The 62,861-nt window shown below is 52.0% G+C and overlaps 6 protein-coding genes across 14 annotated transcripts; 5 read left to right on the top strand and 1 right to left on the bottom strand.

The window, feature by feature from the left end:
• Nucleotides 1-4,675: 4,675 nt before the first annotated feature.
• ALOX12 (arachidonate 12-lipoxygenase, 12S type) lies at nt 4,676-20,820 on the top strand. Of its 4 annotated transcripts, XM_007100699.4 has the most exons (14): nt 9,144-9,371; nt 9,967-10,168; nt 11,475-11,556; nt 11,643-11,765; nt 11,882-11,985; nt 12,239-12,399; nt 13,265-13,408; nt 14,201-14,410; nt 16,853-16,939; nt 17,161-17,330; nt 17,823-17,944; nt 19,812-19,912; nt 20,036-20,206; nt 20,322-20,818. In XM_007100699.4, the coding sequence occupies exons 1-14, from the start codon at nt 9,237-9,239 to the stop codon at nt 20,499-20,501; spliced, it is 1,992 nt and encodes a 663-aa protein (XP_007100761.1). In that variant the 5' UTR covers nt 9,144-9,236; the 3' UTR covers nt 20,502-20,818. The 4 variants fall into 4 exon arrangements, with proteins under 4 accessions (XP_054946228.1, XP_054946227.1, XP_007100761.1 ...); XM_055090253.1 differs by lacking the exon at nt 9,967-10,168 and having other exon boundaries at nt 4,676-9,371; nt 11,475-11,765; nt 20,153-20,206; nt 20,322-20,820; XM_055090252.1 differs by lacking the exon at nt 9,967-10,168 and having other exon boundaries at nt 4,686-9,371; nt 11,475-11,765; nt 20,322-20,819.
• A 1,688-nt stretch (nt 20,821-22,508) lies between these two features.
• On the top strand, nt 22,509-24,244 carry RNASEK (ribonuclease K). Its single transcript, XM_007100698.3, has 3 exons — nt 22,509-22,711; nt 23,405-23,481; nt 23,856-24,244. The coding sequence occupies exons 1-3, from the start codon at nt 22,634-22,636 to the stop codon at nt 23,995-23,997; spliced, it is 297 nt and encodes a 98-aa protein (XP_007100760.1). The 5' UTR covers nt 22,509-22,633; the 3' UTR covers nt 23,998-24,244.
• Nucleotides 24,245-24,320: 76 nt separating this feature from the next.
• On the top strand, nt 24,321-27,273 carry BACC1 (BPTF associated chromatin complex component 1). 3 transcript variants are annotated; one of them, XM_007100695.2, is made up of 6 exons: nt 24,321-24,569; nt 24,757-24,851; nt 25,492-25,593; nt 26,275-26,465; nt 26,702-26,806; nt 27,010-27,273. In XM_007100695.2, the coding sequence occupies exons 1-6, from the start codon at nt 24,549-24,551 to the stop codon at nt 27,012-27,014; spliced, it is 519 nt and encodes a 172-aa protein (XP_007100757.1). In that variant the 5' UTR covers nt 24,321-24,548; the 3' UTR covers nt 27,015-27,273. The 3 variants fall into 3 exon arrangements, with proteins under 3 accessions (XP_007100757.1, XP_007100756.1, XP_023983364.1); XM_007100694.3 differs by having other exon boundaries at nt 27,006-27,273; XM_024127596.3 differs by lacking the exon at nt 25,492-25,593 and having other exon boundaries at nt 27,006-27,273.
• Nucleotides 27,274-32,876: 5,603 nt separating this feature from the next.
• BCL6B (BCL6B transcription repressor) lies at nt 32,877-38,850 on the top strand. Of its 4 annotated transcripts, XM_007100693.2 has the most exons (9): nt 32,877-32,925; nt 33,476-33,666; nt 33,888-34,109; nt 34,219-34,566; nt 34,887-35,011; nt 35,572-35,736; nt 35,827-35,957; nt 36,074-36,211; nt 36,604-38,850. In XM_007100693.2, exons 2-9 carry the CDS (start codon nt 33,488-33,490, stop codon nt 36,718-36,720), a joined length of 1,425 nt encoding a protein of 474 aa, XP_007100755.1. In that variant the 5' UTR covers nt 32,877-32,925; nt 33,476-33,487; the 3' UTR covers nt 36,721-38,850. The 4 variants fall into 4 exon arrangements, with proteins under 4 accessions (XP_007100755.1, XP_028354746.1, XP_028354744.1 ...); XM_028498945.1 differs by lacking the exon at nt 35,572-35,736 and having other exon boundaries at nt 32,892-32,925; XM_028498943.1 differs by having other exon boundaries at nt 32,892-32,925; nt 35,572-35,957.
• Nucleotides 38,851-41,091: 2,241 nt separating this feature from the next.
• SLC16A13 (solute carrier family 16 member 13) lies at nt 41,092-45,008 on the top strand. The gene is made up of 4 exons (XM_007100692.3): nt 41,092-41,479; nt 41,630-41,773; nt 42,770-43,507; nt 44,209-45,008. Exons 1-4 carry the CDS (start codon nt 41,281-41,283, stop codon nt 44,406-44,408), a joined length of 1,281 nt encoding a protein of 426 aa, XP_007100754.1. The 5' UTR covers nt 41,092-41,280; the 3' UTR covers nt 44,409-45,008.
• Nucleotides 45,009-45,381: 373 nt separating this feature from the next.
• SLC16A11 (solute carrier family 16 member 11) lies at nt 45,382-47,678 on the bottom strand. Its single transcript, XM_024127970.1, has 5 exons — nt 47,552-47,678; nt 47,102-47,309; nt 46,689-46,832; nt 45,757-46,524; nt 45,382-45,669 (listed from the first exon to the last, which is right to left on the bottom strand). Exons 2-5 carry the CDS (start codon nt 47,301-47,303, stop codon nt 45,440-45,442), a joined length of 1,344 nt encoding a protein of 447 aa, XP_023983738.1. The 5' UTR covers nt 47,304-47,309; nt 47,552-47,678; the 3' UTR covers nt 45,382-45,439.
• Nucleotides 47,679-62,861: the final 15,183 nt, after the last annotated feature.

Here is a 62,861-nt window from a genome sequence, read left to right as displayed (position 1 = left end):
CACACACACACACACACACACACACACACACACACACACACACCCAGGAATCTCTGGCAGACTGAGCAGACTTTCAGATTTTGCTCTCCTCATGATAATAATAACAAGTACTAACCCATTACACTTAAAAAGCTTCCCTGAGGAGCCTGGAGTTATTATGAGCTAATATATGTAAAAAAACACTTAGAAGAATATCTGGCCCAAAGTAAACACTACAGAACTGTTAACTGTCGTCGTGGAAGAAGGATCCTGGAGACGGAAAAACATCCTAATAGGCAGGGTGGAGGTAAAGAATAGTTTAATCTAAATATTGAAAGGAGGGACTTCCCTGGTGGTCCAGTGGTTGAGACTCCACACTTCCACCACAGGGAGCACAGGTTCGATCCCTGGTCCGGGAATAGGATCCTGCATGCCATGCAGTGGCGTGGCCAAAAAAAAAAAAAAAAAATTGAAAGGGGTGTAACCTAATCTTGTAACAAACTGGTAAAGCAGGATATATTGGTTAAACTACTTTTTGCTTCTTTGATCAGAGTTTAAGAATCACAAGACTGTTTTAAAATATCTTTTTGGTCATCGCTACTGGGGGATTTGGTAATACTGATTACAAGATGATGGACTACTGATAGACGCTGGAGTCCACCCTCCTACAGCAAACTCAACCCACAATGGAAATGAATCTGAAAAAGAATACACACACACACCCCTGAATCACTTTGCTGTATACCTGAAACTAACACAACATTGTTAATCAGCTACAGTCCAATTTTTTAAAAAAAGAATAAACAAAATAACGGATGATTACGAAAAGAAGTTAAATGGCTCCAGGGTATGTATGGGGCAATCAGCACAGATCCCCAGAAAGGCTCAGAAATTGAGTACCAATGATCCCTGAAGACAGGGGTGTAGGTAAGACTGAATACAGTGAGACTGATTGAAAATCTGTATGAGAAGCAAGCAAACGGCCCCCATTAAGCCTGGGTTGGGTATGAGGGTACTGGGGGTCAAGTTAGCCAGAGAGAAATTTCTGATGGCAGAAACAATTGCAAAAAATTTTCAGGGGACTTCCCTGTTGGCGCAATGGTTAAGAGTCCGCCTGCCACAACTACTGCGCCTGTGCTCTAGAGCCCGTGAGCCACAACTACTGAGCTAGTGTGCCACAACTCCTGAAGCCCACGCCTAGAGCCTGTGCTCCGCAACAAGAGAAACCACCGCAATGAGAAGCCCGTGCGCCACAACGAAGAGTAGCCCCCGCTCCCCGCAACTAGAGAAAGCTGGTGCTCAGCAACAAAGACCCAACGCAGCCAAAAATAATAAATAAATAAATAAATTTATTTAAAAAAACTTTTTTCGGAATATATGTAGATGCCTAATATTGTCTTACAACTGATCCTGTCTTTATTTAAAATTTTAATATTTTGTTGATTGTGGATTTTTTGCATTACTTTTGATTTTTTCAAATATTTCATTAAAACGCTACTTACCTTGATTACCGGGTTTTGGAGTGCACCTTAAATGTTGCACCCAAGGTACATGCCTCACTCACCTCACCCTGGTCCCTGCCCTGGCTATTGCCTTTTCAAAACCCTCAGTACAAATCTGTTACGTGGAACAGCTTTGGGTTAGTGATCGCTTTATTTATTTATTTGTGTGTTTATGTATTTGGCTGTGCCGTGTCTTAATTGAGGCATGCAGGATCTTTTAGTTAGGGCACGTGGGATCTATTCCCTGACCAGGTATGGTACCCAGGCCCCCTGCACTGGGAGCGCAGAGTCTTAAGCACTGGACCACCGGGGAAGTCCCTAGTGATTGCTTTTAAATATGGTTCAGCACAGGGTAGAGCAAAGAGCTTCATCAGCAGTAGATAAGACATGAAAATTATCTGGAAATCAGTGTGATTAAGAGATCTGAATACTACAGGATTATAAGGTAAACATTAGAACAAAGAGTTTAGGCTGGTTTAGGGGTGTTGGCAGGGATCCCACAGAAGGAGTAGAATTTGTGTATCCCTTGTACCCTCTGATGAACCCCTCAACTCATTTGTCCCTTAACCTTTGTTTCTCCAAGATGGAGTGAGAAGTCCGAGACTCCATGGGTCTGGCCTTGCAGTTCAGTCCTGAAAAGAGAGGCCAGGGGTTGGAGATTGGATCCCTGAGAAACAGAGATTAGCAGTGGGGTCTGGAGGAAGGCCCAGGATTAACCTCTCAACCTCTTTACAGAAATGTTGAGAAAAGCCAGCTTCAGAACAAGTAAATCCAAGTAGTTTCAAGATGTCAATCTCATGGAAAGGGAATCTAGGAGGCCTTTCTTAACACCATGTTTATGTAAAATGCTCACTGGTAACATACAAGTGTGGGTCCATACCTGTTCTACCACTGATGTTGGGGAGATAATAACAAGGGAGGGTCTCACGTCAGCCTCTGCCAGACGGAGCCTCAGAATAATGTTCTGGATGATTCCAACCTTTGATTTTTCTTGTATCAGCAACCAAGCAGAGTACTGCTAGGGAAATCACACGCCAAGTCATGTCTCTCTACCTTTTTTTCTATGATTGCCCCTTTCCAAAGCCTTTAAGACACCTTTTTTTCCTAATTGCTTTCTGCCCCTACTACATGAGATTTTAATACCTTAGCGTATCTGTGTATGTATGTGGCCCTTCGAAGGGCCACACACCATTGTAATGTCTACAGTGTTGTGGCCCCACCCCCTGTGAGCATGCATGATCTACAGCCAGTTCCTCCGCATGTTTTCTGGATTTTATTTCCTCCCTCGGGGTCTTCCCCTCATCACTTAACAACCCCATTCTCCGGCATCTCGACCTCTACCTCTCACGGCCCCTACTGGTCACCCATCTCCAGCCATGGCCCCCTCTCTGTTCCCTTCCCGGCCTTATTTCTCGAAGGGCACGCCACACTCTGATCTGCATTCTGCCTCTGTCTCTCTACCGAACCCGTTCTCCATAAATATCATAAATGAACTCTGCGCCCCTCCCACACACATACGCTCCCACCCAGCAATCCCATGTAAACGAAATCTTACCAGCATGTGCCTAGGAAATACCAAAACTGAATGCTGTGTTTCACCACAACTCTTTCTAACCAGCCGAAGATTTTAAATGGTTATGAATATTGAGTAACACTGCTATGCCCAATCCTTAGTGAACCTAACTTAAGACTCCCTTGGAATGATGGGACTTGTCTTCACCAACCGTGTACAAACCTGTGGACTCTCTCCAGTCTCTCCAGGGTACAAGCTTGCAACTTTTAATCAGCGTAAACATTATGAGCAGCCCCTTTCTAGCAGTGAGAAATCCCTGACTTATGCCCCTCCGTGAACGAGTCAGTCAGTGTCTCCCCTGGTGGGTTCTTCTGCCTGCCAAGAAAAGACACTCAGCTCTGTGGACTGCTTTTATCTATTCGTTTTATTTTGTTTTTGTTTTTTTATTTGGGGGTATTTTATCCTTTGTACCTTTTCTTGGACTCTTACCCATAGAAATAAAACCACCAAGTACATAAGGATAGAAATACAAACATGCCCCTGTAGCATGTATCATATGTCAGAAAAAGTGGAAACTGAATGATCATCAGCAGAGGAGTGGTTAAAACCACTGTGGAGCACCATGCAGCTGTTAAGAGAATGAGTCCAAGGTATAACTACTGAACTACAGAAATGTCCATGACACAGATCCCTTAAGCGAGAAATGCAAGCTGCAGGGCAAAGTGTACAGTATGGCACAGATTTTTTTAAACAACCAGAGCCAGCCACTCCTCGAAGTGTACTCATGGCTGAAGATGATTCCGTGAACCCACAGAAACTTGAGCAGACTCTTTGGGCTTGACTCGGGATCGGGGCGGCAGAGGTGGGAGGGAGAGGGGGACAGGCAGCAAGGGGGCAAGGATCTACCAGTTTTCTTCTCTCTGTAGGTATATAGCTCCCTGGGAGCAAACCTTCTTTGACTCTCCTCTGAGCCTTAAGTGTCCCCTCTCCAGCACCCTTCGAGGTCCCACAAAGGCTCTCTCGTCCCCATCACACCCTCCCCATCTCCCACCCCTACCCCAATACTCCCTTGGTCGGCACAGCTGGTGAATGAGGAGGAGGGGGCAAATGAACCTCAAGGGCCCAAGACACTACCTGGTAGGAAAGAGATTGAGACTGGAATTCTTTTTCACACTGTTTAATATTAAGTAAGTTCTCTCTGAAAGACTGAGAAGGTTCTAACAGAGATCCAACAGGAGGAAAGAACCCTAAAGTTCCCGAAAGGGAAGCCTCTGTGAGCAAAGTCATCTGGTCAAATGACCAGGCTCAATACCAGTGCCTCAAGGTTTAAGGGGCTGAGGCTGGACATGGCCCTGACCCAGGCCCCTGGCACCACAGTCACACTGGAGGACCTTGCCCAAACCTGTGTGAACTGAGACACGGGTCCCCAACTCCCGGGCCATGGACCGGTCCCTGTCCGTGGCCTGTTAGGAACCAGGCTGCACAGCAGGAGGTGAGCGGCGGCCGGGCGAGCGAGCGAAGCTTTATCCGGCTGGAGCGAAGCTTCATCTGTATTTACAGCCGCTCCCCATCGCTCGCATTACTGCTTGAGCTCCGCCTCCTGTCAGATCAGCAGGAGCGTTAGATTCTCATAGGAGAGCAAACCCTACTGTGAACCGTGCACGTGAGGGATCTAGGCTGTGCGCTCCTTATGAGGATGTAATGCCTGATGATCTGAGGTGGAGCTGAGGCGGTGATGCTGGTGCTGGGGAGCGGCTGCAAATACAGATTATCCTTAGCAGAGAGGTCTGACTGCACAGAGACCATAATAAATCAATTGCTTGCAGACTCATTTCAAAACCCTATCAGTAGGGACTTCCCTGGTGGCGCAGTGGTTAAGAATCCACCTGCCAATGCAGGGGACACGGGTTCGAGCCCTGGTCCGGGAAGATCCCACATGCCGTGGAGCAACTAGGCCCGTGCGCCACAACTACTGAGCCTGCGCTCCAGAGCCCGTGAGCCACAACTACTGAAGCCCGCATGCCACAACTACTGAGCCTGTGCTCTGGAGCCTGCAAGCCACAACTACTGAAGCCCACACACTGCAACGAAGGGTAGCCCCCGCTCGCCGTAACTAGAGAAAGCCCGTGTGCAGCAACGAAGACCCAACGCAGCCAAAAATAAAGTAAATAAAATAAAAAAAAAAAAAACCTATCAGTGAGTAGCAAGTGAAAACAAGCTCAGGGCTCCCACTGATTCTGCATTATGGTGAGTTGTATAATTATTTCATTATATATTACAATGTAATAATAATAGAAATAAAGTGCACAATAAATGTAACGTGCTTGAATCATCCCCAAACCATCTCCCCACCCCGCCATCCCGGTCCGTGGAAAAACTGTCTTCCACAAAACCAGTCCCCGGTGCCACAAAGGTTGGGGACCGCTGAACTAAGAGTTGGGAAGCCTGAGTGTGCGTCACTGTTGTGCCCTAGGCAGTGGTCCCCGCGGCACTAGAAAATGACCCATCAGATTGTGTAGGAACAATGTTTCCCTAGTTCCACCAGTGAACAAGAACAGAAGCAAGTAACAGCACTCCGAGTGGGGTCGGGGTGGGGGGAGTGCTGGGCTTCCTGCACACAGGGGCAGGGGGTACTCAAATTCCTAAGTGGAAAAACATGTGATATGTCTACCCTGAAATCAGAGCCTATGTTTAGTTTAAAGTTACACAGTTTATAATGCCGTGTTTGTATGTCCAATTTGTCCTCAAGGAACAAACAAATTTCTCTAGCCCCGTGCCAAATATGGGCTCCAAACACTCATACAGCGGGGACAGTGGAATTATCCTCGAGTCGACCGAAGTCTGAGCCGCACTGGCACAGGAGAAAGGAAGGGGGTGAAATTATTCTTGTGTTTAGGAGAACATTTTAACAAGACTTTTCGGCTATGAAATGCAAGGTCCGTCCCCCTCACCCGCAGCCCCTGGGGAATAACCTAGTAAGAGAAGCTTTGATCAAGAAGTTGAATCTGGGACTTCCCTGGTGGTCCAGTGGTTAAGACTCCCCTCTTCCACTGCAGGGGGCACGGGTTCCATCCCTGGTTGGGGAACTAAGATCCTGCATACTGCAGGGCACGGCCAAAAAAACAAAAAGGTATTAAATCGTTCTGCAAAAAGAGTTCATGGGAATGTGGGATGAAAAACAGGGCCCCAGGGCTTCCCTGGTGGCGCAGTGGTTGCGCGTCCGCCTGCCGATGCAGGGGAACCGGGTTCGCGCCCCGGTCTGGGAGGATCCCACATTGCCGCGGAGAGGCTGGGCCCGTGAGCCATGGCCGCTGAGCCTGCGCGTCCGGAGCCTGTGCTCCGCAGCGGGAGAGGCCGCAGCAGAGGGAGGCCCGCGTACCACAAAAAAAAAAAAAAAAAACAGGGCCCTGGAAGTCTAGAAGAAGAGGAGAGTCCAGCTTTGGGGTGCACACATGGGCTTCCCTACTGCAAAGGGCCCAGCAAAACCCAGCCCTGGTCCTTCCTGTGGTAAACAGAAGAACAAAATGGTAACTGTATGGACCAAAAGACATTTTAAAATAAGAGGCTTCGTTCTCCCTGTTGAAAATAAGAGACTTCTCCCCCTACCCCTTTCTTAGAGCACTAACTTTAGAAAACTTGTAAGCTCTTTCTCTGCCTCTTTGAAATGTGTGTAAGTGTTTTTAGAAGCTAAACCAGCCTCTTGCAGCTTTAGGACCCAGGGATGTCTCTCCCAAGGCCCTGGGAGCCATCTCTTCGAAATGTAAATATCAGGAGAGAGAGCACCCCTATCTCCCCGTTCCTATGGGAGGGTAAGACCCTAACTGAGGTGGGCTCCTTGCTCCAAGTTGCAAAACTACCTCCTGTCATAAAGATACTTTGTTTTTCCTCCAATTAAGCCTATTAATAACACAAAGGATCACCAATTACCGTGAAGTTAGGATGAATGGTGTGTGACAAACGGTGCTCTCAAGCCTCTTACTTGAGGACTAGTTACTGTCTATCTTGAGAACATGCGTGTAATGGCTGTATCTGTTTGGCTCTATAGCAGGGTGAGATACTTCATCTTTACAATCTCTTAGCAGATGGCCTGTGACGCACATCACATTCTGGTAATGCTTATTCAAATATAAAACTGTTTTCTTTCCTCCACTACCTTTGTGGAGAGGTTTTCCTGGGTTGGGCAATTTTGTTTTTAATTATATACCCCAACATAATGCATGTGCTTAAAAAGGAAAAAAAAAAAAGTGGGACGGTCTTGAGATGTAAGACCCCTAGATGGGACAGACATGGAAAAACAGTGGGGAGAGACAGAGGAATTTCTAAGAGTGATGCTGACATTCAACTGAAAATTGTTTCCAAAACGTAAATAATAGCATAATAGCAGCAAATACATACAGAGACTACGGTCAGGCATCGTTCTAAGTGTTTTACACATTAACTTAATTAGCTATGTAGTAGTTTGGATTATCGTTCTTAATTATTCACCCCCCACCCTGCCTCTGAGAACCCTCCAATGGGCAGAAAAGGTATCACGGAACAGCAGAGAAGCAGGCTGAAGTTTGGACTGGTTTTGGAAGTAGGTACGATGCAAACTCTCTTTTCTAGCTAAAAGTGACCCTTGAAGGGCGTGTGTGGAAAGGCCAGATTCAGCTACTACATAAGATGGGAATGTGAGCCACTCTATTTGGATATTACAGGATATACCAAACTGGAGGAAACTGGGGGCCAGCATATGGCAGACACCAGCCCTGAGCACTGAGGATGTAGTAAGCAGGAGTGGGCCCAGAAGATAAGAAGGGGAAGGGAACTCAGTAAGGATCAGACACTTCCGTACTGTTTGGAGGCTGGGAGGCAGGACTGGAATCCCTCATTCCCACCAATGACCAACATGTCAAGTCATTTTTGAGGGTCTGGCTCAAGAAAGCAGATTTACCTTGCCCTGGCCTAGCCCAGCTGCCAAACACATCCACTGTGAGCCAGATGCTTAGAATGACTTGGGTCAAGAAGACCTGGAGAGGGACCTGCAAGAGGCTTCCTGGGTGGGTGGTAAAGCCTGAGCCCTGAATCATCCTTCTGACATTTACAAAGTCCCTAACCAGCACTGGCCCCACCGCTGCTCCCTGGTTTCCTGCCCTGAGTGCCACAAAGGACCAGGAAATAGTGGGGGGAAGGTGGGGGGCGGTGAGCAGTACAAAGACAAGAGGGAAGAGGAAAGAAGCAGAACTTCATGACTAATAAAATCTTTACACCTAATTTTTTAGAAGGAAATTGAATTCTGGTGGGGAAAGCAGGCACCACGGTCAGTGAGGCCGGAATAAAAATTTACCTGGAACCTACAGAAGGGAAAGAGGCTGCACTCATTTGGAAGGGACAAAGTCCATGGGAATTGCCCACAGATGCTGGGTCCCCTAAGTGACTCCATACTGCGGCCTAACACCTGGTCCCTAACGTTCTCAGCAGCCACTATGAAGGCTGGACAAAAGGAGGCTTTCACTGCCCTGCCTCACTTAGGCCTCCCTCAGTATCTGGTGTGCCCAGGGTCCTAATCCAGCCATGTTTGATATGAGGTTGGGGGTGGAGGTGAGGGGGCAAGTCTTTCAGCTGTTACTTTTCCAGGTTTTAGGCAGCCTGGGGCACCTCTGGTCATTTATTGAAGGACTGGGCTCAAATGAGGTATAAATCAGGAACTGAAGACTTACTGGGCTGCACTGGGTCCAGAGCAGGACATTCCGCATGGGCCCAGCACAGCCTAGCAGGCCGGCCTTCCAGGGCCCAGCCCACGGTCTTTCCCAGGTCCCAGCCCAGAAAAGCGGAGGCTTTCTCCTGCGTTTGGAAGACTGACTCACCCCCTCTTCCTCCTAGCTCTCCAAAAGGCCGCGAGACCTCTGGAAGTGTCCTCATCCTGCTCCCTTCAACCCCGAGGCGCCTGGCCCCAGGCCTCCCCCGGAGGTCCAGAGAAACCCCGGCGCCTCCATGCTCTCGGCCTCACCCAGGCGGGGGCCCCTTCATCGCCCCACAGCTCCGCTCGGCCCGGGAGGGACGGCCCTCCCCCACAACCGGCTCTGCGGCTCGCAGGTTCGGGCTAGCCTGGGGCGGGGACTGGGAGCGTCTCAAAGTGGTGAGGAGGGCGGGGACGCGGGCCCCTCTTTAAAGGCCCGGGACCCGAGGAGCCTCGATACCGGCCGGCGACGCCGAGAAGCGCGCCCCATCCGGCTCCCTTCGCCTAAGCCGCCGGGGCTACCATGGGCCGCTACCGCATCCGCGTGGCCACCGGGGCCGCACTCTTCGCCGGGTCGCACCACCGCGTGCAGCTGTGGCTGGTCGGGGCGCGCGGCGAGACGGAGCTGGAGCTGCAGCTGTTGCCGGCGCGGGGCCAGGTCAGCGGGCGGAGGGAGGACAGACCCCGGCCGGGACGCGGGAGGCCGGCGAGGGGCGGGATCCGAGGGCGAAACGACTGCGGAACCGTGCCTGCTGGGACTTCCAGGTGTTGGGACGCCCGGGCAGCTGGGCCAGGAGAGGATCCGGGACCAGGACCCGGGCTGAGCGCATACCCCTTCTCCCTTCCCGCCGGCCCTGATCCTCGCAGCCTCCAACTCCTTCTCCAAATGACCCCAGGCCAGTGTCAATATAGGATCAGAAGTCAAGTGGGACGCTCCTAGGAATGAGGGAGCAGGGAGAGCTCAGTTAAAGGACCGAGGAAGGTGCTGATACTCAGACATCAATTCAAGACACTGCGGGCCACGCACCGCGCTCCCTCTTCCTCCCGGTGCGATGGGGCATCAGACACACCGCGCAGATGTCCGGAGGAGGGAACGAGGGAGGCTGTCTTTGGAGGCCTTGTCAACGGAGGCTCCACAAAGGTCCCCTCCTCTCCTGTCCCCACCGCACCTCTGACCCCCAACCCCACCCCCGGCAGGCAAAACGGCCTCTCCTGGGACCCTGCTACTAAGTCTCCGGGTTCTGGTCCCACAGGAGGAGGAGTCTGAGCACGACATTCCCGAGGACTTGGGGCCACTGCAGTTCGTGAAGCTGCGCAAACACCACTCCCTGGTGGACAACGCGTGGTTCTGCGACCACATCACGGTGCAGGGCCCTGCAGCCTTCGAGGAGGCCACCTTCCCGTGCTACTCCTGGGTGCAGGCCGACAGCGTGCTGTGCCTGCCCGAGGGCACCGGTGAGGGGCAGTGTCAGGAGAGGGGATGCAGGGCCTGGGGAACTGCTGGGGAAGGGGCGGGGGAGGGCTGCGGAGGGTCAGAGGGCCTTGAAGAAAGTGAGTGTTCAGCAGGTTAAGTGTGGAGAAGACAGGACATGGGAAAAAAGTTAGAAAGTACCAAATTTATACACAGAATAAAAAAGGCTGCAAGTGGGGCTGGACAGGGACATAAGTGATATGCAGATCCCAGCCTCCAAGAAGATGAGGACACGGGACGGGAGCCTCAGCAATGATGGGACACAGAAGTATGTGATGAGGAACAAGTTAGGGCAGGGCAGGTAAGGGTAGCACATGGAGCAGGGGATGGGGGTGACCCCTAAGAGGAGACAGCGAAGGGAAACAATAAGCAATATGACTTGGAGAGCTGATTTGGTTGGGAAAACATGGAAGAAAACCACGAGGGAGAGGGTGCACACTGACGGGTGGGTGGGGATGAATGAGGACAGCAAATACAGAATTTGTTACTGTGGGAAATAAGTAAGAAAGATGATTACAGAGGCAAATGAGGGCAAGGGCAAGTAAGGATGGAAACATGAAATACATCACTTTGAGACAGGTGAGTATAAATGTGGATAAGAACAGGAACAAGTTGATAATATAGACTCTGATGGTAAATCTCAGAAGAGTGAAGTCAGGGAAAGAAAGCAAACAGCTGTTCCTAAAGTCTTTTGAGGACGGTTGAGGTGTGGTAGGTGAGGTTCAGGAGATGTGAAATTAACCAAAGCAATATATAGTAGAAAGTAAGAAAGTAGGTACGGGCATATGAGTGACTGAGATTTTATCACCTTTCTTTTCTTTTTTTTTTTTTTTTGGCCACGCCACATGGCTCGCGGGATCTTAGTTCCCTGACCAGGGGTTGAACCCGTGCCCCCTGGCACAGTGGAAGCACACAGTCCTAACCACTGGACCACCAGGAAATTCCCAAGATTTTATCACCTTACTTAAGGTGATTTTTTCCAACCATAGATACTGATGAAATAGGATCAGGTGGGGAAAGACGAGTTAAGGGACAAGAAAGGGTGTCAAACATGAGATTGTTGTCTCAAGACAAGAGACGAGGGTTGAGATTAGCAAAACCCAGAGTTCGAAGTTGGCGATGATAAGATAAATGTGTCTCAGGAGTCAATGGAGTGAGGCAAGGCCAGAGATAAAAGCAACAGAGCATGACTGAACAAATGGCCTATGACAGCAAAAAGGAAGATGAGGACAAGCAGAGGAGAGCACAGGACCACACAAACTGTGGCCAATTGTCTTAATGTCTCCCCAGCCCGCCTGGCAGGAAACAACGCACTGGACGTGTTCCAGAAACATCGAGAGAAGGAACTGAAAGAAAGACGTCAGATATACTGGTGACCACCCACCTACAGGGCCTCTCAGTGGTACCCCCTATCACTGACCTGGACACCCTCCCTGAAGCCTTGTCCCCATCTCCTAGCTGGGCCACATGGAAGGAAGGGTTACCCCTGACAATAGCTGCGGGCTGTGAGGACGATCTACCTGCAAATATGAGATTCCACGAGGAGAAGAGGCTGGACTTTGAGTGGACACTGAAGGCAGGGTGAGAACAGGCCTGGAGCTCAGAGTGGGGAAAGGGCTGGGAGATCCAAAAATGGTGGTCAAGGGTGAGCGGCTGAGGGACTGGCAAATGGGTTCATGGCTCGATTCCTGTCCTAGGACTCTGGAGACGGTCCTCAAACGCGTTTACACCCTCCTGGGCTCCTGGAACCGCTTGGAGGATTTTGATCACATCTTCTGGGGCCAGAAGAGTACCCTGTCTGGTCAGTGGTTCCCCAGGTCTCCATAACCCCTTGATGGCCCCTTGTGATGACCCGACCTTCACACTCCACAGCCCCTCACGAGACTTCCCAGATGAGAATATATTGTGCTGGGTCATTTCTCAGAGGCCCCAGATGAAAAGGCAGGGGCTGGCTCTGGGATGGTCACGTGCCTGGATCGCTGGGGTAGGGCCTGGAGGAGGGACATCCCGGCTGTGTAAACATCCTCCTCCTACACTCCACCCCGACCCCACAGAGAAGGTTCGCCAGCGCTGGCAGGACGATGAATTGTTTGGCTACCAGTTCCTCAATGGCACCAATCCCATGCTGTTGAGACGCTGCACCTCTCTGCCCTCCCGGCTAGTGCTGCCCTCGGGGATGGAGGAGCTACGGGCCCAGCTGGAGGAAGAACTCCAGGTACCCCTCCCACGCTGTGTTGTTCTCTCCTTGGCGGTGTGGCCAGAAGTAGTGAAGGGCAGGGACCAAAGATGACTCAGGGAAGGGAGGCTGTGGTAACCTACAGCCCCTTGGTCCAGACTCCAGTGCTAGAAAAACCTAGAGGTGATAAAGTATGTAGGGAAACCTATGAGGAGCTCCCGGTGTAGAAGGGAGATAGGATGGATTCCCAGGGTGCAGATGGGGCCAGAGGTGTTAGCAGGGACAATGACATTCCCTGGCTGACGTCAGTGCTCTGGACAGCAGTGTTCACGGGCAGGGAGAAGGGGAGAAAATGTGCCACGGGCTGGGGAGAGCTGCGGGGGTTACTTGGGTTTGGAAGAGGTGAGCTGCATGCGAGGAGGACGAGCAAGGCAGGATGTGAGCGTGCCGTGTGCATGTGTGCGCTGGACTCTGCAGCAGGGCTGGGCAGGGGAACCTCTGTGGATTACTTGGCAGAGAAGGTGAGTTTTAGGGAGTGAAAGAGCGTTTGCTGAGCTGGTGACAGCTAAACACAAGGTGTTCAGATCATCGAGGGATAGTGGGGAAGGGGCCTGGCCATCTCTGCAAGGGGACAGCTTGCACACCGGACTGAGCAGGCCTGGTTCTAAAATCAGATCTGCCACCACACATCCCTGGGCAAGATGTCTACCCTCACTAGGCTGTTTCTTCACTTACAATGAGAGGAATCGGGCCAGATGCTCTGGTTCTGCTGATAGGACTCTGCAACCGACATAGGATGATGGCAAGAATTCAGATAAAGGTCTTGAATGTCTTCCCCCTTTGCCCTGGCCCTCTCGGGTTAGACTTTGAACTCTAAGGATGGATACATTCCTCCCTTCCCCAGGACAGTTCCCTGTTTGAGGCTGATTTCATTCTCCTGGATGGAATTCCAGCCAATGTGATCCGAGGAGAGAAGCAGTACCTGGCTGCCCCCCTCGTCATGCTGAAGATGGACACCAGTGGGAAGCTGCTACCCATGGTCATCCAGGTGGGGCGCCCTCGGCATCTGCCTCCCAACACTGCTTTCTGTTCACCTCCGCCTCTGCTCCCAAGGAACCAGCCCCCTGGTTCTTGACTCCCAAACTCCATCCTCACAGGGTGAGACCTGTTCTCGTGTCACTCCGCTTACAGCCTGGTTTCTCCTGACTCACCCAACTGGCAGGACTTGTTCAAGAGTCATAATGGCCTTTTGGAGTTCTCATCCTATACCCGATGGTTCTCGAACTTTAGTGTGTATCAGAATCACCTAGACAGCTTGTTAAAACACAGCTTGCTGGGTCCCAGCATGAGACTTTCCAACTCAGTAGGTCTGGGATGGGGACTGAGAATTTGCAGTTCTAACAAGTTCCAAAGTGAGGTGGATGCCGCTAGCTTGGGAACACACTCTGAGAATCACTATTTAATCTCTCGGTCCCCTCTCTTTTCTCCCACTGGTCTCAATAGTTAGTTAACAAATACTGTCAATTATCTCACACACCCAGCTTCCCCTTCCATCCCCCACCATAACTCAGACCCCCATCACGTTTCTCCCAGACTACCGTCAGGGTCTCCTCCCTGGACTCCCTGCTTCAGACGCCCCTGCATTCAACCCCACGATCATGGTGCTCGCACAGCGCCACAGCTAGTGAGAGGCAGGGAGGGAGGGGCCTCATTCCTCCTCCTAGATTATACCTCCTGGACGCGATAATCGTACTTACTCATCTCTTTCCCCAAGATTGCTGGCCATAATGTCACGCATAAAGTGGGAGTTCAACGAAGGCTTAATTTCTCTTTTTCCCAGATCCAGCCTCCCAGCTCCAGCTCCCCGACCCCACCACTGTTCCTGCCCTCAGATCCTCCACTTGCCTGGCTCCTGGCAAAGTCCTGGGTCCGAAATTCAGATTTCCAACTGCACCAGCTCCAATATCATCTGCTGAACACCCACCTGCTGGCTGAGGTCATTGCTGTGGCCACCATGAGGTGCCTCCCGGGGCTGCACCCGGTCTTCAAGGTACAACCTCTACCCTCCATGTCCCCCTTCACTCGGACCCTAGAGAAAGGAAACAGCCCAGTATCAAATGATATTGCAGCAGCAGAAAAAATTTTGCATCACTCTGTGAAAGAAAGAGGTGAGAACAGAAGACTGCATGAATATTTTGAGACTTGTGTTTTAATTAAGTCAAGTCACTTAAGGTTTCTTCAGGACATATTACTAAGGAAACCCTCTGAAATTCTCAGAGATCTGACAATCTAGCAATGGGCCTGGAGTACAGCCGGAATATTGCTAGTAAAACAAAAGCCTTGTTCCTGCCTTAGGAGATTTACGATTTAGCCAGAATGACACGTGGTGCCCATAAGAACTACCCAGAGAACAATAGCTGGATCTAGAATCCGAAACCACAAGAGACAGCCGATAAACACTAGAGTATTGATGGAGTATGTTCCACCCCAACTGAGTTTGCTAAGTAGGAGCAGGTCAAGAGGCAAGGAGAGCGGCAGAGCAGAATCAGAATTGGGGAAGGGAGGGAATAGTAGCTGCGGCAAGCCTGGATATCAGACAGGAGACAGAAAGGTCAGAGGGCTAAGCTCCTGCAACACCCAGAAGCCCAAGGGTGGGTATTGCAGACTGACCTAGAAATCCTGTAACTTTATGCAAGAGTGAGCTCAGCATCTATTGCTCGGCAGAAGGCAGCGACATAAGGCTTGTGCTTGAGTAAAAATGTCCTCAAAATCTTGATGACACTTTAGATATAGGGAACAAGACAGAGAAGGGATGAAACTGATACAAGCTTATGAACCAGAACAATTGTCAGAAACAGGGAAGCCAGGAGAGAAGCCAGTTGGGGAGCAAAAATGAGGTTCAGTTTGAGGTACGGGGAGTCGCACGTGTTGGTAGGACACGCAGGTGAGCACCCGGCAAGGAGAACGACTGAACCGCGTTTCGGCCGGGGGCCCCGCCCGACCCCCAAGCCTGGCCAACAGTAGCTGTGGCCTCTCCGAGTCTGGGGTGACACAGACAAGATGGAGACCAGTGTGATGAGCAGAATCGTGGATTTTACTGATCTCATGGTGCTCCTGCACCACCGTCTCCTGCTCACCTTGAAGAGGCTAAGCCTCTAGGCACACTGAAAATCCCCCTTTACGAGTTCAGCCCTCTGCCCAACTATCTCCATTCCCACAGCGACGTCATGGCAAACAGCTGCATTGTTAGCAGTACATGCAGGAGAGCCAGGCCAGCAATGTCCCAGAGGTGACCTGCACAGGCTCTGGATTCGGACTGCCGGGGTCTGAATCCTGAATCCTAACCTCTGTACTTCCCAGATGTGAGCTCAGTGTCCTCAGGTCTAAATGGGGATGACGGGAGGCCCATCGTGGGGTTGCTGAAGGCTGAAACGACCTAATAGTGTGACACAGGCTAATAGCTAGAAAAAATTAGTTCTTGCAATGATTTATTAAGAGTTGTTTGTCCCAAGGTAGCTCTGCTTCTCATGCGGACTTCGGGCTTTCCACGGCACTCAGCACCTTTCATGAACTTTGTGAAATGTTTCAGTCCAATGTGAGCTGCTTTGACCTCCTGGCACCAGAGTTATCTCTGCCTCACACCCTGTGTCCAGCAACAACTCAGACAAATACCAATGCTACATGAAACCTGTACATAAACTGGGTGGAAATGAAGACAAAATAGTCTGAGATAAAAAGAAATGCCTGTGAGGATGAGATGGCCTTTTTTAATAGCTAAGGAAAAGCTATTTCTTGAAAAGCTATAAAAAATAGAGGGGACCTAACTGCCTAATTGGGGGTGGGGGGAGATCTGACGACAGCCCCTCTGCTGCTTATGTACGTGGCTCAGTATGGCTCCTCTATCTCCCTAAGGGAACCCACGCCCCAAAAAACCAACAGCGAAGCGACCAGGGGATGAAGGCATGGCTTTGGCAATGAGTAGAGAGGCTAATTTAAGCTGTGAGGTTGTAAATGACAGAGTATAAAAGCAAATCAAAGGGGGCTGATTCTCAAAGGCCACCTACACCCCAGGTGGAAATCATAAAGATAAGCGATAACAGCTAGTATTCAAGGACTTCTGTGTGGACTAAAAACTCTTCATACATCACGCACATAAGCACCACCGCAGCCTCCTGAGACAAAAGGCCCTCTTATCACCCGCTGTTGACAGATGAGGGGCTAGAGAGGAGATAGACAGGTCAACACTTAGAAGGTCTGGTACCCTGGATGAGTATCAGAGTGAGTGCTGAAGTGTAGAGTGAAACCCAGGTCAGTGTGGCTCCAGAGCCTGACTCACAGGGGCGAAAAGATCACGAGAGTGAGTGATCACAGAAGCAGGAAGAGACCAGCGTGTCAAGGGAGGAAAGCATCAAGCGTAGGCACCATGCTGCCTACAAGGAAGGACCCAAGCATGTCCTCCATAAACCACCCCCTCTAATCTCCCCCATCCCAGCTCCTGATCCCACACATCCACTACACGATGGAAATCAACACCCGGGCACGGACCCAACTCATCTCAGAAGGAGGTATATTTGAAAAGGTAAGGAGGGGATGGGGCATGGGGCTGCCTCACCGTCTGACTCTCTACGATTTCCTGCCACTTTCAAGATCCCAGACCAACCTGGGTGAATGTCCTGACCCTTAAACCCATGAGCCTGTCCCTCTGTATCTACGTCTCCAAATGTGAAAATGCCACATCTGAACCCCTTATATACTGTGTGCTGGCTTCCTCCTCAAGGCCTCGCACCTCTCTTATCCCAGGCAGTGAGCACCGGTGGAGGGGGCCACGTGCACGTGCTCCGCCGGGCCCTGGCTCAGCTGACCTACTGTTCCCTCTGTCCTCCCAACGATCTGGCTGAGCGCGGCCTGCTGGGAACCCCGGGTGCTCTCTATGCCTGCGATGCTTTACGGCTCTGGGAGATCACTGCCCGGTGGGTGAGACGGGGAGCCGAGAAATGGGGCAGGGGAGAGGGCGAGTGGGGCTCTGGCCTGAGGTCAGCATGGGGCAAAAGGAACCTGAAAACAAGGAGGTCCAGACAAGAGGAGCAAAGGACTGGATCCTGGGGAGAGCTGAGGAAGCGTGAGTCAGTGCGTAGGGCCTGAGAAGGAGAAGGCTGGGGACAGAGAACCTACGTTGGGAAAGCTGTGGACCGGGAGGCTGAGGGATCTGGAAAAATCAGGGGTTTTGTCCTGGAGAATGGCTGTCAACCACGTATGGGGATTCCTAGAACTAATGACCCACGTGTCCTTCCTCTCTAGACTAGTTTGTAGAAAGAGCTGGGAATGACCTAAAAGGCGGGTCTTGAAGAATCTATACTCAGACACATGGAGAGTCAGCTGGGCAGAGACCATGGAAAAGTGCAGGGGTCAGAGGCTGAAGCTTTCTCCCCTCAAGGAGCTCACCTCCCTTCTCCCCTGGGCAGGTACGTGGAGGGGATCATCCACCTTTTCTACCGCGGGGATGACGTCGTGAGAGGGGACGCTGAGCTGCAGGCCTGGTGTCGGGAGATCACTGAGGTGGGGCTGTGCCAGGCCCAGAACCGAGGTGAGAGCCCTCCCCAGGGACAGGAGCTCCTCGGACACTCTGCCCAAGCAGAGTCTGGGTTCAGGGCCCCAGCCCCTCATCCCACCCCCTCTCCCTCCACACGTCAAACATCTGAATCCCATTCCCACCTCCGAAGACTCAGGACAATTCTAGATACCCCAGGATCATCCTCCTCAGAGACCCTGGCCATCAGCCTTTACTTCCACCCCACCCCCTAACCTGCCACAGCATGGGACGCCGCAGGGCCAGAACCCCAGCCAGCAAGGGATCTGCCCAGGCCCTGCTGGGGCTCGCCTTCTCTCCTCATGGCTGTCTGTTCCTACTTGAGGATATAAATGGGAAGATTCTTCCACCAAAGCCCGTAATGACCCCTCTGTTCTCCCTCTTCTCCTCCTGCCTGCTACTGTCCAGCAAACGCATAGGAAGTCCAGGCCTACCGCACACTGACCACAGTGCAAGGTCATTTCTAGATGCAAACACAATGCCCTGCGTGCTTTGGCTCAACCCTGAACTCGGTGCCCTGCCCCTTGGGGCTCACATTTCTCTGGCCAGTCCAGCCTCTCCCCACCGCTGCTAGGATCCAGCCACCGTCTTTAGCACCCCACCCGCATTCTAACCTCTGGGGAAGAAACAGCCTTTCTTGAGCTCTTCCTAGATTCCTCCTCCTCTTTCTCTCACACATGGGCCAGCCTGGACTCTGCTCCAAATTGTCCTTCCGCCCCCACCCCTCACACTTTGCACCAACATCTCTGCCTCTGTGGGACAGCTACAAACATTTACTGGGGAACCGCTATGGCTGGCCTCTGAGGGTGCTGTGAGCAGTAACGCAGCACCCACCCTCTGGAGGGAGCGTCTCCCTAGGGAATCTGTGGAATCTGCACCACCCCCCTTCCAGGACCAAACTTTCTCTAGTACGTCTCGGTATGTCCCTTGGGCTCCACGTGCTCCCAGGAGACCCCTCCTCTCCCTGGCCATCTTTTCCCCAACCAGTATCTACATTTGGAAAATGAAAATAAACAACCACATGTGAACTTTAATCTCCACTAAGTGCCTCTCATTCTCTCTTCCTTCACTCTCCTTCAGTTCTCATAGCTCACCTTCGCCTCACTCTCCCAACAGACTTTTTGGAGAAAGTGTGCTAAAATAAAAAACGGCCTGAGATTAGCAGGCAGGAACCCGAGTTCAAGATCAGCCTCTGCCTTTTCCCAATTATGCAGTCCTGACAAAGCAGTTTAATGTCTCTGGTCTTTGGTTTTGTTTTGTTTTGTTTTAATCTACAAAAGGGAAGTGATTATATTTGTTCCACTTAACTGACAGGATTGCTGGGTCTCTGAACCCCCCCACCTTCACTGTGAATTGAGTGGCCTGACATAATCTTTGTGGAAAGCCTCTCTTGGCTATGACCCTATAAATCTATGACTTCTCTTATCCTTCACATTATAATTCAGACACCTGTAATTCCCTACCTGGGAATAGGAGGAAGCATCCCTAAATTCTCAACCACTTTTTGAGGCAGAGGATTTTTGATCACTCGGAACTTTTCAGCCCCCAGTCCTTCCAAAATAACAATACTTATTATTTATTGAGAACTTGTTCCACACCAGGTGATTATCCCATTTATAAAATAGGTATCATCTACACTTTACAGGTCAAGAGGTTGAGGTTCAGAGAGGTTAAGTAATTGGCCTAAGGTAACCCAACGATATTACTTGAATCTGAATTGAAATCCATGTCTGATGCAAATATATTTGAATAAATGAACTAAACAAACAACCATCAATTCCAAAATGTAGACATCCCAAGTCTTCGGCCTTTATTTCTCTCCTCTCAGACTGTAGCCTCTAAATCCTGTTTCCTTCCTGCCCAGGTTTCCCCATCTCCTTCCAGTCCCAGAATCAACTCTGCCATTTCCTTACCATGTGTGTCTTCACGTGCACTGCTCAGCATGGGGCCATCAACCAGGGCCAGGTATGTAAAGCTGAAAGCCCAGGTTCCTGAAGGCAAGTGTCTGGACCTTGGGATGCCCAAGGGAGAGATGTGGGTTCAAACCCTAAGTACCAGGATCCTAGGGTTGCAGTTTCTCCCCCGCAGCTGGACTGGTATGCCTGGGTCCCTAATGCCCCATGCACAATGCGGATGCCCCCACCTACCACCAAGGAAGATGTGACAATGGCCACGGTGATGGGCTCACTACCTGATGTCCAACAGGCCTGTCTTCAAATGACCATCACGTGGCATCTGGGGCGCCGCCAGCCAGACATGGTAAGAGAGGACCCTGGGGAAAGGGAAAGGACAGTTGGAAGGGAAACATAAGAGTGAAGGGCTAGGCTCTAGGTGTGTCTGACTCAAAACTGACTGATCCTTTGTTCTTTCTTAGGTGCCTCTGGGGCATCACAAAGAAAAGTATTTCTCAGACCCCAAGGCCAAGTCTGTACTAAACCAATTCCAAACAGATCTGGAAAACTTGGAAAGGGAGATTACAGACCGGAATGAGCAACTTGACCTGCCCTATGAATACCTAAAGCCCAGCCTCATAGAGAACAGCGTCACTATCTGAGCTCTGGGACGCCCCCACCGGGAAGACTGCAGATCAGCTCTGGGACTGACAGTTCCATAATGAGTTTCAGGGTTTCCTAGTCTCTGCTGCAGAGGCTCTATTTCCTCCCCCAATTAAACCCCCTACATCTGCATCCCATGAGCCCAAGGGCCTTTACTTTTCTGTAAAGGGCCTGATAATATGTTAGGCTTTGTAGGCCACACAGTCTGTCACAGCTACTCAACTCTTTTGTTGTAGCGCAGAAGCAGCCACAGGCAACGTGTAAATGAATGCTGTGTTCCAATAAAACTTTATTTACAGTGAGTGAAATATGAACTTCCTGTGTCACAAAATATCCTCCTTTTGGTTTAGTCAACCATTTTAAAATGCAAAAACACAACAAAACCCTGTGCTTCGCTACAGGGATGTGCACAGGCTGCAGGCTGGATTTGGGGCAGTACCTGCACAATGGTACCCTGCGGTAGCCTGAGGCACTGACAATACTTGCAAAACATCCAGAGAATGGTGGGGTGAGTGGGGAGCGTGAGGAAGATTTCTTGGAGAAATAGACTACCTCAACTAATTCTCCTTTCCCAGGAGCTTGACTTCATGCTTGGCCAACTTAAAAATTCCTGACTCTTCTTCGGCAACTTTCCCTCCACCCCTATGTCTCCTATTCACACACCTACCCTAAAAGTCCCTGAATGAGAATGGTGCCCCTAAGGCAAAATAAAAACTTTCACCCCAAAATGGCTTCCTTCAAGACAGTCTCAAACAAAAGAGACACGAAATAATGTCTCAAGGCCACTATCCCAGGCTCTTCAGTACCCTAGGGTTTCTAAGTGTTTCCCAGGTTCCAAGTTCTCTTTCATGACCCTTTTAAGAACAATCTGCACAAAATAAATGGGAAACTACCACAAAGTTATGCGAACCACGGACAGTATTTGTCTGCTTCTGGGGTCTTGGGATCAAAACGACCCCTCTCAATTATGCTATGACCGCTGTCCTCACTAGAATGGGTACAACATACTCAGTGCAAAACTGTGTTCTTCAAACACCACTATTTCCCTGAATAATTATTACAAATCTATTTTTCACCAGTGAGGTATACAAACTTTTTCTTTGGAGGGTATGATCCATTCATATTTTTAAAATCTTGTACTCTACCTTGTTCAAAGGACCTATGATCAGTTTCCCTGGTTTACAGTAGGGAAGAAAAGTGACATTTGTGTGTACTTATTCCTTTCTCCAGCACATATGGCAGGGCCACTCACCTTAACAGCTTGTTCATTGAATCTGCTTTCCCTGGACTTTTCTAACGCCCATATTTTTCCTGGATTTGGCTCTTCCGTGAAGAGTTTCACGGAAACTCTTCGGTATTCCGGGTTTGGTAACAAAACGTTACTTAAGTATTTCCAATGCCAAGAACCCTCAGCAATTTTAAAGCGTTCTAGCCAGAACAGAACGCTTGGGCTCGGGAAGGGGCTCCACGTCTTCTTTTACTGTGTCAAGAGTGTCTATTTTAAAGGGTAGGGATGAGTAGAGAGGAGATAGAGGCGTTCTCTCTCGGTGTAAATCTCTATGCCTCACTTACCACATCTCCATCACAGGATATCAACCGAGATTAAGGTATCTGAGAGAAAAATGACATAATTTCAATCCTCGGCTGCTGAGAGCGCATCGCCAAGGTTACCAGGAGCTCCGCCAGAGATAAAAGCTTTCCTGAGGCCGGGCTACCGTTTCTTCCTCGTCACGTGACTTGCCAGACGTGATCACATGATATACTGGCTCCTCCCATTCCAAACTGGAGAGGAGGGGGGAAAGCCAAGAAACCGGAGAACTTTGCTCCTGCAATACTTGCACCCCAGCTACATATGGGTCAATAAGGGATTCCCGAGGGGCTTCTACGGTTTCAGAAACACCGCCCTTTCCCGCCGAAGTCCGAGAGGACCCGGAGGCGCCAGCGTTCTCCAGCTGGCGCCCCCCAGCCCGATGGTTGGGCCCGGAAGCCACGCCCCCTCAGTCGCTCTCCCTGCTCTCAGTCCTCTGCGAGCCCCCAAGTCCAGCTCTCTTTCCCCGCCCCGCTCATCGGGGCTTTCTCTCACCGCCTTCCTATCTGGCCCACATCTAGGCGATCCCCGACTCCCTTCTTCATGGCGTCGCTTCTGTGCTGTGGGCCCAAGCTGGCCGCCTGCGGCATCGTCCTCAGCGCCTGGGGAGTGATCATGTTGGTGAGGGGACTGCCCGGCGACAACCGGAGAGGAGAGGGCCTGAGGGGCCCGGGTGTTGGAGGGCTGATAGGCTAGGAGACACCAGGCGTTTGAAAGCAGCAGACAGGCCGGAGGGGGTGGTTGATTAGCCTCTGGAGAACGAGACAGAACTGAATTGAGAAGTGGGGAATTGGAAGGGAGAAGGGGAGCTGAAGCTTGGAATGGGCCCCGGGGCTGGTCAATTTGGAGTACCCTCAAGGTAAGAGGAAGAAGAGCTACGTTCTTGAGAGATCGTTGAGCTGAATGGAGGGCAGTGGGGAAAGGGAGAGCTTGTTCCCGAAATGGATAGCTGAGCCTTGTTTCCCGAGGACTCTACCCGACCCACTTCAGGAAGAAGTAATATGGAGAAGTGCCGATTCCCTCTGACCCCCTCCTCCCTGTCCCGTGATAACGACGCCTCCGGAGAGGATGATAATCTGGTCCCTGGTTGCTCATTATTCCTAACCCTTGCCCCAGCCAAGTCTTCTCTATGTCACCATTCATGCCCTGTTCCGGGTGACTGGAGTCCAAATCCGGCAACAGCCATCCCTAATCCCAGCTCATTCTGGTGATTCCCAAACCCAGATGTTGTGGCAACATTCGAAGTGGGAGGAGTTCAGGCAGTGACCAGGTCAGGTGCCTGAGTTCAACAACCTACCCTTTCCCTTTTTGCAGATAATGCTCGGAATCTTTTTCAACGTCCATTCCGCTGTGCTAATTGAAGACGTTCCCTTAACGGAGAAAGATTTTGAGTAAGTGGAGAGGCGGGGGAAGTGGTCAGAATCATGGGCGGGGAATTGCAGGAGGCTGGATGCTTGGGGCCCAGAGGCTAGGGAACTGGCTGCTCTGTTTAGCACACAGGAGCAGTCTTGGGAGTCAGACCTCAGCGGCCATCCTAAACCCACCGCTTTAGGTGTGGCTTCTTTAGGTATTTTCCTTGATTTCTCTGTGCCTCCTCCACCTATGCAAAGTGGATGCTATAACAGAACTCACCCCATAGGGTTATGAAGATTAAGATAATACACGTAAAAGCGTTTAGAACGGTACCCGGCACACAGTAAGTGCTCTGTAAATGTTGGCTGCTGTTAATGTTTCCGATATTTCTCTGCCTAATCCCCACCCCTAGGAATGGCCCCCAGAACATATACAACCTTTACGAGCAAGTCAGCTACAACTGTTTCATCGCCGCGGGCCTTTACCTCCTCCTCGGAGGCTTCTCTTTCTGCCAAGTTCGGCTCAATAAGCGCAAGGAATACATGGTGCGCTAGAGCACCGTCGCGTTCCCCCTCGCCAGCCCCCTCCTCTATTTAAAGACTCTCCCCACCCAGTCACACCCGCCCCACCCCAAGTCTGGCGCCCTCTGCGGACTGGGTTTCCCCGGCGAGAAACAGAATCCCTTGTTCTTCAACCTCTGGCGCCCGGCTCCAGTGGAGGGAGGTCGGGGCTGGCCGTTCCCTGTCCCTCCGGCCCCCTCGCCTTGTCCCGTTCCCCAATAAAGAGAAGCTGCTCTCTTAAGCCTCGTGTGTGTGCTTGGGTTGCGGGGCAGGCATCCGGGCTGGAGATCGGACTCCAAATAGGGAGCCCCGACCCTTCGACGGAAGTGGAGTGAAGCCGGGCCGGAAGCGAGGCGGTGTCTTCCACTCTCCTTCCCGCGCGCCGAGGCGGTGAGGCGGTGAGCGGCCGACCTGGAGCCAATCAGCTGCGGGAGGGGCGGGACTTCCTGCGCGGGCGCCGGAGCCGTTCGATCGCCCTGCTCTCCGTGGTCCCGGCTCCGAGGTAGCGGCGGCGGCAACGTCTCAGTGAGGAGGCGCGCGGGGCCATGACGTCAGCGTCTACAAAGGTTCGACCTCCCTCGCGGACAGCGCTCCCTGGCGGCCACGGGAGGGCGGGCCCCCCAAGTTGGCTCCCGGCTCTTCCATCCCGGGCGAGGGGCGGGCGGGAGCCCAGCCTGGGGTGGGGCTAGGGGCTCCGGGCGGTCCGGCGCGGCACTGTGCGCCGGCCCCCCGTAATGCTGCCCCGCCCCCCAGGTCGGAGAGATCTTCTCCGCGGCGGGCGCCGCCTTCACGAAGCTCGGGGAGCTGACCATGCAGCTGCATCCCGTGGCCGACTCTTCCCCCGCGGGGTACGTGAGCCCGGGCTGGGAGATGGACGCTGAGAGCGGACGCTGGGTCTCGATCACAGACACCGACACTCTCTAGGGCAGGGACAGATGTTAGTTTCCCTTTGGGCCTGGCACAGCGCAGAGTAGGTGTTAATAAATGATTGTTGAATGAATGAATGACAGATAAACCACAGACCGAGGCTCATAATCCGGACTCATTTCACAGCTCTACCCTGCTGCGAACTGGTAGACCATAGACCGCCACCACTACCCACACCACCCCACCCCCCAAATCATGTGGAATTCCGTCAGACTGCAGCGGACTGTGTTTAGAGGCTCTGTCTGTAAGACCCCCACTTGTTGAATGGGTTTCAGTGGGCTGTTTACAGCAGCTGTTTCACGTTGATGGGGGAGAAGTTTTCTTCTAAGGTGGCGGTTGTTACAATATCGTGTGGTTGGGGGTCCTCAGGGTTCCCACGGCGCCTTAAGAATTTTGTTTTTTGCTTTTGTTTTTGTTTTTTTTAAGGAGGCCCTCTTTATGGAAGGGGCCCCAGGCATTGCGGGGAGGAGGAGGCTGGTTGCTGTGGAATGCGTAGCCCGTGGGCTGGCTCCACACCCCTCTTCCTCCCACTTTCGCTATTCCCTTCTCCCCTTCTGACAGTGCCAAGTGGACGGAGACGGAGATAGAGATGCTGAGGGCTGCTGTGAAGCGATTTGGGGACGATCTTAATCACATCAGCTGTGTCATCAAGGAACGGACAGTGTGAGGGAGGGTTGGCTGGCAGAGAAAGGGCGGGTGGGCAGCTTTCTTCCTCCATACCCATTGTTCCATCTTCCTCAAACTCCCTTCCAGCTCAACATCTTTCCTACTTTGTTGCTAGTTTTGTTAGCAACAAAGTCCCTCGAGAACTGAAAGAATAAAAGAATTGTCACAATTGGTCAGAAGTTACTAAAATGCTGTGGTAATCAGGACCTTACAAGAATTTGATTTTATGTTGCCAGAGACACCCCATAATTGAATTTGGTAATAGGAAGTCCCTGTTTATTTATACAGATCTTTTGAGACTCTACTGTTGTGTTTCCAGGGATACTATGATTCTGAGCTAGTGGATCAGGATCTATTCATAAGTCTCAATCTCCCGGTAGGTCACCCAGGCTTACCTGGTAGCCTTCCACATTCATACATCTCTTCCAGAAGAGAAGTAGAAGACGGGCCTTTCCCACTCTCAGTTGGACTCCACTCTTCAGGCTCCATTTGCCCTAAGTGGCTGCAAGGCTTCAGGAAAACGAGAACCCTAGCAAAGAGTCGGGGCCCTCACCTGGATTCTTATGAAGGGGCTCCCCAGTGTTCTTTCAGAGTGGCCCATTGCCCCTGCCCTCCCCTCCCTTCTTCCCTTAGCCTCTCTGATGACTCCCTTCCCAGCTTTCTCTCTCTTCTCTTCAGGGCTCAGATAAAGGCCACCGTGAAACGCAAAGTATATGAAGACTCTGGCATCCCCCTTCCAGCCGATTCACCCAAGAAAGGGCCCAAGAAGGTGGCATCTGGTGTCTTGTCGCCTCCTCCAGCTGCCCCTCCACCAAGCAGCTCCAGTGCCCCTGAGGTCGGCGGTCCCCCCATAAAGAAACAGAAGGCTGGTAAGGGCTGTGGAGTTGCTGCCTGGGGATTAAAGGTCCCATCTGAGGTTCAGTGAGAGAGTTGGGCTTGGGTCAAAGGACAGATCTCTTTTCCTCTCCCAGTGAAGGTTCCCAGAGAGTGGCTGGGGTAGGGGAGGGAGGGAGGGAGGGAGGGAGAGCTTGAAACTTGGGGAAGTGGGCGGGGTGGGGGGGGGACCATCAGGGAACCTAGAACCTAGGTTGTGCCCCCCTCCCAGATGTGACGCTCAGTGCTCTGAACGACTCGGACGCCAACAGTGACCTGGTGGATATCGAAGGGCTAGGAGAAACTCCTCCAGCCAAGAAACTCAACTTCGACCAGGGTAGGAGTCCTCCTCCTCCCACAACGGCTGAAGGGGTGGGGGAGGCTCTCAGCAGGGTCCCCCTCCCAGGGGGCTGTGGAAGAGAAGGTTCCCTCCAGTGCATGCAGGGGACTGGGTCTGCAAAGAGCTGGTGCTCTAGGGAGGTGGGAGTCATACTTGGGGCTCGCCCCATCTCGGCCCATTTTACTTCCTGTTCCAGACAGCCTGACCCTGGATTCTGGCCTTCTCTTGACCTCCGCTGATCCTCCTCTGCTCTCTTGCTGAGCCTTCCACCTCTCCGCCCTCTCACTGTTCACCCTGGACCTGTGGGCCGGTTGGGACTCTGAGCAAGGCCTGCATGAGGGAGGGTGGAAAGGCTGCCGGGTGGCCCGCCTCGCTGTTGCTGTGTGAGCATCTTCCTCCAACCCCTTTGACCCCCAACTGACGGACATTTTTATACGGAAAACAATAAAGATCTCCCTCTCAGCTTGGTGGCTTCAGCCTGACATTACTGGAGTGCAAGGGACACCTCCCTCTCGCCTTAGCCCCTGGGGCTCAGCCCCTCCTCGGCCGCTCTCACCACCCTGCCTGGAGCAGCACAGCCAATATTGGCAGGCTCTCTTCCCAGTGCCAATATTTCTGTGCTGCTAGAGCCAGGGGAGCTGGGCGTGGGCGACAAAGGCTCCACTTTGCTCTCTGGAGGCAGCACTTACTCCAGGGTCTCTGGCAGGCAGTACTCCTGAGACTACCTGGGGATTTTAGAAGGGCAGCCTCCAGTGATTTCACACCTCCATTTCCACCCTCACCCGCCACCCCCGCCACCTCACCAGAAGGCCCCAGATGTTTTTCGTGTCGCTTCTCCAGGGTGGCCTCCCCGGCCAAGCCTCAGCGGTGCCTCCCCCACCCTCGCTCTAACACCACAGTGTGGTTTGGACGTGGCCACAGTGCCGTACAAACCACAGTGTGCTGCTGGGGCGGGAGCAGGACTGGGGTGGCTTGAGAAGAAGGGAGCACGAGGCAGTGCTGTGAAGACCCCTACCGCCAAGGGTGGGAAGGCTTAAAAGGCAAACATGGCCCCAAGAAGAGTTGGGGAAAACAAGAAACCAGAGCTAGGGGCTGAGCAGGCTACTGGAGGGAGAGGGGCCTAAGGGGTGAGCTCGCAGTGTAATAAGACTGGAACCATCTTCCTTGTAGGAACTCTGCTCAGGGGATCCCTAGGGTGGGGTCAGAGGCAGAGGAAGCAGGGAATGACTGGGGGGGACCAACAGACTGCCTCTCGACTCAGCAAGGGCAGGGACCCAAGGCTTCCTGTGTCCGTTCCTCCCCTCCCTGGGTCAGAACCCAAGAGAAAGCAAGGAGAGACAGAAGGCCAAGGACAGCAGGGTTGGGAGTTGGCAGTCCAGAGGTGGTGGGGCCGGAACATGGTCGGGAGAGGGGGGCCGGAAGTCGCCCTGGGCCCTGGGCCTGCCACAAGATGGAGGCCAAAGGCAGGAAATGGAGGCCAGGGGGAAAGGGGAGCAGCAGGGCACAGGAAGAGGGCCATCTGGACCTGGGGGCCAGGTAGTCAACCCCCAGCACTGTCCCCACTCCCCGTGGACCCCCAAGACCCAAGTCCCACCCCCCGCGACCACCCCCCGAGCCCCTTCACCAGGCCCAGGAAGGCAGGCCCACCCCAGAAAGCCACGTTTAAGCTGAGACAAACATGCCTCTCCCCACCCCCACCCTAGGCCTTCCCTCAGCCTTTTTCTCCTGTCCAGGACTTGATTTTTCAAAAACACCCACCAGAAAGCAAAATCCAAGGGCCAAGATCCCTTCCGCAAATCAAAATAATATCCCCTAAAACCCAAAAGTTATCCTCCCGCCTCCCATCCCACCCTTTACCACCCCCACCTTCCGACACACCCCCCAAAACTCTTAGCAATCAAAAAGATCTAAGATGGTGGTGTAAGCAGAGTTTTTAGGCCCCGGGGGATGCCGGACCCCCTCGGTCGAGACCCCTATCTGTCCAGTATCAAATCCTGCCAGGGCCTCCTGCTCCTCACGCCACCCTCCACACCCCCCAAACCGAACAGCTGCCCCCAACTCCCATCCTCGGCAGAGCCTTTGTGGGGATGAAACAGAAATCAAACACTATACTAACGGCTGGGGATGTTGGGGGGCCCTCTGGTCTGTCTTTGGTTTCCATCTGGGGGACTCCAGTTTCGGGGTGTAAGAGAAAGCCTCTCCAATCATCCCCCCAGTTTCAAGGCTGACAAAGCCCAACCCCACCCCAGCACGCACCTCCAAACCTCCCCCCCAACCGCCACGTCTCTCCTGAAAACAGGGGACACTTTCCTCCCCACTTACCTCAGCTACTCTCCCCTGAGATCCTGGTGCCCTATTTTGAAGGGAACAAAATTTGGGGTGCATCCCTCACATTTGGGGTGCAGGAGAAAGGAGCCGCCCCAGTCGCATCGCTGGCCTCCTTCCTCTCGGCTGGCTCAGGGAGTGGGGAGTGCCCTAGGGAGGGGGGACCCCCACAAGAGAGCACATGAGGGGGCTCCTCCACTCCCAGTCAGAATTGGGGACACCCCCCCCCCAAACCCGTCCCAGCCCATCCGTCTCCAACTCGGCGGGAGAGGCAGCTGCAATGCCCCAGTCAGATTCCCCCAACACTACATTCCTCACCCCATCTAGAGGGGTCCCGGGGGCCCCAAAAAATCCCAAAAAAATCTAGGATGTTGGCTGGACGGTTCTGGACTAGCTCCCCAAATTTGGGGTCCTCAGATCCCCCCGTTTTTTCAGGAAAATTCCGTCTTTCACCTGCCTCCCGCCAGCCCTGCTCTGTCCCGATGCCAATTTTGGAAGTCACTCCCTCCTTCCTCCTCCCCGTCTCTCCAGGCCCCCCCCCACCCCCCCGCTCGGGGGCTAGGGTCCAGGACACCTGGCTTCCAGGCCGGGGGAGGGGGGCACTCCTCGAAGGGCTAGGGGCCAGGAGGTCAAGCTCATAGCCCCAGTCTTAGGGAAGCAGGAAAGCCCGATCCTCCCTTCCCCTCCCCCCTGGCTGGTCTCCGTGGTGGTTTAGGAAAGCCTGGAGGATTGGAATCTGCCATTGCTGTTGCACAGGCAGTTTTTTTCCTTGGGTTGGGGGGGTGGGCGGTGGGAGGGAGAGAGGGGAGGAGAGCCAAAGAGAGCAGGGACCGGGGTGTGCAGAGCTGGCCTGGATTCCCCCCAGCCCCTGCTGCCGTGGGGAACCCCCCCCATCTCACCCACACTCCCAGTCCTCTGTCTGCTTTCTGTTTGGGGCTCTTATCCTAGAAAACCAGGGTACAAGATTCACCTCCTTGTACCTCACTACCACCTCTCCTTGCACAGTTCCAACAGACTGCCCTAGTCAGGGGTGTCCACTTTACCACAACGCACCCCATTTCCCCCCTACCTGCCCCCAAGCCGAGGTATGTGCCCTTAAGAAATTGGGGTTCAGAGTCTGAAACCACCTTTTCTCCCTCAGATCTATCCAGGCCACATAGAAATAAGGGGAGATACACTCCCTTTCCAAATTTCGTCCTTCAAATCCTGGGAATATTTGGAGGTTCACTAAAGAAAGAGACTTCTAGAATCTGGGGTGAGCGGGAGCTATAAGCAAAGGACATCCCAAAGCAGCATCGTGCTCCAAATTAAGTGAACCCTAAAATCAATCTCACCTCATGATCCATCACTCAGTTACACCAAAGGCACCCAAAGAGTGGCAAAACACCCCAAAATAAGGACACCCCCAAACTTTAGTCTCCTACCCTGGGCCCTCACCTTGTCTCTCCCCCTGGAAAAAGCCTCCTGGCTCTCAGTGCATACACGGAAATGTCCCCCTCCTCAAAAGAAGTTTGCACAACATTCAAATATAAAGCTTTGCAGCCCCGGCAAGGACCCACGATCACAGAAGGCCTTCAGACTTGCTCCCAGCTTCCTATCACGTTCCACCTCAAGCTAATAAAAACCCCAAATTGAATTTCATGTCCCCCCAAATATAATCTGAACCTCAAAACTTATCTGGCACCCCCAAAACAGACTGCACCCCAAAACCAGCATGATTACTCTACTTGAAATCAGACTGTCCACATACACCGATGACTAGGAATCCCCAAAACAAAACCTTCATCCACCTCCGAAAAGCACCTAGCAGGTTCCCCTGATAGTCCCAGATGACAAACTCCAAATTGTGGGTGTCAGAATCCCTAGAACTAATGTAGCTTCAAAATCAGCTCCATACCTCAGACTTACTACTGGCCCTCAACCCTGAATGCAGCCTTCAGGGCCCAGAACAATCAAACTAACTCAACACCCCATAGTAAACATGCACCCCACAATTGACAAATTGACCAGACAACACAAAAGTAACTCCATCCTGATACCAAAGGGAGCCCCCAGTCTAACTCCCACCTCCAACTGGGCAGAGACCAAAGTGACCCTCATTTGCAAAAGCCACCTCACCACCCTGAATCCCCAGTGGTTCCCCATTCCCAGTTTCTCAGCAGTTCTTTCCTGCACCCAAATAAAGACACCCTCACATCTGAAGGGGAGGGCCCCAGGCCTCGATATGCAGCTCCACGGATAATGGTCAGTCATTACTGGGCAACGGTAGACTCTCCTGAGCCCAAATGCAAGTCCTGCTTTGCAGCTGAACTCAGCTCTTGCCCCCCTTCTCCAAATGAACCTTGCCCCACCAACGTCTCCCCAAACAAAATACGAGGGTGTGACCCGTGCTTATCTTCCAGATCAGGGACTTAAATTGGGGTTATCAGCCCCTCCTGCCCTCTCTCCCTTCTTTTACCCTGAGACCCTCCCTGTTTCCCCTCTGTCTGTTCACTGCACCCAACTTTCATATTAATGTTCACTAAAACTTCACCTCTAAAGACGGATAATAGTATCTAGCTTAATAAGAAAAGAAACCCTGGGCTCCCAGGACTCAGATCTCGCTCCTTGCCCCACTCGTTTCCCTTGTTCCCAAAGCCCGCGGATTTCTCACCCCAGATAGGAAACCCATCCTCGGAGGAAAGTCCCCTCTGCCGCCTAACTCCCACTCCCTCCGCCCAACCCTAGTCCCCTGGACAAAATAAACCAGAGCAAAGAGGGGGAGAACGAAGGTTTCAGCCGCTCAGACCTAATCGATCCTGCGCCCCCGTTTGAGTGGACCCCCAGCCGGGTGGAGAAGACGGGCGAGGCGAGGCTAGTGCTCGTCCGCCCCCTCGTGGAAGGAGCCAAACATTGCCGAGCTTTGCCTACTTGCCGCGCTGGACCCCGGCGTCCCGCCAGCCTCCAAGCGTAGCCGACGGGCGGATGCCCGAGGCCCTAAAGATCTGGGACTGGGGGAGGGCGAAAGGGCTTTGGGCGGGAGTCTGTCTCGCTGGATCCCTAAAAGGATTCAAAAGAGAGTCGGGAGCGAAAGACCGGACCCTAGGTCTCCTGAGCGTCGTCTCTCGGCCCCCACCAGGGGCTTTCCCCACCTCCTCGAGGGGAAGCAGCTGGCGGAGCCGTCCGGTCGCAGGACAATGGAAGGAAACGAACTAGAAATCATATCCGCCCCCTCCCTACCGCGCCCGGTCAGAGGCCCTCTTTTGCAGGCCCCGCTAGAGGAGCCTGTTGAATGACCACACCCTCCCGCCGTCTGAGACCCCACGGGAGCCCACTATCACCTCCCCAAACCTGGTTCCTCTTTGAGCTCCCCTTTATCTCCCTTAATACCGTACACTGGAAGGGGGAGTTTTGCTGTGTTCACTCTCCTGTAACAGGCTCCTTCCTAAAGCCAACACACCACTTGTCGCTGTCCCAGGCCCCCCGACGACCCAGGTCACCCATATTTCCAATCTCAATGTCCCCAACCTCCTCCCCAATTCCAAGGTCCCATCCTCAGTTCCACTTTCAGTGGCCCAAGACCCCTTACGTTACGACCACCCAGTGTTTCTGAGGTCCCGCCCTGGAGCCGGAGACCCCGCCCCGGGTTCGCCATCTGGAGAGCGAGGGAGGAAGGAAGGATACAGACCCAGGCGTTCACCCCACCTCCACCCCCGCCCCCGACATCCCGGCCAGATAAAGGAGCCGAAGCCAAGAGGGGAGAGAGACCCCGCCCCCCTTGAGAAGAAAGCTGAAGCCCCTGCAGGACGGGGGTAAGAACCAGAGACTGAGGGAGCCAGACTCCTGGGTCCCCCTAAGAGGGTTGGGGCTTGTTGATGGTAAGAAGACCGAGGCCCAGAAATTCAGCTAAACTAGGGATCCGGGACTAGAGAATGGAATTTCGTGATTCGGGGAAGGGAGCTTCGATTGGGATTTGGAGGGGTGTGGACCACGGGTCATCTGGGGTCTCCAGGCAGGATCGGACTCCTGAGACCAGGCGCGCGGTGGGGCAGAGGGGAAATGGGGGTGCTGGAAGGGCACTGGGAGTCTAAGTAAGGGCGCTGCGGGCCGGATTCCTCACACTTGCCATCGACGCCGCGGCGTGGGAACCTTCAACTCGCTCCAAGCGCTGTGGAATCAAGAGGAGGAAAGCGAGCGACGCTGTGGTTGAGGGTAGAAAGAACAAGATGAATTAAGAGAGGCTGCGTGAGCCGGGGCCGGGGGCTTGGCTCCAGCTGCACCTCAGCAGGAAGAGGCAAACTGCGAAAGGGCAGGCGTCTTAGGACGGCCTGGATCCCAGAGCCCTCTCCCTGGCACCCGCAGGCCTGCGTCGCTATGGGTTCCACCGCTGCCCCGGAGGGAACGCTGGGCTACGTCCGCGAGTTCACTCGCCACTCCTCCGACGTGCTCGGCAACCTGAATGAGCTGCGCCTGCGCGGGATCCTCACTGACGTCACGCTGCTGGTTGGCGGGCAACCCCTTCGAGCTCACAAGGCAGTTCTTATCGCCTGCAGGTTCGAGGGGTGGCTCAGGGGGTGGGGTAGGACGAAATGGAAAAGGGGCGGAGCCCGAAGGTCTTTGGGAGGGAACCCGAAGCCAAGCCCTCCAGAAGCAGGAGGCGGGGCGTCCGCGAATTGGGGGCGGGGTGAGAGTGGGGGAGGCGGGGCTTTGTAGAGGGGCGCGTGTCTCCCTTGGTTCCCCAGCCCCTAACATGACCTATCTTCCCTCTCTCCAGTGGCTTCTTCTATTCAATTTTCCGAGGCCGTGCAGGAGTGGGGGTAGACGTGCTCTCCCTGCCCGGGGGCCCCGAAGCCAGAGGCTTCGCTCCTCTTCTGGACTTCATGTACACTTCGCGCCTACGCCTCTCTCCGGCCACTGCACCAGCCGTCCTTGCGGCTGCCACCTACTTGCAGATGGAACACGTGGTCCAGGCATGCCACCGCTTCATCCAGGCCAGGTGAGGGATCCCCAACTCGGTGTTCCTCATGGGTGAAGTGGCATCCCAGGTGTCAAGGGCAAAGGCCAAGATTAGGAAATAGCACTAATGTCCATCGCACTTTTCTCAGCTATGAACCTCTGGGCATCTCCCTGCGGCCCCTGGAGGCAGAACCCCCCACGCCCCCAACGGCCCCTCCGCCAGGCAGTCCCAGGCGCTCCGAAGGGCACCCAGACCCACCTACTGAGTCTCGCAGCTGCAGTCAAGGGCCCCCCAGTCCAGGCAGCCCAGACCCCAAGGCCTGCAACTGGAAAAAGTACAAGTTCATCGTGCTAAACTCTCAGGCCTCCCAAGCAGGGAGCCTGGCAGGGGAGAGGAGTTCTGGTCAACTTTGCTCCCAGGCCCGGCTCCCCAGTGGAGATGAGGCTTCCAGCAGCAGCAGCAGTGAAGAAGGACCCATTTCCGGTCCACAGAGCAGGTACAGAAACTGGAACCCCCCAGAATTTGTAGAGGCAGCCTCAGCTCAGAGGCACAGCCATTGGGCCTGGGTGGTCAGGAACAGGGAGTGAAGGAGTGGGCTTCAGAGACACCAGCTCACCTTAGGGAGTTGGCCAGAGGTCAGGCTTACTCTGTAGGGTGGGACTTGGGCAGTGAAATTGGATATGGCACATTGGTCCATAGTGGCTCACCTCCAGAGGGTAGGCCTATGGCAACAAGTCTTCCAGGGGAGAACCCCACCACCACCGCCGCCATATAATCTCTCCTAACCCTTTTCTCCGGGCCTTGACATCTGCCTAGGCTCTCTCCAACTGCTGCCACTGTACAGTTCAGATGTGGGGCTCCAGTCAATACTCCCCATCTCCTCACACCCCGGGCTCCAGAGACCACTGGGTCACCCTCTGGGAGGGCTCATCCACCACCAGGTAAGAGCCCCTCCTTCTACCCCCTTCTTGGATTTTCTCCCATGGCTGCTCAAGGCCAGTTTAAAGGCCCAGTCCGTTTCCTGCAAATTAGAATCACCTAGGGAGCTTTCTAAAATCCCATTACACAGGTCACACCACATAGATCAGAGAGTCTGCAGGTGGGAGCCTGGCATCAGTACTTTTTAAAGCTTCCAGTGAGCAGCACTGTTTGGGAACTTCTGGCCTATTTCCATCCAGGCCTGAGTGGTCAGCCCAGGGCTTGGCAAGGCCTCTCTGGCAAGCTGTCATCCAGAGTGGTGCAAGAGAGGAGAGAGAAACAGAAACTTCCACCCACGAGTAGGGGCCTCCACTTACCACCACCGCTATTGGAGTGATTAGCAGAGTACTCTGGAATCGGACAGACATGGAGTGAGATCTTGGCTTGTCCTCTCAATAACCATGTGACCCCAAGCAAGTCAAATGAGCCCCAGAAGCCTTAACAGTAAATTGGGAAAAAGAAAACCCGCTACCGTGTGGTTTGAGGATTCACTGGTATTGTCATTACCCACCACCCTTCCCAGGAAGTGAATTTTTCAGCTGCCAGAGCTGTGAGGCTGTGGCTGGGTGCTCATCGGGGCTGGACCCCTTGGCTCCTGGGGATGAGGATAAGCCCTACAAGTGTCAGCTCTGCCGGTCTGCCTTCCGCTATAAGGGCAACCTGGCCAGTCACCGCACGGTGCACACAGGTAGGGGAGGAGCAGGGAGAGGGCCCTGGCCTTGGTGCCCACAGCCGTCCTCTGGTAGAGTCCCTGACCTCCCTTCCTCCCTGCCTCCAGGGGAAAAGCCCTACCACTGCTCCGTCTGCGGAGCCCGCTTTAACCGGCCGGCTAACCTGAAAACGCATAGCCGCATCCATTCGGGAGAGAAGCCCTATAAGTGTGAGACGTGCGGCTCGCGCTTTGTGCAGGTACGGCGCCAGTTTCAGAGACGGCTCGCAGGCAAATTTCCAAGAGAGCGAGGTGGGCCGAATGGGGAGGGTTCTGTCCCTCCCACTGGCGCGGTCTGAGGTCCCCTCCTCTCCAGGTAGCGCATCTGCGCGCGCACGTGCTGATCCACACCGGGGAGAAGCCCTATCCTTGCCCCACCTGCGGGACGCGCTTCCGCCACCTACAGACCCTCAAGAGCCACGTTCGCATCCACACGGGAGAGAAGCCTTACCACGTGAGTACCCGACCTGGCTTGGCCCAAAGCCTTGGAATTACCTTCCGTTTACCGAGGGGCGGAGCTCTGAAAGGAGCCGGCCCGGCGGTTCTAGACCTCTTCGAGGTGGGCGGTGTCCTTGTGAGTAAGGGGCGGGGGCCGAGGGTAGGGGTGGCGGGTGTAGAAGTTAGGCTCCTGGACGGGGGCGCTACCCTCCTGGAGAGGAGCTGACGGATGGAGAAAGCTTTGCTGAAGAGGGCGGGGCGTAGCTCCTAGGCCTTCCCCTGAGGATTTGGGAGCATGTAGGGACTAAAGAGCTTCTCTAAGGTAGAGTGCTGGGCGGTTCTCCCTTGCTCAACACCTAAGAGGGGGTCGTGGTTGGGGAGGGACCTGACTCAGCTGTCCTCCGACAGTGCGACCCCTGCAGTCTGCATTTCCGGCACAAGAGTCAACTTCGGCTGCATCTGCGCCAGAAACACGGAGCTGCTACCAACACCAAAGTGCACTACCACATTCTGGGGGGGCCCTAGCTGAGCGCCTGCCCAGGCCCCACTCCCTCCCTTCCTGGAAGACAGGAAAGCTGCGGCTCATGCCTGGGTTCGCTGTCAGGCTTGGGCATAGGGGTGTGCAAGGCCCCTCGATGTCAGCGACTGGCCACCACTTTAATTTCTCACTGGGGAGAGCAGGGGTGGCAGATCCCAGCTTGATCTGCCTTTGTTTTGCTGGTCAAAACCTCTTCCCCACGATCAAAATTGTTTCTGAGGAGAGAACAAGCTAGGAGCTGGAGGAGGGGAGAGACTGGAGGCCTGGTTTCCACCTGCAGCCCCCATCTCATTCGGTTTATCTGTAAATATAATTTATTGAGGCCTTTGGGTGGCACCAGGGCCTTCATTCTATTGCATTTCCCATGTCCCTCTTCCACAAGTGTGATCAAAAGTGACCCGAAACACAGAATGTGAGGTCATGGCTCTGCCGGCAGAGATTAGCACTTGGCTGCCTCCTTTGGCGTGAGTGTTTTATATTATTATTGTCATAACTTTTATCTTTAGAGTTGTTCTTTTCCTATTTGCTTGTTGGTTTGTTTCAAATGGAGAAAGGGGTTCTCTGTGTCCTACCCCTCCAGTTCTAGGTCTGGAAACTTTATTTGTTCTAGGGCAGCTCTGGGAACATGTGGGTTTACGGAATTGGGTCAGGAACCCTCTCTGGTATTCTGGATGTTGTAGGTTTTCTAGCAGGCCAGCACTGGATATAGACTTTTTCTGTTCTTCAAGGGTTACAGGAACCTATGGTGAGCCTGAAGTGGAGGTAATAAGTACCTCCTAGAGGCAGTGGGTGTGGGGCCTTTGTAAGTCTTGGAACCGGCGGGATGATTACAGAGGCTTTCTCTTATGTTCCTGACTGTCCCATTCGTCTGGTCACCTAGGTTTGGCTCCACTGTGTCTGTTTGATAGAACTCACCCAGGAGCTTGAGTTGGGCCCCCAATCCTCCCACTAGGGCCTGTTCTTAGCACTGAGTTGATCCTCCATGCAGGAGAGATCTGAAATTCCTCACCAGAGATGATGCAATCTTTTCTGATTCTGCCCATTCTCTAAGAAGGTTATGACCTAGGGGAGAATTATGAAACCCTTTATCTTGACTAAACAGTAAAGAGTATGACCCGTCCTTTACTGCAGAGGTGTCTGGGTTTGAATGTTCCTTGGGGTTCTACCTGAGATGAACCTCTTCTTCCTTTAGCAGGTTTTCGGACATCTTCTGGCAAGTGTCCAGATTCCAGAAATTTCTTTGCCTCTAGAAGTCACAGCTGCTTGGTAACTTTCTTACCTTAGAAAAGCTGGGTCTGTGACCTGGTCTTCCTGTCACTGCATTCCTGTCTGGAACCAGTGAAAGCACTAGAACCTTCCACAGGGAGAGAAAAGGGGTTGAGTTCCACTATGGATTTTCTGTAGTTTGGGATTATGATCGGGATTGCTGTCGGGATTAGAGATTTAGAAGATTTAAAAGACTGACTGATGGACCCTCTAGTTGACCAAGTATCCAGGTAGGATTAAGAGGTTGGTTGAGGGGCAAAGTCTCTGGTGTAGGCCAAGTAGGTAGAAGGTTAGGAATGGGTTGCTTCTTAACTGTGTGGAATGTCTGGAGTGTTAGATGATACTCTGAAGCCTTGATTTACAGTCCTGCCCCTGTTGCCCTGGGGGATTAGGGACATGGGGTGGAAGGTAAAAAGCACTTTGAATTTGCAGGGTGGAGGTTCCTCAAGACAGGTCAGTACTAGTGGCTGTCACTTGGGGACTGGTGAGAGAGTTACTCTTCTCCCTCTTTGCCTCTTACTCCCCACTGCAGAACTGAAGGAGGTAGGGAGAGCAGAGGAGAGAGCTGAGAAGGAACCATGATTTTTTTTTTTTTTTTTTTTTTTACCAGATTGGATGGGCAGGTAGAGAGTGTCAAGGGGTGGAGATGTTAGATCTTGCAAGATCAGAATCATGGAATAAAGAAGCCTCTCTGTGCTGCCTGTTGTGTCCTGGGTTCTTGCCTGTGGGGATCTGGGGACTGAGGGTTCTGAAGCTGGGGAAAGAGGGTATCCTGTCCTTCCTGGATACCATCTTGGATTCGGTGCCCATCCCACTGTCCCATCCCACCAGACATTTTAAGTGGCCCTTGTTCTCCCCTTCCCTGCCCTTGCCTTCCGGCTCATTGTGTAGGAACCAGTGACTTCATGAAGTTTCTCCGGAGCCACCTGCATCCTACTGCTCTGAAGTCACTTCCTGCCTGAGGTGTGGAGGCAGCAGGGAGAAACCAGGAAGCCACTAATAATACCAACATGTTGGGGGATGCATCTGTGCAGGGGAACTTAATGCCTGGACACCCTCTACCACCACCACCACCACGGAAAAAATGGATAAGACTTGGGTGCTGTAAGGACAATAGGAGCTGGAGGTGGCAGTGAGAAGGCTGTGTGGTTAGAGCCACCGTGCCAGCTCTACCCCTCCCCCAGCGATGGTGTCTTGGAATCCATCCAGTGCCTAGTACACGCTTCTCTCCCACCCTTTCCCCTGCCCTGTGTGTGTCATGGGTGCATAGCCTTGTTCTGCCCAGAGGTTAAGGGGTCACAATTCTGATAAGTGGACTTCAATTTTGGACTTAAATTCCTCATCCATGAAATAAGTCTATTAGCATGGAAGGAATAAGTTCCTTCCAACATTTACAGTTTGTGGTTGTGCTTCTTAATCTTTTAAAACCCATGACCTGGGTTAGATTTTTTTTTTTTAAGCACAAAACAAAGAAACTAAACTAAAACCTTCCTTCCCCTCCCACTGCAGCTTATCCCCTGTTTAAAATAAGACCAGCTTAAAATAAAATAAAACCAGCTTAAAATAAAATAAGACCAGCTAATATTACTTAACTCCTGCTACATGTCAGGCCCTAAACTAAACATTTTAGTGTATAGATTTTCTAATTCAACTGCCCTGACAAACCTAAAAGTAGGTACTATTATTAGCCCCAGTTTACAAGTAGGGAAACCAGCTGAGAGGTTCAATGTCTTGGCCAAGTTACGAAGTGATGAAGCCAGGATTGGAACTATGATTTGATTCTAAAGACTGCACTCTTAACCACTCTGTTATACAGCCACACCAATTTCTACATCTTCGGTATGGTCCCCACCAGCCAAAGTTCTGACTCCACTTAAAAAAAAAAGCTTCTTGGGTATGATTACTTTTATTTCCCACGTATAAAAGTATACGGCTCAATATGCTTTTTAAAATTACACAGCCTCCCTCCTCACCCCAGCCCCACTTGTCTGGGTATGACCCCTTGAGTTCAAATTTCAAGGTCAGTGTCCTAAGGATCTTGAAGCCAAGTCATTAGTGCTCTATAAGGCTGGAGGAACTGGGTACTGGTTGGGTAGGAGGGGCTGATTGCTCCAGTGGTCATGGCTTGTCTCTAGTCTATCCCATCATGAGATCAAAAGCTGTGATTAGGAAGTGGTTGTTACTAGAGGGCAGAGGAAAATGTTCCAGCCCCACTGAAGACGAGGGCTGGTGGGGCTCTGAGTGAGCTCAGAGCTGCACTTCCTCTCCCCAGTTATTTTTGGTCTCTGTGACCCGTAGGTTTCCTGTTAGTGGGAACAGAAAGGACAGGAACGAGTTCCCAATGCAGAAATCAACGCCAGGAGTCCAACAGCCCAGTCCCCTCTCTCTTTCCTTGGCCTTTGAACCCACTCAGGAGTCCAGGCACCTAGATTCTAGTGGCCTCAGGCGCTTGGCCAGGTATTTTACCTTATCTCATAATCCCTCCGCACCCCCCACCCCACCCCCGCCCCGCTTTTCAGTTCCTGGGCCCCTCATCAAGTAAGTATGTGTTTTCCTCTCCTGAACCAGTTTACCCACTACCAACGCCCACGGACTCCTTACGTGCGCATCTCCGTGCTGAAATCTGGTCGAATTGGCCCGCTAGTTGGACAGGAGACCGAATCTGCCTCCTGGTTGGTTCCTGGGTCACCTAGGGCCCGTCTATTTAGCCTCCTAAAGTCCCCTCCTCACGCCTGCGCCCCCACTCACTGCCCCAGAACAGAGCAGGTTCTAAACCCCGCCCTGCCCTTCTGGCTCCGCCCCCTTCTGAGGAGTCCCGCGTTCTCATTGGTGAGCTACAGACAGGGATGTTGGCCGGGCTGGCCAGGTGCAGACACTTCCAGTGATAAAATAGATAATCCACCCGGAGACCTCAGGGATGGGGCCCAAACTCAGTGCTGCCCCCTGGCTCCTAGACCGAAAGTCCGCCCTCTCCTCCGTCTGTCCCGCCCAGGCCTCGACTCTCGACTCACGGCTGGCGGAGCCACGCCCCCCGGCGCTGAGCGCAGGGGCAAGCGCCCGCCTGGTCTCCCTACCTATATCGCCCCTGCTAGGGGAAAGGCGCAGGCGCCTCACGCAGCCTCTCTGCAGCTTTCAAGCCCTCGTTGGTACTTTCCTCCCTACCATCCTCTCCTCCCCGCTCGGCTGCGAGTGGTCCGGCTGGGTGGGTGGGTGGGCAGAGGTGGAACGTCCTGAGCCCTGCTCCGGAAGGGGCTTAAGGCGGCAGCCCTGTTACCTCCCAGATGGCACTTAGGGCCGAGCCCCCCGACGGGGGCTGGGGGTGGATGGTGGTGCTCTCAGCGTTCTTCCAGTCGGCGCTGGTGTTCGGAGTGCTCCGCTCCTTCGGCGTCTTCTTTGTGGAGTTTGTGGCTGCGTTTGAGGAGCCGGCAGCGCGCGTCTCCTGGATCGCCTCCATAGGAATCGCGGTGCAGCAGTTCGGGAGTGAGTGCTGCGCCTGGGTCCAGAGTCCTGTGACCCTCGACCCTCGGAAGGGAGAGGAGATGCGGGGACGGTAAAGGAGATGGTGGGGGTGGGGTCAGTGCTGGAGAAGGACGCCTGAGATCTTCTCTCAGAACCCTTCCTCTTCTCCAGGCCCAGTGGGCAGTGCGCTGAGCACCAAGTTCGGGCCCAGGCCTGTGGTGATGGCTGGGGGCATCTTGGCTGCGTTGGGGATGCTGCTTGCCGCCTTTGCTACCTCCTTGACCCACCTGTACCTGAGTATTGGGCTGCTCTCAGGTGAGACCCTGGGCAAGGGCGGGCAAGTCAAAAGCCTGAGTCTTTTTGGCCTCTGGACTTTTACCTTCTTCCTGCTCCTTGCAAAAGGCTTAGGGAGACGCTGAGAGAAAGTTTTGGCTGGCACCTGTGCCCAGAAGGCATTTTTTTTTTTTTTTTTACATCGGTTTATTTATTTATTTATGGCTGCGTTGGGTCTTCGTTGCTGCGCGTGGGCTTTCTCTAGTTGCAGCGAGTGGGGGCTACTCTTCGTTGTGGTGCAACGGGCTTCTCTTGGCGGTGGCTTCTCTTGCTGTGGAGCACGGGCTCTAGGCGCGCGGGCTTCAGTATCTGTGGCATGTGGGATCTGTAGTTGTGGCTCGCGGGCTCTAGAGCGCAGGCTCAGTAGTTGTGGCGCAGGGGCTCAGTTGCTCCGTGGCCCTTGCTCCTTCTCAGACCAGGGCTCGCACCCGTGTCCCCTGCATTGGCAGGCGGATTCTTAACCACTGCACCACCAGCGAAGTCCCCCTGAAGGGGATTCTTAAGAGAGGTGACTAAAGTGATAAACAGGTTAGGAGAAATCAGGAAATTCAAAGATGCAAGCCCAGGGCTAGTGGGACTGGAGTGTAAAAGGAAGAATTACTGTAAAATTGTGTCAGATGTGAAAGCCGTGAGACAGGTATCATTATCCTATTTACAGATGAGGATAGGTTTTAAGCTTATGCAACTTCGCAAGCGAAGTTCACACAACCAGAGGTAGAGCCCAGGTCTAACTCCAGAGTTCTACGGTGGTTACTTTGCAAACATTCCAGAGTCCCATAAAGTATATTACCCCCATTTTTCAGATGAGTTTGAGGCTAGGAGATTAAGTAAATAGACAAGGTCATACAGCTAGAAAGTATCAAGCTAGGATTGTAATTTAACGCCTGTGCTACATTCCGCTGCTGGGCAGTGTTGGGAAGATTGTGTGCCCCGAGCTCCTTAAGGGTCCCTCAACCCCCATTTCTTCCTTTTTGACAGGATCTGGCTGGGCCTTGACCTTCACTCCCACCCTGGCCTGCCTGTCCCGTTACTTCTCTCGTCGGCGATCCCTGGCCACCGGGCTGGCACTGACGGGCGTGGGCCTCTCCTCCTTTGCTTTTGCTCCACTCTTCCAATGGCTGCTCAGCCAGTACGCCTGGCGGGGGGCCCTGCTGCTGGTGTCTTCCCTCTCCCTCCACTTGGTGGCCTGTGGTGCTCTTCTCCGCCCACTCTCCCTGGCTGAGGACCCTGTCGTGGGTGGCCCTGGGGCCCAACTTGCCAACCTTCTCCATCATGGCCCCTTCCTCCGTTACACCGTTGCCCTCACCCTGATCAACACTGGCTACTTCATTCCCTACGTGCACCTGGTGGCCCATCTTCGGGACCTAGATTGGGACCCACTGCCTGCTGCCTTCCTACTCTCAGCGGCGGCTATTTCTGACCCTGTGGGGCGTGTGGCTTCTGGGTGGCTAGGGGATGCAGTCCCAGGGCCTGTGGCAAGACTCCTGATGCTCTGGACCACCATGACTGGGGTGATACTGGCCCTGTACCCTGTGGCTCAGGCTCCCACAGCCCTGGTGGCTCTGACTGTGGCCTATGGCTTCACATCAGGGGCCCTGACCCCAGTGGCCTTCTCCGTGCTGCCTGAACTGGTGGGAACTGGAAAGATATACTGTGGCCTGGGACTGGTGCAGATGGTAGAAAGCATCGGGGGGCTGCTGGGGGCTCCTCTATCAGGTAAGGGGACTGGGATTTCCAGGTGGGTGCGGGCTGCCACGTCATACCATTCAGGGAGGGAATTGACATTATAATGTATGTGAATACTGCCCTCTGGTATGGTTCATACACAGCCTGCATGGTCAATCACAGCAGCCCTGAAATGGGTCCAAAGTGCAAAGAAACTGGGGCTGTGGAAAGATTAAGAGGACCTATGTGGCACCCTTGGCAGGGTACCTACAGTTGGGGTTTTCAGAGGACCTGGTCAGACCCAGCCAGACATAACATGCCAGCGTCTGCCTTTTCCCATGGCCCACTGGGCCCCAGGCCAGGGGTCTGAGCCATCTGGTCAAAGTTCTCCAGGCTTCTGATACCAGAACCTTCAGACCCTTAACATTTTCCTCTTAACTATTAACTGAAGTCACGGAAGGGAAGGCCACAGCTACTGGAAAGAAAGGCCCAAGTGTGCCTGACTCCATCTGGATCCCCAAATCCCCACTGGCTGGTTCAGAGATCCTTTCTGAAAGCAGGAAGGTGGTTGACATGGCCTTTTGAGGCCCCTAGGGAAGCCTGAGTTCTCAAGCTCATCCAGTCCTACCTTGAGAGTTCTAACTCTTCCAAAATGATGGGTTAAGGATTATTTTCTTCCCTCCACCCCAAAATGTGTCTGAGTCCCAGGAAACAGATCACGCATGTGTATTCTTTTTCTCTCTTGAATCTAGGCTACCTCCGGGATGTGACAGGCACCTACACAGCTTCTTTTGTGGTGGCTGGGGCCTTCCTTCTTGCAGGGAGTGGCGTTCTCATCACCCTGCCCCACTTCTTCTGCTTCTCAGCTCCCACCTCCAAGCCCCAGGACCCTGTAACAGAGGCACTGGATGCCAAAGTCCCCCTGCCCAGGGAGGGGCTGGGAGAGGACTGAACTCCAAGAAGGGGCAGTCAGACCCGGAAACCCAGGGGTTGTTGGCTCCAAGTCTTCTCCTGCCCCATCTTGGCACCCGCAGAACCACAGTGCCTTAAGCATCGTTAACTGCCTCCCCGCCCCCAGAGCAGGCCTGGGGCTCCTGCGATGTGTGTGCCAACCCTTTGTATTTTGTCTTATCTCTTCTTTGCTCGCACAACCTTTTCTGAAGGATCCAGGAGTTCAGCCTGCTCCGCTGAGCTGTGAATCGACTGTGCAAACTCAAAGGCCAAGAGACATCATGTTTTACATGTTTTACTCCTACATTTCTTCCCTGAAGACAGATCTTTGGGAAAGAGGGATGCCCCTTTGAGATAAAACTGAATAAGAAAACCGGACAATAATCAGAACCTCAAAAAGGATTGGGGCCCACATGCCTGGGTTGGCTGAATGGGGTCACGCTGGGGACTGGAGGGGAGGTATCCAGGAGCTCTGGTGACCCAGAGCATTTAACCCTGGACTCTGCTCTCTGGACCACAGTTCCTCCTACTTGCCCACTGACCTCCCTCTTTCCCACTATCCCCTGTAACTTAGGAAAGAAATTAAGAAAATGGTGAGGGACGTGCGGGGGGTGCTAGCTGGGGAGGGGGAGATAAAGCTAAGAGAGCTGAAGTCTGGGTCTGGGATTCTTATGTTTTCATCAGGCCAGTAGAAGGAGGCTGAAATGCAGGAAAGAGTTATCTGGGAAATGAGGATGGGGCAGCTAGCACCCATGAGCACCCCCCTCCTCCAACAAACTGAAGCTGATAGGCAGACAGTTTCTCAAAGATTTCCTGTTATAATGGCAAGAACTTGGGCAAAGAGAAGTGGACTGACTGGACAAACACCCTTCCTGCCTCGCATGGCTTAGGGGGATCCTGTTCCTATCAACCAGGCTTTTTGGATAGTTTAAGTAGAATGTTTGCAGCATCCTAGATTGCCTAACAGTTGGAGCTTGCAGGAAAAGCAGATAGAAAGTCTTTATTGGGGGCGAGGCTCAAACGAGAAAATGGTCAACAAGTGGTGTCCAGAGTGGAGTGAGGGCCTCCTGGGGGGAGCAGGCCAACCTGAGGGTCGGGGAGCAGCTCCCCCCTCTCAGGGGGTGGGGTGCCTGGATGTGAGGCTGGACGGCAGGAGGGCAGCGCACTGGGCAGCCCCATGTAGATGAAGCTGCCAGAGAGGATGAAAGAGCCGCACAGGAGGAAAGAGGCAGTGAAGTCTCCTGTCTCATCCCTTAGGAAGCCTGAGAGGAGGGGGAAAGGAACTCAGAGGCCTCCGTGCCCGGGTGCAGAGGAGGGGTGCGAGCGGATCTGCGGGCTCAGGCCCTTACCTGACAGGGGGGGGCCCAGAAGCCCCCCGAGGCTCATCAGCATCATCACCAGCCCGGTGGCCTGCACCACACCTCCGATGCCCACCAGCCCCGGCAGCACGCCGAAAACCAACGGGGCGTAACTTCCGGCGCTCAGCCCGTAGGCCCCGGCCGCGGCCAGCAGGGGGCCCCCCCAGCTCTCCTCGTTCCCCACCACCGGCACCAGGCCCACCGCCAGCAGCCCTAGCCCCGTCAGGGCCCCGAACATCGCCAGCAACCGCGGGAGGGGCACCCAACCCTGGTCCGCCAGCCACCCGCAGAGCAGCCGGGCGCCCGCGTCCCCCACGGCAGCCACCGCCACCACCAGCACCGCCCCATACGCCCCCAGGCCCCGATCTAAAGCGTGAGGGGCCAGGTGCACGTAGGGGACGAAGTACCCGCCCCCCACCAAGGCCGTGCCTAGAGCAAAAACTAAGAAGGCCCGGCGTGTGAAGAGACCTAGGCCGAGGGCAGCTAGCGGGCTTCGGGGTGGGCCCAGGGGGTCTCCAGGAAGCGCCAGGGGTCGCAGCAGAGCGCCACAGGGGGTGAGGTGGAGGGTAATGGCGCCAAGGAGGAGCAGGGCGCCCCGCCAGCCGAAATTATCGAGGAGGAGCTGCAAGGCGGGCGCCAGAAGCAGCGAGGAGGCCCCGTTGCCCGTGAGTGCCAGCCCCACGGCCAAGACTCGACGGCGGGAGAAGTAACGGGAGAGGGTCCCGAGGGCAGGGGCGAATACCAAGGCCCAGCCGGAGCCTGCGAAGGGATAGGACCGGGTGAGGACAGGAGCCGGGGATTCCTGCCCCCACCATCCCAGCTCGGCTGCTCGCAGGAGGCCCTCGCGCCCTCGGCCTCCAGCTCCGACACGCTCCCATCTCCACCATCACCCGTGAAGAACCCGGGAATCCCTCTCTCCTCACCAGCAAGGACGCCCAGACCAAGGTAGAGGTGCAGCAGACTGCGGGCGAAAGCCGAGAAGACGAAGCCGAGCGAGGTGAGGACGCCCCCAACCATCACCACGGGGCGCGCCCCCCAGCGGGTGCTCAGGGCGCTGCCCACTGGGCCTGGAAGGAGGCGGAGTCAACGGAAGACACGCTCCTGGACCCCCAAACTCGCTCCAACACTTCTCATTGGCTGTTTGCCTGGCCTAAACTTCTCCTCCTGCCTAATAGCGCCTCCGCCTTGACCTCAAGACCCACTATATTCTAGAACTTAGGTACACTGGTCGACCTTTCTTAGGTTGTCTGGTAATCAACCAGGTGTGTCCCCCACCACTGCACTCATGGCCCCTCCTCCCCGGTTCCCGCCTCCCACCTCGGGGCCCCCCCCTCACTGGCTGCCTGCTGCACGGCCAGGGCCAGGGCGCTGACCCACGCAGTGTCCTGAGCGCTTCGGTCAAAATGCTCCGCGAGGTCAGGGAGGGCGAGGCCCAGGGAGCGTAACAGTCCGTAGGAGAGCCCATTCACCGCGAAGGCTGCGGCCGCCACCACCCAGCCCCAGCCCCCGTCCGGGGGTCCGGCTGGCTTGGGGGTCATCACCGCCTGGAGGAGGGGGAACACCTGTGAGAGAAGTCTCCAGGTCTGTGCCTCCTTTAGGGACCTGGGCATCCCTGAGATCCAGCTTCTGGCTCTTTGCCCAGGGTGGGCACGTCACCCTGAGCACGACAGGACGGAGGCGGAGGAGCCTAGGGACAGAACTCCCGGGTTCGCGCGATCCCGGGACGGGATGACAGCCGGATCCCCCAGGCCTGAGACTCCCCCTCCCACACACCCGTCTCCCTTACCCGACCTCTCCGGGCGGTGCGGGGAGAGGAAGGGCTCGGCCCGCTTTTCTCCCTGCTTCCGGGGCGGGCGGGGCCCCAGAGGGAGCAAATGTCGAGATGGAGCCCAACTTGGACGGGCTCTGAAGGTAAACAGAGAGCTCCACAGGGGGGCTGAGCCACCTGGGACGCGGGGGGTACAGAGGGCGGGGGCGAGCTGAGACAGCCAATCCGCCGAGCCGCGGGTGAGGCCAGACGCCGAGTCCCACGGGGATTGAATTATCCACTTACACCCCCCCCAACCCCGGGGAAGGGAGGGGCGAGGAATGAATGCCGCCACGCCCACACCCACGCCCACGCACCTGCCGCCGGCTGCGCACCCGGGAGACGCGTGGATTGCAATCTCCAGCCTGCCCAACGTCGGTAGGCAACGCACGGAAATAGGGGTGGTCCTCCCAAAGCCTGAGGGGATGAGTAGTTTCGTTCTCAGGGAATGTTGCTGGAGAACCTGGTAAAACCTCGGATGTTAAATCACCTCCACGGAGCGTATGTTGCGTGCTTAACAATAATATGCCCTCAAGGACGGAGAAGGAAGAGGACTTCCTTATGATGGGCCAGGGATATGTACACATGTCATCTTTCACCTTCACAATCACCCTTTGAAAAAGGTGCTCTCCCCATTTTACAGATGAAGTAACTGAAACTTAGGGAGGTTAGGTGACTTGCCCAAATCACTCAGCTTAAACAAAAAAATGGTGGAAATATTTGAATTTGGGTCTGTCCAACTGCGGAACCATACAAGAAGAACAGACCTAGGACTGAAATAGAATCTGCCACCATGGAGGGAAATGGCCTGGAGACAGTTTGATGCCAAACTGACCTGGAAATGGTAGAGCCTTTGCAGAGCCAGAGAGTTTATGATTCAGAGATAGGGGTTACTGAGAATAGAAAGGATTCTTGAGGTCAGAATCGCTGAAGATTTAGATTAGAATTTTAAAAACAAAGTTAAGAAATCCGATAATTGAACCCAGGTATCGATTTCTTGAAAAAAGCTTTCCTTTTTACATTAGGATTAAGTTTGCCATTAATTTACTTCAGCTGTTTGATCAAGGGATGTGTTCTTTGGTTTAATTTTCAAACAGTATCAGAGAAATTGGCAGTTTACAGTTTGGCGTATGCAACATCCGAAAGCCACAGGGTGGCAGTGTTTCCTAATGGTTGAGAACGTGTCTACAAATAAAGAAAAGAAAAACAGCTTCTTAAATCAGTGAAACTGTAAACCTAACAACATGATCTTCGAGGGCTCTCCACTGCCTATAGGAGGAAAACAACAACAACAAAATTCTCTACTTCGGGCATAAAGCCTTTCACAATCAAAGGTAGACTATCTTTCCATCCCATCTCCCTCCCCTCTCTCCTACACCCTTCCATCAGCCGCCTCTATGGACATTCCTAGCTTTTTCTCACTCCTAAATTTCTGACTATGTCATGCCCTCTGCTTGAAATGGCCTGGATGGGGTACAGGAGCCCTGACACACACGGCCTAGGAAGGTGGTCTCACCGGTTTCCCTAGCTGGGTGTGCTGTTGTGAAAGGCAGCTGGGAGACAGAGACAGCGTGTCCTCAGCCAAGGGGAAGGCAGGGATCCCACTTCCCGACATGGTCGGTGAGGACTCTGCTCCAAGCTGAATGAGGCCAAGTGAAACAAATCACTCCCTCTCCATGGTGAAGTGGAAATGCAGGGCAGTCAAGGAGGAGACTGGGTCCTCGGGGTCTGGGAGTGACACTGAGCATCTTTCCAGGACACTTATGAACCAAGAGGGCATCCCAGAGCCCGGGGCTAGGGTGACTGGTTGCGAAAGGGCACATTCATCTTCTACCTCATGTTCCCTGTATTCTTAGCCAAACTTACTATCCCTATACACATCTTTTGCTCATGGAGCTGTGAATGAAAAATATTGCCTGCCATAGAGTAAACAAAGGATATTGCAGCCATCAAGCCATCACATTACGGCCACCCCAACAGTGAGCCCTGACGGAACTCACGATGGAAACAGGATGCCCCCTGTAAAACAATCAGACGCTGCAGTCCTCCACCCCGAACAGTGCACCCTGAGGAGACTCAGGATGAGAAAGCCCAGGATACCGGCCCCAGATGGCTGAGGTGCATATCAAAGGAATGATTTCAGTGAGCCCAGACTCTGGCATCTTCCCATACATGGAGAAGTGCTAAATTCCTTAAGATATCTGGTTTTCTTTCATTAACAGTAATCTTTCGATGTTCCGACTACCTGGTCTCTGTTGCAAAAACTCCTGGATATCCTGGCTCCGCCGCTTGCCTCTTCGGAGCAATCTCTGAGTTATCTGCCATACTGTGTCCCGGGCTTTAAGTCCTCAGTTTCGTCTGCTGAATAAAACATAACTCTCAACTTTTAGGTCGTGCATTTTTCTCAGTCAACAAGCAAATATAGCGGTGAGGTTGGGAGAATGAATTCGCAAGCTAGACTTCCTGGGTTTGAAGCCCGTCTTTGCCACTTATTAGCTGTATTACTGTAAGCAAGTTATTCAACCTCTCTGTGCCTCGATTTCTTCATCTCTAAAATGGGGATAATAATAGTAGCTACCTGATAGGATTGCTATGGGAATAAAATGAGACACTGTGTGTAAATGTATGAATAAGGGACTTAGAACAGTGCCTGGAACATGATATATGTCAGCCCCTCTTGCACCCCTGCCCCTTCCCCACTGGCTACACCTACTGATGCCTCAAGGTTAAAGAACCACATTGGTCTGGTGAGTTCTCAGTAGAACTACACAGCTTTATAAGACGTGAATGGCTACAAAGAGAGGTTAAATGGATTTTTTCTCTTGGTGGTGAGTGGTTTTCTTAGCATTTTCCAAAGTTTAGGAGAAAATGCTGGTCTCCCTATCTCAACTCTAAAAACAAATGAGAAGAAAAGGAGTCAAATTAAGTTTTGTTCATTCGCTTCCTCATACAAAATATTTATAGACACCTACCATGCCAGATGCTCTGCTTAGGGCTAGGGATACAACTATGAATGCTACAGTCTCTCCCCTCCAAGCCCCCACAATCAAATTAGAGAAAAAGTGAAATAAAGACATCTCAACACAACGAAAGGGACGCAGACACCATAGAGTGGTGCATGGGAGGAACTGACTCATTCTGCTGGGGCCTGCTGGGAAGGCTTCACAGAAGAGGAGCTCTTTGAGCTGGGTCTTGAAGGATGAGTAGGAGTTTACCATATGGCTGTGTGGGCAGGGGCATTCCAGGCAAAGGGAACTGCCTGTGGAAAATCACAAAGGCATGAACCAGCTTGGCACATTGTTTATTGTTTGGGGAGCTGTACATAGCCGCTGTGTGGAGAACAGGGAGTGTGTAGGAGAATATTGTAGGACGAAGCTGCTGGGGCAGAGGGTCCCATCATGAAAGGCCAGGCCAAGGAATTTAGATGTTTTCCCGGGGACTGATTCTTCTCAAAATTTCCCCTGATGCAGCAGTCACTAATATTCACTAATACTGGAAGCTGATCACAGAGGGGAGAGGACTCATACCAGAATCAGAAGGGTCAGGAGAGTCTGGGGTGTAGCCCTTTTGTGTAGGGGACATTTCTTTGAAGTATCTTGTTTTACATTGAAAATTTTGCATCCTGCTTCATAATCATTGATGCATATCTTCATAGGAAAGTTACGCTTTAAATGACGAGATAAGTTATTTAAGTTTTTCTTCCCAAGCCCTCCTCTGGGCAGAAGCCTCCTCTGAGAAGTCATTCCAACCACTGATCTGCGTTAGGTGCCTCCCCCTCTGCCTACTCACCCCATCCGACCACTTCTCAGCCTGCAGTGACATCATCCTTTTTGCCCTCCAACCCTCACCCCTACAATTGCCCCTACACCCTGAGGCCCAGGAGGTGGGACTTGCATTATTGATCTCTGGATCTTTGACACCCAAAGGTGCCAAAGGTGAATACAACTCACTGCATGAGAGAAACACTGAACACGGGACTCATTGAACGTGTGGACTCGGGGCCTCGCGCTCCGTCAGACATGGCGAGATCACAAGTGGCTGCTGACGGACCAAACTGGCAATGTCTGCCCACGTAGAGAAAGCTCCAGAAGCAGATGCTGATCCAGGTCGGGTCTAGGGAGATTAGACAAGAGGGGCAAGGTCTGTCCATAATTTGCTTTGGGGACCACGAGATCAGGGAGTGTGTCTGTGTCTGTGAACTCTAAAACTGCCCTGGGGCTTTCTCCTGGGAGCCCCTGGGAGAGGTTCTTCGGTCCTCTGGGGCCTGCAACCTCTGGGTATCCCTGAGCTGAGCCCAGCCATTGCCTGAGGACACCCACTGGCGGCTCCCTCTGCAGAAGAAGGATGGGAGGGAAGGGGCGGACAAGGATGGAGGGCATCACCCATAGGAAACATGGCTCTATTTGAGGTACACAAAAATATGAGGCTTTCCCGTGTTTGGCCCAGCTGATCTTGGGCTTCTAAGTGTCGAATACAGCTGCCTCTCACCCCTCGCCTCCCAGAATCTTCTCCTATCCCAGCTCACCCGAGACCAAGCCATGGGAAGTCAGCATAGACCTCAAAGTGGAAGAAGACCATGACCCAGGAAGGGGCCAAGGACACAAAGGTCAGGGCTTGTGGTTCAGGCCAGGGGAGCACATCTGCTGAGACACTCTGTAATGGGGGTAGGTCATGAAACAGGAAGATGAAGGCACCCACTCAGGACAGTGGGGCTTAAGATGTGCAGGGAACAAATTTGCTTGGATGACCACACCTGAATGTGGAACTGAACCAGGTCCCCTGAACCTTGTGCGGGGGCTGGGACTGGGTAAGTGGTTGCTTAGCCTGAGGCCAGGGGAGGCTGGTGGTGGGCTTGAAGTTGGCACAGATTAGACAGAGCTGAGGCTGGAGCTAGGTTGGGGCCAAGACCTAGGACGGGACGGAAGTCCCAACCCCACATTACTCCTCTCTTAGCCCCTCTACCAAGTTTGTCTCTGGTGCTTCTTCAATCCAGTCCCCAATCCCTTCCCTCTGTCACCCTCCCACCCCCCACCTCCCCAGCCCCACTACCTGCTGAAGAGCTGGAGCCTCTGGCTTTTGGATCTCTCTGGACAGCCCAGTCTCCAGGACAGGAGATCAGGATGGTGAAGGAGCACCTAGCTAAAGTCTTTGAGCCTGGTCTGTGTGTTTAAATATCCAAATATGTCTTATTCCAGCATTTCTGCTTCTGGGACTTTGCCCAACATGTGTGTCAAAGTACTTAGTTGTAAGCCACAGGCACCAACTCTGACTTACCTAAGGAGGGAAACGAATGATTACAGGATAGTGGGTAACACTCAGAATTACCAAGAAGACTTCAGAACTAGGTTTGGCAGGAACACAGACGGTCACAAGTCTAAATGAGGGGCCAAGGCCACTGCTGTCGCCATGGGACACTAGATGTCGCTGCCGGTCTTTTGCGGCCACTGGACCTAGAAGCTGCTGCAGCTGCTCAGAAACATTCTCTGCCTCGTTCACCTCTCGCTCCAAACTCAAGTCCAGGGTCGTGCTTCTGACCACCTGAGCCTTGGTCATGTGCTCTCAGCATAGCTGGAAGGGATACCAGGAGAGTGAGTACCTGGTGTTTTCAGTGTTGACAGGTACGTGGGTTCTGCTTCCCATTCCAAAATAATAAGGTGGGACATGTCAGTCATACCTCAGTAAAGTAGAATCATCTTCACCATCACAGGAATCTCTCAGACAAAGGAAGGGTTTCAGATGCGACACAGCCCAAAGTGTCCGCTAAAAACTGGTCATCAGGATGGGAATGGGATTCAAATTGAGGCAGCAGGGTGTGTGCATCCTGCAAAACCAACTTGGACACGGTGAATTGTTAAAAACATGGTTCTTGATTCCCAAATCCAACATTTTCTAGGTATCTATTAAAAGGTGGTAATACTTCAAAGCGTTGTTGGTGAGACTTCAAAGAAATAAAGCTTGTAAAGGACCAGCACGACCGCAGGCAGGCACAGGGTAGGCACACTACAACTGCAGGTTCCCATCCATTTCATTTCCTCCCATTTTCTGGCCACAGACAGTCACCCCTTCATCTCTACTCTCATCCAATCTCTATTCTAGTTCCCTGTGCTCCCATGTCTTGATCTGAGAGGGGGCGTCACACCAGAAGGGGCCATTGATGACATCTGTCTTTTCCCCTCTGTGGTACTGTATATATATACCTGTACACCTGTACACATATATATGTGTGTGTGTGTTTCAGGTTTACAGGTATACTATATATATATAAATGTTTCCAGTGTATACAGCATTATGATTCAACATCTGTATACACTACAAAGGGATCCCCACAAGTCTAATTACCATCCATCGCCATACAGTTGACCCCCTGCACCCACCCCCTAACCTCCCTTCCCTCTGATAACTGCTAATCTTGTTCTCTGTATCTATGAATTTGTTTCTGTTTTTTCATTTGGTTTATTCATTTGCTTTGCTTTATTTTTATGTTTACTTATGGCTGCGTTGGCTCTTCCTTGCTGCACGTGGGCATTCTCTACTTGTGGCGAGCCGGGGCTACTCTTCATTATGGTGCACGGGCTTCTCATTGCAGTGGCTTCTGTTGTTGCGGAGCACGGGCTCTAGGCGCGCGGGCTTCAGTAGTTGTGGCTCGCGGGCTCTAGAGCGCAGCCTCCGTAGTTGTGGCGCACGGGCTTAGTTGCTCTGCGGCATGTGGGGTCTTCCCCGACCAGGGATGGAACCCGTGTCCCCTGCATTGGCAGGCGGATTCTTAAGCACTGCCACCAGGGAAGTCATGCTTTGCTTTTTTAGATTACACGTATGATATCATATGGTATTTGTCTTTCTCAGTCTGACTTATTTCACTTCCATGTTGTCCCAAATGGCAAGATTTCATTCTTTTCTTTATGGCTGAGTAATATTCTATTGTGTGTATACCACATGTTCTGTATGCGTTCATCCATCGATGGACACATAGGTTGTTGCCATATCTTGGCTATTGTAAATAAAGCTACAGTGAACATAGGGGTGCATATATCTTTCTGAATTAGTGTTTTCATGTTCTTCAGATACATACCAGAAGTGGAATAGCTGGATCATATGGTAGTTCTATACTTAATTTTTTGAGGAATCTCCCTACTATTTTCTATAGTGGTTGCACCAATTTACAGTCCCACCAATAATGTATGAGGGTTCCCTTTTCTCCATATCCTCGACAACACTTATTATTTCTTGTCTTTTTGATAACAGCCATTCTAACAGTGTGAGGTGATGTCTCATTGAGGTTTTGATTTGCACTTCCCTAATAATTAGTGATGTTGAACATCTTTTCATGTGACTGTTGGCCATCTGCATGTCTATTCAGATCCTCTGCCCATTTTTTAATTGGGTTGTTTGTTATTTTGTTGTTGAGTGTGTGAGTTATTTATATATTTGGGGTATTAACCCTTTATTGGATATATGATTTGCAAATACTTTTTCCCATTCAGTAGGTTGCCTTTTCATTTTGATGATGGTTTCCTTTGCTGTGCAGGAACTTTTTAGTTTGATGTAGTCCCATTTGTTTATTTTTGCTTTTGTTTCCCTTGCCTTTGGAGTCAGATCCCCAAAAACATTGCTAAGACCGATGTCAATAGGTTACTGCCTATGTGTTCTTCTAGGAATTTTATGGTTTCCTGTTTTACATTCAAGTCTTTAATCCATTTTGAATTAATTTTTGTGCATGGTGTAAGATAGTAGTCTACTTTCATTCTTTTGCCTGTGGCTATCCAGTTTTCCTAATGCCATTTATTGTCCTGTCCTTTCTCCGTTGTATGATCTTTGTTCCTTCGCGGGTTTGTGAACGAAAGAGGCTGTGACTGGCTCCTGTTAACCACAGACCTCTTCTTGTCTGTGCACAGGGTGGGTCTTTTCCCTTTCAGTTCCCTTGCTTTTGAACAGAGTTCTGCTTGTCTGCCTTGAATCTCCTTTGCCCCTGCCTGCACTTCAATGTCATTTCCTCTGCAAAGGCTTCTCCCCTACTTTCAAAGCATTTTAAATCATGCTTAAAGGCTACATGCTAGGTAGCCTTTCTTCCTAAGGGTTCCTTTCCTCTATCTCATTCAGACAAATAGCTTTACCCAGCTTTACCCACCTTTGTCTCAAACTCTGATCATATCTCTTTCTTGATTCACAAGCAGGAGTCTCTCACAGTGGGACTGATCCTGGTTTAAAGCAAGTTTGTGAGTCTGATGCCTACCGTGTATTTGAAGAGTGTGGTGGCAGGGTCTGGCCTGGAGGGAAGTCACATCTGAGTAGGCCTAAAGAAAGGTGAGGGCAGCTGGTTGACCAGCTGCCTTGGAGGAGGGTCTTTTTAAAAAAATTTATTTTATTTATTAATTTATTTTTGGCTGCATTGGGTCTTTGTTGCTGCGCGTGGGCTTTCTCTAGTTGCGGTGAGCGGGGGCTACTCTTTGTTGCGGTGCACGGCCTTCTCATTGCGGGGGCTTCTCTTGTTGCAGAGCATGGGCTCTAGGCACGTGGGCTTCAGTAGTTGTGGCACGTGGGCTCTAGAGCGCAGGCTCAGTAGTTGTGGCGCACGGGCTTAGTTGCTCCGTGGCATGTGGGATCTTCCCAGACCAGGGCTCGAACCCGTGTCTCCTGCATTGGCAGGCGGATTCTTAACCACTGCGCCACCAGGGGAGCCCTGTAGGAGAGCTTTTGATCCCTGAGGGTTTGCTTAAGTCTTTAGGAAAGTTCCATGGCAGTTCACCTGGGCTGGTGAACCAAAGGAGAGTGTTGCGTGCAGCCTTAGGCCACAACAGTGGGAGGAACCATGTACACCTGGGCTTTCAGGATGGAGGCAGAGCTAAAAGAGCCCCAAGGAGAAGGGAAAACTTGGACCAGAGAATTGCTGCCCAGTTTTAGTGCTTCTCCTACCTGGGCTAATCCATGGCGTTTCGAACTTGATTTTATTAAGGAAGCTGTCTGTCTTCCTATTCCCTCCCAAAGCTAATTATCCATTTGGGCACTGACTTGCTGGACCCTTGAGCAGCCTGTGCCTCCGCTGACCATCCCTACCCTACACAATACATACACCTCCTTGACACTCTCCCTGGTACCCCTCCAGTCTCTGATGGTCTCTCTCACTTTCACCTTAGGCTTTGTCTCCAGTTAGGGGTCCAACTTCCCATAATGCCACTTGGTATTGGGGATGCTGATGAGAAGTGGCCGTGCCAAGACAGCTCAGTGGATAGCAGTTCCTGGTAGGACGGTAAAGGAGAAGAGCTAAATCGGACTCCATGTTGGATCTGTTTCTTTGACTTTAACCTTTGCTTCTCGTTGCTTTTGTTATTATAATCATACATAACCGCCTGCCTCAGGGGACCCTGCCCACCTGTGAATGGCTGCAAGAAAAAAGAAACTAACACATGCCCTCACCGAGGCTGGTCATTCTAGGAGACGTTTTGCAAGACTGATGGCCCTTTTGCTTTACTTCTTCACCGCCTCTCCCTCTCTGATTCTATAAAAGAAACTGGCATGCAGACCCCGGTAAGACGGTTTTTTAGAGACACTAGTCTGCCGTCTTCTCGGTCTGCAGGCTTTCCGAATAAAGCCGTCTTCCTTGCCTCAACAGCTCGTCTCTGATTCATTGGCCTGTCACGGGCAAGCAGAGTGAGCTTGGGCTTGGTAACAAAACCAGCCCCACAGGGAAGGGGAGATCATTGCTGGCTGCGAGTCATAAGCCCTTCTGGAGAGCGTATGCAGCGTGCTCCCTGGCAGCACAAACCATCTCTTGTTAGTTATGTTTCTGGCCACAAGTAACAAGAGTTCAACTCAACTTGGCTTGAATAATAACAACGTATATCATCTCATGTATCAATAAAACTAGAGGTAGGAATACCCAAGGCTAGCTAATCATCATCGAGGAATCAGGTTCTTCCTATGTTTTCAGTCTGTCACCCTCGGGGTTTTAGTTTTTTCCTCTTAAGGTTGCAACATGGCTTCACCAGTTTTAGATACGGCATCCAGCCATAACCATGCTGCGGAGAAAAAGGAGCACAACTCTTGCAGTGTGTCCCCCTTAGTAGTAAGGAAATCTTTCCCTACAGCCCCCAGCAGATAGCTCCTCATCTGTGGCCAGATTTGTATCCCATGCCCATGATTAAACCAGCCAGTGGCAAGGGGGATAGGACCACAGCTGACTTATTCTCATCCTGGAGCTGGATTCACCTGAAGCACATGACTATGCTGTAGGGTGGATTCCTAAACACCATGTAGGGTCAGTTAGGAAGGAGAAAAAAGAATCATTGTTGCATAGGAAACCAAGAGTGTTGGCTAAACCATCTATGAACTCCCTGTTGGTGCCTGAAGGGACTTGGGGAGGTTGGAAAGCCAAAGATTCCTCTGGAGGGGCTATTCCTCTGGGGGGGCTATTCCTCTGGGGGGGCTATTCCTCTGGGGGGCCTATTCCTCTGGAGGGGCTATTCCTCTGGGGGGGCTATTCCTCTGGGGGGGCTATTCCTCTGGAGGGGCTATTCCTCTGCGGGGGCTATTCCTCTGGAGGGGCTATTCCTCTGGAGGAGTAATTCCTATTACTCTTGCTGGGACTCTAGTGGGATTTTTTGTCTGTTATTATTAATGTGATTTGTTCCCTCTGATGATTACCACAAACTCCTCCCTCCACCACACATACACACAAGGAGCAGGAAGAAACACCTGTACTCCGTGTAAAGGATCTGACATAATGTCTGTCATGAAGTGGGCATCGATATAGCAGCAACAGATAACAGCATGTCTCGCCTCCCCCAGTCTCAATGATGGAACCCACATCCTAACTGGTCTTCCAGCCACCAGCAATTCATTCTCTTCACTGCAGCAGTGATTTTTTTCAAAATTCACATCTGATCTACCCACAGAGGCTCCTCCTGCCCTCAGGACAAACTCAAGACTCCTTAGCCAAGAGCACAAGGGCCATTATCATTTGAATCCAGCCTGAAAATCCTATCTTCAGAGCTCTCTCTCTCTCTCTCTCTCTCTCTCTCTTCAGAGCTCTCTCTCTCTCTCTCTCTCTCTCTCTCTCTCTCTCTCTCTCTTTGTATCCTCAGCTTCAGCCTGCTAGAGGGGTGAATGAGTGAAGCATGAATAGGCACAGCATGGTTACAAATTGGATGTAGCATCACACCAATAAATTCTAAGAAGACATTGGATGTGCTTTAGCAGCCATTTTCTTTTCTTTTTAAACTCTAAGTAAAATAGAAATATAAGGAAACTTCTTAAATTTAATAAAGGCCATTTCTCCAAAAAAAAACCACAGTTATTCTAAAGAGAAAATCGTTAAATCTATTTCCTTAAAAAGCATTATCACCATTATTACCCAACGGTGTACAAAGGTTTTAGCAGGCACAAAAAAGAAAGTAAATACTGATAAGACTGAGTACCTAGAAGACACAACAGGCTCTAGCATAAAACATTTTCAGAATTAATAACAAAATTTGGCAAGGTGGCTGGATACAAGATGTATAAATGTAAAACAGTAGCTTTAAGTTCTTTTTTTAGCAATAGGGCAGCTAAACTCCTACTACAGAATACCTAAAAGTGCTCGATAAAAAAAATCTTTTAACTCCTTTTCAATTAGTGTCTTAGCTAGAAAGAAAATAAGAGAGAGTCTTACAGCTCAGCGTAATAAATCCAGAGATGTAAGCAAGGGTTAAGCAGATAACAACCCTAAAGCTGAATGTAATGTGGAGTTTCAAAGTGAACACCCGAGTGAGTGGCAAGTGTCAAAGACTTGGGCCCACATGAGCTGGGGAGTCAGATCATAATAGCAGCCTCAGGAAGGACCACAAAAAAGATGTGAGTGAAAAATATCGCCTGCCCTATCAGTAAACAGAGGATGTTGCAGCCCTCAAGCCATCACTTCACAGTTGCCCCCTGCAGTGAGCCCTGAGGGCACTCAGGATGGAAACAGGATGCCTGCCATCAAGCCATCGGCCACTGCAGCCCCCCTCCAACGGTGCACCCTGAGGAGTCTCAGGATGGGAAAACAGGATACTGGCCGCGGACAGCTCACGTACATGTCAAAGGAATGATTTCAGTGAGCCCAGACTTTTCCATCTTCTCATACACAGAAAAGCGCTAAATTCATTAACTTGAGATGTCTGGTTTTCTTTCATTAACAGTAATCTTTTGATATCCTGACTACCTGGGTTTTGTTACGAAACTTCTGTATATCCTGGCTCCTCCCTTACCTCTTCAGAGTAGCCCCTCAGAGCTATCTGAGAGGCTGTCTCCCAGGCGTGAAGTCCTCAGAAAGCCTGCCAAAGAAAACGTAATTCTCAACTTTTAGGTTGTGCTGATTTTTTTTGGCCACACCACCCCGCTGGTGGGATCTTAGTTCCCCAACCAGGGATTGAACCAGCACCCTCAGCAGTGAAAGTGCAGAGTCCTAACCACTGGACCACCAGGGAATTCCCCAGGTTGTGCTTTTTTTTTTTTTTTTTTTTTTTTTTTTTTTTTTCCCCAGTTGACAAAGACAAGAAGAAAGCTGGTTTTCCAGAGAATGAAAGAAGACTCTCATAAAAATTCATAGCCACAAGCCTGTCCTCAAGCAGGATCAGGGCACAAATACACACGGCATTTGAGTTTCAAGAAACATCCAACTATTACAGAGTGAAGGAAGTCAGAAGGAGAAAAACAAATACCGTATGCTAACACATATATATGGAATCTAAGGGGAAAAAAAATGTCATGAAGAGCCTAGGGGTAGGATGGGAATAAAACACAGACCTACTAGAGCATGGACTTGAGGATATGGGGAGGGGGAAGGGTAAGCTGTGACGAAGTGAGAGAGTGGCATGGACATATATACACTACCAAACGTAAAATAGATAGCTAGTGGGAAGCAGCCGCATGGCACAGGGAGATCAGCTAGGTGGTTTGTGACCACCTAGAGGGGTGGGAGGGAGGGAGACGCAAGAGGGAAGAGATATGGGAACATATGTATATGTATAACTGATTCACTTTGTTGTAAAGCAGAAACTAACACACCATTGTAAAGCAATTATACTCCAATAAAGATGTTCAAAAAAGAAAGAAACATCCAGCTGAGTGATTTATTTAAAGTAGTCTCAGCTTGGAAGTACTTTAGGCACCTGGCAGAAGCAAACACAAATCCTCTCTGGAGGAATATACCACCAGACCAGATCCGAAAGAATCTTGAGAGACAAAGTCTCAAAAACTAAGAGCTTATAGTGTAAAAAACAAAACAAAACAAAACACAAAAGAAAATAGGGCATCAGGAATGAGAGTCAGTGGAAATAGCAAATAGCAGAATAGAACTTTATGTTTAGATGTTGGAATATTGAAAAAATACAAAATGAATATATCTAATAAGTTTAAATACATAGACGAGAGTTTGAAAATATGAATATGAAAAAAATTATGAAAAAAATGATCAAATGACTAGAGAGACTTCCAGTGGCGAGTGCTCCCAGCTGCTACTGCCATTTCAGGCACAACACTGAGGCTGAGACACCAGCTGGTCCTCTGTGGTGTTGATGCTGGGGCTGGTGGGGACGCGCATGGCTACTGGGTCTCAGCACGTGGGTGCAGAGATGGCCACGGTAGGCGACTTCCACTTGGAGGAGCCGAGTAACTGAGCCGAGTCACCTCAGATTCCAAACAGAAGATCAGAAGTTTGATTCATTGCCTACTTTACTGGAATTCTACAAAATGTACTATTTAGACACTACAACATCGATAAAACCAGCTCCCAGGGCCAGGCAGGGAAGTGGAGTGATTCTCAGGCAGGAAGAGCCAGAGGATGTGTTACCCAACCTCTCTCTGACTTTAAGAAAAGAGACATTCTGAAAATCCAAGAAAAGCCTGAAGAGCAGTGGTGGAATGATGACAGAAAGGCAAGAGGGAGTTAATGCCAGTCCCTTATGTTGAGACGTGTAGACCTGCCTCCATCTCAGGATTGGCTGTGATTGGTGGTCAGAGAACCAGTAAAGGTCTCAGGAGTAATGTGAGTGGTCAGGGGAGTAGAATGCAAAGGACTTCACTTGCCATTCAGTCCTGTCCATCTGCTGCTTCAATAGAACCCGATGAGGACTTCAGCAGAGTGGAGCTCAACAGTTTTGCTGACAGAAGGGAACAATATTTTTCAGTTTTTTGCAACTGCTGTCCATATAATTTCTTACAGAGGTCTAAGGCAGTTTAGTTTATATAAGCATTCTGTTCCTTATGATCTTCTGGGACAGAATTACTCCACTCCTAGTCACAGTTCACCACAGTCAAGATATGAAACTGGAGAGTTTATGCGTTAATTTCTGATTGGCTAATTTTAGGCGGGAGTGGCTATGCCTCTGTGTACAGCAGGGAGAGGTGTCTGCCCCTTATTCTCAGGTAGTGCAAATCGATCTATGGAAAAGTGCTGGAATTAGGAGCGCTGTGCACTGCTTATCCTGATTTACTTAATGGTTTTCTTTTCTCATTCTGAAACCATTCTACTAAAGGGCAATAGACTGTTCCCATCCACCTCCATGAAGTAATCATGCACCATGTGAATAATACACAATGGGATTGCTTTTTCACTTACAAAACATGACCAGTTATGACTCATTCTGACATTTCAAATCCTAACAATGCTGGGAGTACAACTAGAGGCATTTATCTTCCTTTCTATCCAATGAGTCATACATTTTCTTCAGATTCTGTTCGGATTCTTGTCCTTTTCCCCCAAACCTACAAGTAGGTTAACTCTAAGAGAAGTATATGTTTTCATTCCAGAAGAGAAGCAGGATGTGGAGAGCACCTTACTCAGTGCACAACATTTAGCCAGTATTGGATCCACTAATCACCCAGCTCTGCCACTGCTCCAAACATCATGTCCTCAACAAGGAACCATCCACGGCAGGAAGGCAACAAGCAGGGTTCCTCCCTAGACAGCTTTCTTTCTTTCTTTCTTTTTTTTTTTTTTAACCAGGGAAGAAAATCTTTCACAGAAGCCCCAGAAGGTTTCCATATCCTCAAGTGTCATTGGCCAAAACTGAGTCACATGTCTATCTCTAAACCAATCACAGACAAAGAGTGGGCATGCCCTAATAAGCTTAAACCAGTCATAACTCGGCCCTTAGTAGTGAAGAAGGGAGGGGCTACCCCGGACTGGTTTCTGCCCCACACCTGTATACCTGAACAAAGGAAGAAGCAAGAAATGATCACGGGAAGTGTTGGCTAAAGAACAGAGAATTAGGGCTTCCCTGGTGGCGCAGTGGTTGAGAGTCCGCCTGCCGATGCAGGGGACACGGGTTCGTGC

This window comes from Physeter macrocephalus, chromosome 14 (assembly GCF_002837175.3).
Source record: "Physeter macrocephalus isolate SW-GA chromosome 14, ASM283717v5, whole genome shotgun sequence".
NCBI classification, from domain to species: domain Eukaryota; kingdom Metazoa; phylum Chordata; class Mammalia; order Artiodactyla; family Physeteridae; genus Physeter; species Physeter macrocephalus.
This window is presented reverse-complemented; position numbering and strand designations above follow the sequence as displayed.

Coding starts and splice junctions, on each gene's coding strand:
- ALOX12 (XM_055090252.1), top strand. CDS start 8,968: ATGCTCTCGGCCTCACCCAGGCGGGGGCCCCTTCATCGCCCCACAGCT. Junction 17,945..19,811: donor GTGCCAGGCCCAGAACCGAG/GTGAGAGCCCTC, acceptor CTTCCTGCCCAG/GTTTCCCCATCTCCTTCCAG. Junction 20,207..20,321: donor GGCGCCGCCAGCCAGACATG/GTAAGAGAGGAC, acceptor GTTCTTTCTTAG/GTGCCTCTGGGGCATCACAA.
- RNASEK (XM_007100698.3), top strand. CDS start 22,634: ATGGCGTCGCTTCTGTGCTGTGGGCCCAAGCTGGCCGCCTGCGGCATC. Junction 22,712..23,404: donor CCTGGGGAGTGATCATGTTG/GTGAGGGGACTG, acceptor CCCTTTTTGCAG/ATAATGCTCGGAATCTTTTT. Junction 23,482..23,855: donor TTAACGGAGAAAGATTTTGA/GTAAGTGGAGAG, acceptor CCCCACCCCTAG/GAATGGCCCCCAGAACATAT.
- BACC1 (XM_007100694.3), top strand. CDS start 24,549: ATGACGTCAGCGTCTACAAAG. Junction 24,852..25,491: donor GCCGACTCTTCCCCCGCGGG/GTACGTGAGCCC, acceptor CCCTTCTGACAG/TGCCAAGTGGACGGAGACGG. Junction 26,807..27,005: donor GAAACTCAACTTCGACCAGG/GTAGGAGTCCTC, acceptor TTCCTGTTCCAG/ACAGCCTGACCCTGGATTCT.
- BCL6B (XM_028498943.1), top strand. CDS start 33,488: ATGGGTTCCACCGCTGCCCCGGAGGGAACGCTGGGCTACGTCCGCGAG. Junction 33,667..33,887: donor GCAGTTCTTATCGCCTGCAG/GTTCGAGGGGTG, acceptor CCCTCTCTCCAG/TGGCTTCTTCTATTCAATTT. Junction 34,567..34,886: donor ATTTCCGGTCCACAGAGCAG/GTACAGAAACTG, acceptor ACATCTGCCTAG/GCTCTCTCCAACTGCTGCCA.
- SLC16A13 (XM_007100692.3), top strand. CDS start 41,281: ATGGCACTTAGGGCCGAGCCCCCCGACGGGGGCTGGGGGTGGATGGTG. Junction 41,480..41,629: donor CGCGGTGCAGCAGTTCGGGA/GTGAGTGCTGCG, acceptor CCTCTTCTCCAG/GCCCAGTGGGCAGTGCGCTG. Junction 43,508..44,208: donor GCTGGGGGCTCCTCTATCAG/GTAAGGGGACTG, acceptor TCTTGAATCTAG/GCTACCTCCGGGATGTGACA.
- SLC16A11 (XM_024127970.1), bottom strand. CDS start 47,303: ATGACCCCCAAGCCAGCCGGACCCCCGGACGGGGGCTGGGGCTGGGTG. Junction 46,833..47,101: donor GGCCGTGCAGCAGGCAGCCA/GTGAGGGGGGGG, acceptor GCCTCCTTCCAG/GCCCAGTGGGCAGCGCCCTG. Junction 46,525..46,688: donor TGGTCTGGGCGTCCTTGCTG/GTGAGGAGAGAG, acceptor ATCCCTTCGCAG/GCTCCGGCTGGGCCTTGGTA.